This window comes from Bos mutus, chromosome 19 (genome assembly GCF_027580195.1).
Source record: "Bos mutus isolate GX-2022 chromosome 19, NWIPB_WYAK_1.1, whole genome shotgun sequence".
In the NCBI taxonomy this organism is placed as follows: Eukaryota; Metazoa; Chordata; class Mammalia; order Artiodactyla; family Bovidae; genus Bos; species Bos mutus.
The window spans coordinates 16,306,243-16,376,540 of record NC_091635.1 but is presented as its reverse complement, the minus strand read 5'-3'; the positions used below and the strand labels follow the sequence as shown (position 1 = coordinate 16,376,540).

Below are 70,298 nucleotides of genomic sequence, written 5' to 3'. Positions count from 1 at the left end.
GGAGTTCACTCAGACTCACGTCCATCGAGTCAGTGATGCCATCCAGCCATCTCATCCTCTGTCATCCCCTTCTCCTCCTGCCCCCAATCCCTCCCAGCATCACAGTCTTTTCCAATGAGTCAACTCTTCACATGAGGTGGCCAAAGTACTGGAGTTTCAGCTTTAGCATCATTCCTTCCAAAGAAATCCCAGGGCTGATCTCCTTCAGAATGGACTGGTTGGATCTCCTTGCAGTCCAAGGGACTCTCAAGAGTCTTCTCCAACACCACAGTTCAAAAGCATCAATTCTTCGGCGCTCAGCCTTCTTCACAGTCCAACTCTCACATCCATACATGACCACTGGAAAAACCATAGCCTTGACTAGACGAACATTGTTTTGTTGGCAAAGTAATGTCTCTGCTTTTGAATATGCTATCTAGGTTGGTCATAACATTCCTTCCAAGGAGTAAGCGTCTTTTAACTTCATGGCTGCAGTCACCATCTGCAGTGATTTTGGAGCCCAGAAAAATAAAGTCTGACACTGTTTCCACTGTTTCCCCATCTATTTCCTATGAAGTGATGGGACCGGATGCCATGATCTTCGTTTTCTGAATGTTGAGCTTTAAGCCAACTTTTTCACTCTCCACTTTCACTTTCATCAAGAGGCTTTTGAGTTCCTCTTCACTTTCTGCCATAAGGGTCATCTGCATATCTGAGGTTATTGATATTTCTCCCAGCAACCTTGATTCCAGCTTGTGTTTCTTCCAGTCCAGCGTTTCTCATGATGTACTCTGCAGAGAAGTTAAATAAGCAGGGTGACAATATACAGCCTTGACATACTCCTTTTCCTATTTGGAACCAGTCTGTTGTTCCATGCCCAGTTCTAACTGTTGCTTCCTGACCTGCATATAGGTTTCTCAAGAGGCATATAAGGTGGTCTGGTATTCCCATCTCTTTCAGAATTTTCCACAGTTTGTTGTGATCCACACAGTCAAAGGCTTTGGCATAAGTCAATAAAGCAGAAATAGATGTTTTTCTGGAACTCTCTTGCTTTTTCGATGATCCATCGGATGTTGGCAATTTGATCTCTGGTTCCTCTGCCTTTTCTAAAACCAGCTTGAACATCAGGAAGTTCACGGTTCACAAACTTCAGTGCCTCTCAAAAGCAGACTGCTTTCCTCTCCACCTCCAGAGTTTCTGATTCAGTTATTTCAGGGTAGGGTTCAACAATTTGCATTCTAACAAATTTAGATTTAGGCAATGCCAATGCTGCTGGTCTGGGGACCACACTTTGACAGCCACTGGCCTAGGGCGCAGGACCCAAGCATTTGCAGTGACTCTGATGGGCGTCCAGGGTTAAGAACCACTGGAGTACCGTCTGCCCATCACCATGTTGTTTGCCATTGCTAATGGAATTTCAAAAGAAGCACAAGTCCAGTCTCTGCTTCCAAGAAACTCACAGTGAGATAGGAGAGATAAAACACAGCTGAATTTTATGAACAAATGAAGTGCCTTTCTGGGTGTTATTGTTACATTTACACAAAAGATCCAGAAATGTGTGTCCTCTGTGAAGGTTGCTGCTGCTGCTGCTGCTGCTAAGTCGCTTCAGTCGTGTCCAACTCTGTGCGACCCCATAGACAGCAGCCCATCAGGCTCCCCCATCCCTGGGATTCTCCAGGCAAGAACACTGGAGTGGGTTGCCATTTCCTTCTCCAATGCATGAAAATGAAAAGTGAAAGTGAAGTCGCTCAGTCGTGTCCGACTATTCGCGACCCCACGGACTGCAGCCTACCAGGCTCCCCATCCATGGGATTTTCCAGGCCAGAGTACTGGAGTGGGGTGCCATTAGGGAGGGTTAAACAGGCTGCTGGGTCTTGAAAACTAAGTGATATATGGATAGGCAGGCAGGAATTGGCAAATTTTTAATGAAAAACTAGAGACTTCTCTGTAGCTCAAATGGTAAAGAATCTTCTTGCGAGGCAGGAGACCAGTGTTCAATCCCTGGGTTGGGAATTCCTCTGGAGAAGGGAATGGCAATCCACTCCAGTATTTTTGCCTGGAGAATTCCATGGGCAGAGAAGCCTGGTGGGTTACAGTCCGTGGGGTCACAATGGGTCAGATACGACTGAGTGACTAACACAGCCCACAGTGAAATTAACTGAGTCCATTTGGTGACAAACACCAGGACTGGGAGCAGCACCTGTGACTTTGTCACCAAAAGAAACGACAGGTATTTTCACATCATATTTCAGTTAACTATAGCTATTTCAAATATTGTTTATAGACATTACCTCTGTGAAATTACAACAGCCACAGGTCTGCCTCTAGATCTTACAGGAAATGCAAGTATGGCTTTTTTATCAATATACCTTTTAAAATATTTTGATAACTGTATTTCAGTATAACTTTAGTGTAAGTGTCTCTTGAAATCTTACATGTTTCATTGCATGCATTTTAAAATTACTCTGGGGAGGGGTCTATGGCACAAAACCTGGTGAAGACAGCATTAGCAAGGCTGGGTGGCCATGAGAGCAGAGGAAGCACAGAAGACAGAGGGCAGGGTGTGGAGTTGGGGATAAAAGTAAACTAAGTCTGGACTGGTGGGGGGTTGGGTGGGGGCTTAAAAACCAAGGACAGAGCCCATAAGTTTGGTGGACTCTTTGTCCTTAAGACGTAATTGTTGGTCTCAGTTCTGACTGAATAGTTGCATTGAGGCTTCTCAAATTTTGGTATAGATAAGAATTCTATGGAGAACTTATGAAAACACATATACAGCACATACAGCAGTCCATCCACACAGACCCCTCTGATTACCTCTGATATAATAAATGACATATACACAGAAAAATCAAGTTCAGGAACAGCTATAGGTTGTGCTAGTGGTAAAGAATCCTCCTGCCAATGCAGCAGACACATGAGATGTGGGTTCGATCCCTGGGTCAGGAAGATCCCCTAGAGGAGGAAATGGCAACCCACTCCTGTGTTCCTGCCTGAGAAATCCCAAGGACAGAGGAGCCTGGTGGGCCACAGTCCATGGGGTCTCAAAGACTCAGGTATGACTTAGTGACTGAACACCACACACATTGTGTTGTAATACTTTCTGCATTTAGCAATATGGCGCAAGTACAAAGTGGGAAAGAAAAAAACGTCCCATGCTAAGGAGATATATGAAAACTTTAGAACAATGAAATCAGATTTATGCTCAGACTGTTTATCATGCCAGTGTGCACAGTCACTCTTTAGAAGGAGGTGGAGGGCAGTGTGTCCCAAGTTTATATCATGCTGGACTAAGAGTCCTAAGGACACATTTTGAGTAAAGCTGATATCTCTGGAAAAGCTTCCCAGGATACAAGAGACCATTTAAGGCAATCTACAGATAAAAAATTTTTGTTCATAAGTCTTTGCGCATGGGACCTGAGGAGCTAAATAAACATCATAAGGTTCAGCTGAAGACAGTTTCTCGGACTTTGATTTCCTTATGTCACGTAAAGTATTGATTTCCCCGAATGCTAACTTAGAATCCTCTGCTCTATAGGACCTCAGGGGAGAGGCCTATCTAAACACCCAGCTGCCCTGTGATGAGTCTGAGGTTGGGGCACTAAACATGCACGGCACCCACGTGTGCACACACACAGGACTCCATCTTCCATCCATCGTCTCTTCACAGACCTTTTACTTTGAGGACTGTTCAAGATTGGCCAGCTGGCATATCATGACAGTATGACGTGACTTGGGGGTTTCAATGGTTATTTTTATTGCTCAAGGGGGAAAGAATACAGAACATGAGGCTTGAGTCTCCATGGGACAATCAAAACACCCCCAATGCCTGTGTTCACTGACAGTGTATAAAAGGGACAAAGAATGAGAAAATTCACTCAAAAGTCCGTCAGGTTCCTCAGGCAGGCCATTAGAGCAACTGGGTCTCTACCACGTTCGGTCTCTGGATGCCTGGCCCCTGGCTGCACCTCTCCTGAAGTGTTCTCCCTGAGTCCTGCCAAGAGCCAGCTTCTACACAGAACTAGTGCTTTGGATGACATTATCATCCTTTCCTTCAAATAAAGAAACCTGCCTCCTCAAGACCTAAAAATACTCCTCAGACTTGGAGCTCAGCCCTGTTTTCATCAACACCTGTCCACTGGACCCGTTGCTCAACTGGGGCAAGCCAAAAGCAAACAAAAAGCAGCAGTTTTGAGGAAGCCAGTTCTCCGTGAAATATCAAGTTCACAGAACGAGCAAAAATCTTTCTTCTTTTGACCATGAGAATTCCATTCTCATCCCAAACTCACACTCTTTTCTAAATTCACTTTTTGGGGGGATTTTTTTTTTTCTGAGGAGAATGATCTTGGTAGGACAGAACCAAAATTATTTTGATTGAGCTTTTTTCATTGCAACTGGTACAAAAGCAAAGAAAGACTTAATTGAATACTTTTTCCATTCCTAAAAATTGACTTAAAACATCCCATCACAATCAAATAAAATTTTCTCAGAGAAACATTGGGTAGACTTTATTTTAAACCATGTGTGAGAAGATTTTAGTGCTCAATGGTATCGCATTCTGAATTCATGGACTGTTGTTTTGCTCAATATCCCATAAAGGCTAAATATCTATTTTATTCATGTCAAACTCTTCTGTATAGCCTTTGAGGCTCCTTGTGGTCACAGGCTGTGAGTGGGTTTGGGAGGGCAACATAGGCACAGAGCAGAAGTCACAATTGTTTCACGCTTCAAGAGACATCAGTGTGAGGAAGGGCCATAGTCAAGGGAGAGGGTGAAGGTTAGATGTCCTGACAGTGTGAGCAAGGGCAGTCCAGGGAGGAAGAGCTCAAGGCAGATCAAAGGCAGAATAGGGCCCCAGTAGTGAAAGGCTATCACGGTGAGTGAGGATATGGGGGCTGGGAAATAAACACAGTGCAGAACTGGATGAAAAACAAGGAAGCTGGGCTGGGGGTTGGTCAGTGGTCTGGGGATAAAGGCAGAAAGCTCCTGCAGCAGGTGCTATGGTCAGCCTCAGTTGCAGTTTGGAGAAAAGACATTTTGTTCTTAATGGGTTAGTCACAGAAACAGCCTCTGACACACCTGGTCTCAGTTTGCCTCCCTAGACGTCTCCCTTACACAGCTGTTTGACTCACATCAGACAAGACAGCTCCCTCACCCTCAGACAGACTCCAAGCTCCCTCTCTTTCCTGCTTTGATCTTTCTGTTTCCATTCTTGCCTCCATTCTTTCTTTCTTCCTGGATCTCTACCTGTCAAGTCCTACCCACTCCTTCCTGGACCGGCTCAGATGTCACTTCTATGAAGGCTCTCCTTCCCCTAGATCCCATCTCTGCACGTGAGACGTATATGTTCTGTTACAGGCAGCCACTAACTTGGGGGTGACTGAGAGCACAGGGTAGCAAAGGCGGGGGTGAGAATTATTCCACTGCATCTCCTCTCAGGGTGCACACTTCAGACTGTCTGCATTCCAGAATAACTAGTGGTAAATTCATATGGGCACAATCATCTTACCTCCCCAGAAGGTTTGTATGACGACTGGTGAAGGCTAGAATTTGACTAACGTACATCTTAACAATCTATGTAAAGGAGTTAGAGCAATTCTGAAATGAACAGCAATTGGAGTTACATATATTAGGCATTATAAGCAGAGGAGAGTGGAGCAGTTGAGCTCTGCTCTGCACAGGCGGCCATTTGACACACCCTCTGAATCATGGTTAATTCAAATATGAAATGGGTAATGTGTATTTTCTCCACCCACACTCCAGAGCTTCAGAATACAAAAGTAAGATAATGCCCACAAGGTATTTACAGGCTATAAAATGCTAGTACATAGTTGGCATTATCAAAATTATGTTATTTTTAATCATTCAACTAACATGAATTAATGTCTACTATTTGATAAGCAGGAGAATAATATAGACCAAAACATACTTATTATACCTCTTAACTGCATAATCAAATTAACCTGATACAAGTAGGTAAGTGAATGTTGAGATGTACAGAAGTGAATGCATTTTTTTCCACATCTAACATTGAGAAATAAGTTATCTTGGCTTTCATTCTTTTGTTATTCTTTTTCCCAATTCCAGAATATCCATATACCTATGTTACTTTTGTAATTAGGAAAACAAACATTGGTTTGGTCTTAAGGGAGTTAGTTATTCTTCTCCCAAATTTCTCCAAGGATGCTCACCAAGCTCCCTTATCCACACACAGATTCCATGCTCTGTGCTGGTGGGACTGCTGGGTGTTGGACACCAGACATGGCCTATCTTCCTCTCTCCTAAGCTCTTAACAGGTTGCTTCATGCACAACAAGTCTTTGGATTCCTGCATTTTAGCGCAGCGTCGTTCCAGCAACTTCCTGAACAATTCTACCCACCAGTGCTCACAGATACAAACTTTCCCTCTCCCACATCTATTTTCAAGTAGGACTAACAAAGGCTTTATTTCAAAGCCCAATCTGCAGCTACTAAAAAGAACCACATAATACATCTTGCCTGGAGGATCCCATGGACGGAGGAGCCTGGTGGGCTGCAGTCCATGGGGTCGCTGAGGGTCAGACACGACTGAGGGACTTCACTTTCACTTTTCACTTTCATGCATTGGAGAAGGAAATGGCAACCCACTCCAGTGTTCTTGCCTGGAGAATTCCAGGGACGGAGGAGCCTGGTGGGCTGCCGTCTATGGGGTCGCACAGAGTCGGACAGGACTAAAGCAACTTAGCAGCAGCAGCAGCAATACATGACAAAACCAATTTATAAATGGCTTTTGAATGACTCTCACCATCTCTCTGAATAACTTTCAATTATGAGCACTCCCACTGGGAGTGCTAGCCATTTTCTTTTTTCTTTATAAAGCAAATTCTCAGGGAATTCTGTGACCACATATTGAAAGTACAGATTTTTACGATGGGACTTTATACATGTGGGTTGCTAGTGCAAAGGGATCGATCTGAACCAGAAAAGTCTGCACATTCCTAGAAAACGACATCGACACCCATAGTTTTCAACATGTGGTTCAATGAGTCTCGTCTACAGAAAAGAGAAGTGGCTGCTGAGAACTTTCTAGGATCGTGACTCTTCTGTCTCTCATCTCTTTAATTCTGTGGCCATACTTTTTTCAATTACACTCATTCTCTTGCTGTGTTTTTTAGAGGGGTCCTCTTTTAACCAATCATCAATTTTTTCTTTTAAACACATACCCAGCACAAAATCAAAAAGTATGAAAGGCATAGCATGAAACCTCAGTCTCCCTTCGACCCTGCTATCAAATGTTAATTTCCATTCTCCTGGGAAAGTACCAGTGAACCAGTTTCTTCAACATCCTCTCTTTTCATTTCTACCACCAATTCTCTAGACTGGATTTCCATTTCTACACAACTGTCTTCATGTAACAGTTTGTCTCTTACACCAGTTTATCTCTTTCCAGGCCAAACTACCCTTCCTCTATCAGGTAGGATAACGGAAGGAAATGTCTGGGTAAGTCCTGGGCTGGATTTCGATATACATGAGGCATATGAATGATGACAAAAGAGAGTCAGACATTCCACAGTGGCAGGGGGAGCTTACCTAAGAGCCTGACTTAGAGGAACGTTCTGAAAATGTTTAGTGAAATAATCAATGAAACGAGCATGTCTTGTCTCAGACGTGAATCAGAAAAGAAAACTACTTCACTGCAACAGAGAATTTACAATAAGAAGTAACAACAGATGGGGGACAGAGAACTCACAATTGTTAACATCCTTTGAATTAATAATGTTGCCAGACACTGTTCTAAAGTTTTAGATATTGTATTATTTATTCTTTAAACATCTTTATGAGGTATCACTTCATTATCCATTCTATAGATCAGGAAATGGAGTCTACTGGGGAGGCTTAGTAACTGTCCAGAGATACCCAGCTTCTGTGTAGTCATGGCAAATCCAGATTCCAGTTTGCTATTGGGAACGACAATTATTAAAGAAATCTGGAATGTCAAGAGTTTGTAAGCTGGAATTGGGGGGCACTATCTATACATTTGCACCATTCTAGCTGTTGATGAAAATCAAACAGATGGCTAAAATATGGCTTCTTTCCTGCAAATATGTATGCTGTATTTTTAAACCTGCCATCGCATTGTTCAGAAGGTGACCCAAACTGCTTCATAAAGCTTTTTTTTTTTTTTTTTTTCCCAGCTAGCTTGTGACTTCTGAAGACAATCAGTGCCTGACATTCCCTTTGGCTCACCTTTAAGTGCACAGGCCAATATTCACTCTTGAATCCCCCTATTCCTGAGTTGTCACTAGATCCAAATGTGACACATATCTCAAGGGGTAAGCAATGGAAAGTCAAAAGCACCTGACTTGTTAGAGCAGTGGCCAAAATATTGTTGAAATCAAGGAAAATTCCAGAAGAGAATGTATGTTTTGACTTGTTTGTAGACTGGAAAAGCAGATTATCCTGGTAGACATATTCCTTAAGCCCTAGTTCTCAGAGAACATCTACCAGGGACAAATCATGAGCCACACAGCTCCACAGGGGACAATTAGAAGTATTTCTCATCCACTGGAAATGAGGCTTTGCACTTTCTTTTTTACACTAAAATATATATTTTAGACAATTCTGTCAATAAATACAATATTCGCCAAAGGAGTTTACAAACTGAGGAAGCAGAATATAGAACCATGACAGGACTTAAAAGTTAAGGATGCTTTGTAAAGAACATAAGACAGGAAGTATTTAATAAAGTATAGAGAAAATGCCCATGGGCAGCAAGAACAGAACCAGACATGTCAAAATATTGGTTTGGGCAGTAAAAATTGGTTGCTTAGTGTGGGGAAATAGAACCACAGTTCCCCTGAAAGCAGAGCTGGCAACCAGTGAGTCTCAGCCTCAAAAAGGCTACTGATGTGCCATGAAATATTGATTCCAGCAGTCACAGGGTGGCTGATGGGCAGAGGCCAGAGTCTTGGGAGGTGGTCTCTGGCTGTGAGACATTAGCCAGGGGCTCCTCAGAGGGCAGTCTGGGCTGACTTAAAGTTGCATGGACCCCACAATCCCACTGCTGGGCATACACACCGAGGAAACCAGAATTGAAAGAGACATGGGTACCCCAGTGTTCATCACAGCACTGTTTATAATAGCCAGGACATGGAAGCAACCTAGATGTCCATCAGCAGACGAATGGATAAGAAAGCTGTGGTACATATACACAATGGAGTATTATGTAGCCATTAAAAAGAATACATTTGAATCAGTTCTAATGAGGTGGATGAAACTGGAGCCTATTATATAGAGTGAAGTAAGCCAGAAAGAAAAACACCAACACAGTATACTAACGCATATATATGGAATTTAGAAAGATGGTAACGATAACCCTGTATGCGAGGCAGCAAAAGAGACACAGATGTATAGAATAGTCTTTTGGACTCTGTGGGAGAGGGAGAGAGTGGGATGATTTGGGAGAATGGCATTGAAACTTGTATAATATCATATATGAAACAAATCACCAGTCCAGGTTCGATGCATGATACAGGATGCTCGGGGCTGGTGCACTGGGACGACCCAGAGGGATGGTATGGGGAGGGAGGAAGGAGGGGGGTTCAGGATGGGGAACACATGTACACCCATGGGGGATTCATGTTGATGTATGACAAAACCAATACAATATTGTAAAGTAATTAGCCTCCAATGAAATAAATTTATATATTTTTTAAAAAGTTGCATGGATATTGTACCCTACAACCCTCAAAGCAGGCAAGCACAGTGATAGCATTCATCATGTGCTGAGTGGAACCAAGAAGGGCATGTACTTAAGAGCCAGCTGAGAGTGTGGTGCTGCCAGCCGTAGGCAGGAGACCCCTGGAGTTTCTGGGAGGGCTGCTGTTCCAGGATGCCTGGCACAGGGCATACCGCCAGAGAGCTGCCAGCCAGCGCAGAGGTGCTGGAAGGCCAAGGGATTTTTCTGGTGGAGACAGTTCCAACTGGTAGCTCCAAATTCTGGACTTTGACTCTCTCAGGTACTTCTCTGTATTTGTGGCCGAGGTGCCCTTTCAGTGATGATCATCCTGCTACAGGATGAGTCCTCTAACACGTGAAGATTATGGCTTCATCACCTTTCGAAATACTTGACATGAAAAAGAGTTCAAGTGGATTCAAAATTTATTCTCATTATCCTTCAAATTTCAGCATTATACTTGTCAATCAAGGAAAAAGAGCTACAAATGTTTACAATTTCAACAGTTGTTTAAAAATATACACATATGTGTGTGTACACACACACACACATATAGTTTTATGTTAGCATAGCCTTTATGGGCAAAGTTACAATGGTAATTATCAGGAATGCACTTACTCCACATTCTCATTTACTATTTTTGATAAGGGAACATGTCATGGCTTCAAGTACAAAGTCCGATATAAACAAGTTTGATTCATGGCATCAAGCTGAAATTTCTCCTTAAAAGATTTTTCAAAATTATTTGGAAGTTTTAGACACATTCAGTATTTAATATATTCCTTAATGCCGTGTATATTTATTCTATTTATATCACATAAAGAAGTATAAAGACATGTTCTCACCATGGCTTGTACATATTAATACATAACCAAAGCACACCCCCATTTTTCTAGCACAATACCTAAACGTTATTTTTTCCCCAGTGTGTTGACATGAAAAACACTGGGGTGTGCGCCCGAAAAGCCCTTTGAAATATTCAGCTTTTCTCTTTTTCTGCAGGCAAGTCAAGTGAGTAGGAGGACAGGAAACGAGTAAGGGTACACCCCAAACTACAAGAAGACTGGAAAAGAGGACTTTCTTTTTAAATCGTTGAGGGCATGGAGCTTAATTTTACAGGGCTGGAAGGAAAGGATCAACAGGTGAAAATTAACCCTCGCAAAATTAAAATAAATATTTGTATTTTATTTCTACCATTTAATCTGTCAACTATGAAAAGTGATGCAACAAGCCCGAAAGGCATGCCCAGCAAGGCCAGGAGGAATTTAAGAGAGAAGCCAGGTATTCTGGATGCCTGGCCACTGCCTGTATCCACCAGCATGAACCTTCCTTTCAGATCATCTTCTCAAATTATCCATAAGAGATTTATCCACATACTCAATAAGAAAAATATTTCTAATTATATCCAACCATTCTTAACATGAATGACAATTATGCGGGGACACAAGATTGCCAAGACTTTTTTGCCAAACAATTCCTTTTGACTTAAGAAAGAAGAGGCAGCTGCATTGTTTCCATAGCTATCCATATAAAAGAGCCCTTGGAATGAGGCTGACTCGTCCTGCTTTAAAAAGCTCCAAGGTAAGTGGGAACAAGGACCAGACTCTCAAGAGGGACGCTAGCCGCACCACCCCGTGTCGGCTGCAGCTGCTGCCTAGGGTACTGCTCCTTCTGCATGTTTTACATCCATGGCTTTGGTTGCCCTCTGTTAACAACAGCCAGTGTTGTAGCAAATGGAGTTTTTGGTTTGCTTTGTTTTCTTTTTGGTTAATTAATCAAGTGCTTTTCCTTTTTCTTTTATAGAACCGTCTCACTTCCAGGCTGCGTCTTCTCACTTGGTAACAAGGTAAGATTTGGACTAACCAGTCCCTGGAGAAGGCAAGAGCCTCTGGGATGGATGTGTGTCACTTAGCAACCTTTGAGAAAGTGCTTGTCTCAGTAAATACCTAACAACTGTATTTCAGGAAAGACGCAGGAGAGGGAGAAGGGGACGGAGGGCTTGCCTTTTAGAACAAGGCACATAGTCTTAGGACTCTGGCACTGATGGGATGACATTTTAGCAAGGAAAAGTTTGTGAAAAGAATATCATTTCCGTAGGGGAAAAAAACATCTGCACTAAGATTCCCTGGTTAAAAATCTCAACTTTGTAAAAATGTGTCCTGCTTTTAGAATTCATTTAGCAAACACGATATCTAACAAGTAAGAAAAGAAGAACCTAGGAAAGCGGGCTGCTTTTACTTCTGTGAAGAGTTTTAAAAAGTCACCTTACCCAGTGCTAGGTGTTATATGAAACCAGAACACTGAAATTTTTGTTACATAAATAATGAAGGTATTAGTCTGCCCACTACTACACACTGCATTTCTAAAGAGAGAGGCTGGTGGGTAGATGATTAAAGTGAGTTTCAAGTAACTCGATCACTTAATGACTGAAGTAGCATCCTCTGCCAAGCCTTTCATTCTACTGATGTCGCCGGTGATCTGCAGACAACACTGAATGGAACAGCCTGAGCCTGTGCCTTCGGAAGGAGATGTGGAACAGGAAAGTGAGCCTTCAGTGCAGAAGAATGAGGATAATGTTTGCTTTTATCCTCAATTAGTTTAACTGGGTTAAGCTGATTAACTGGATTTAATATGCAAAGAAATTATGCTAGAGAAATTCTACTAAGCACCTAACTCAAAAAAAAAAAAAAAGATAAACAAAATTATAACGTGACCTCCTGCCAAATCCACTGAACATGAGCACTTCTGGCTGAACACCTAAAGGAGGAAATAAAGTTCTCATATTATATGGCAAAAAATGGAATTCTCTTACATTATAATAAACGACATTTTCTATCTTAGTCATAGCCTGAACTTGTTCAAATTGCTTTCTTACTCAAATTTTAACTTTTTCTCAAACTGTCTTCACGCTGTCTCATGGGCTGTGGATACAAAAGGCAATATTGTGATCCCTAAAGACGGAGATGCTGAGGCACAGAGGATCAAGGGCAACCCAAGGTCACAAGCTCCTTAGCAGCTTGTGAGGCTACCCCTCAGCTCTCTTATTAGAACATCAGTCTTGAAGGATGAAAGAAGGTAGCCCCGAGTCCACTGCTGGGTGCACAGTGACCCCAGATGCCTTTGAGTCCTGGTGATTTCTTATGATTATGTTTGCTTCAATAACTACAGCATGGAGTACAGTGCATCTGCCTGGTGAAATTTCCAACTGGGCCCATGAAATATCATCAAGGTAGAGATTTATGCGTATAGATGACAATTCAGAATCTCTAGTAAGAAATGCTTCATCGCCTTTAGGACCTCTGAGTTCAGCAGCCATGAGTTCGGACCAGGAAATGGCCATCTTTGGGGAGGCTGCTCCTTACCTCCGAAAGTCTGAAAAGGAGCGCATTGAAGCCCAGAATAAGCCTTTTGATGCCAAGACATCTGTCTTTGTGGCCGAGCCCAAGGAATCTTTTGTCAAAGGGACTATCCAGAGCAGAGAAGGTGGGAAAGTGACAGTGAAGACCGAAGGAGGAGCGGTGAGTAGTCCAGGAGCTGGCCACATGCTATTGATTATTTTGTTTGGCCACTTGGTTGACATAAGCAGTTATCCTTCCTGTTTACCAGACTCTGACAGTGAAAGAGGATCAAGTCTTCCCCATGAATCCTCCCAAATTCGACAAGATCGAGGACATGGCCATGATGACCCACTTGCACGAGCCTGCTGTGCTGTACAACCTCAAAGAGCGTTATGCAGCCTGGATGATCTACGTGAGTGCTCCCAAAACCCCAAAGTGGTTTTGACCACTAGACCCTGTCAGCTCACTGTACTACAAATGGGTCACAGACAGTGATTCACTGTACTTTCACTAGTAATGTAACTAACTAAGAGGTTTACGATTGCTACTGTAAGGCCCAACCCAACAGCTGGCACGTAATCTTTTGTCTTCCCAGGCAAAGCCACTGTCCACATGGACTGGGTTTGCCACAGATCCCCTGAACAAACACGGTAGCAGCTACTGTTTACATCTCAACCACATGCCTGCGTCTCCCCTCATCCCCATTCCTGCTGCAGAATCATCCAGAGGAAAAACATAAACTTATGTTTCAACACTTAAAAGTAATGTTTTTAAAGACCAATTTTCAATCCCCCCAAATAACAGCAATGTGTATCTCTGTGTTCTGGTCCCTTCTGAGTGGAGCACTTCCTTGATGGAATCTTGCCAACTTCCCCAGGCAGAGTTCAACCTTGTGTCCTGGTGTTTCTGCCCTGCAATAATGCTGACAATGTTTTTTCAGCATGAATCATTTACATGTCCATCTCCTACACAGACTGGGAGTTCCTCAAGGAACAGTATCATATGTTCAAAGAAAAATAACGTTTATATTTCATTCTTAGGGCCTTGCAGAGACTTTTCACATAACACAAACTCAGTAATACTAATTGAATTTACTACGTTAGGTGGACATTTCTGTACAGTTTTGTGGTTGCTGCTTTGGCCCCACCACACAGCTTACAAGACCTTAGTTCCCTGACCAGGGATTGAACTCATGCCCCCTGCATCGGGAATTCAAAGACCTAACCATGGGACCATCAGGGAATTCTCATCATTTCTGAATGCTGTAGTCACTGCTGCTATTCAGCTGGACAACACCTACACAGGTGTGCCTGTGATTAGTGTCAGAATCCATTCTGTTTGGTTGGCAGTTACCCTAGACCAGATGTCAAAAATATTGGAAATCCAGCTGTTGTAATCGTAATGTATTCCCATCATTCTGTGTTCTGTTTCTTCACAATTCAGGAGTGGTTTACAAATATTTCCCCAGTATTGCTGCATACCTTCATGTTTGCCTTTTTAAATGTCTGAATCATACTATCTTAAGAAGATTTTTCCATAGTTCACCTACCTATTTCATACTGTTGAGTACTTAGGTACCATAAATTCATTTTCCTAGATCATAAATTCATTTTCATGAATTTGAACTATCTTAAATATACTCCTATTTTCTAAACTATGGTAAAAATGTATTAAACATTTTTTAAAAAACCCACAATTTTGGATCTCCTACTATGTGAAAATCACTGTGACAAATCCCAAGAGGAATAAGAATCTAAACTGTATGCCTCACCCTCAAGATTTTGCTATCTTGTTGAACCTTTCAACCAGTTTCCATGCTGATACCTTGAAGATGTGTAGACCACTTACTTAGAGTGTTCTTTTTCTGTTAAAATTCATTAAATAACTGAGCTGTGCAAATAACAGGAAAGGTGTCTGGTTAGTTATTCTTTGTTATTCGCTTGCATAGACCTACTCGGGCCTCTTCTGCGTCACCGTCAACCCCTACAAGTGGCTGCCGGTGTACAACCCTGAGGTGGTGACGGCCTACCGAGGCAAAAAGCGCCAGGAGGCCCCGCCCCACATCTTCTCCATCTCTGACAACGCCTATCAGTTCATGCTGACTGGTGAGTTGGATGTTTCCACGTGCATCTTTTTAGGAGATGAGACTCTAGGAGAGAGAGACTAACCACAGGAGAAAGAGACTCTACTCATCTCAACACACTCTTTGAGGTGGTCCTCTAAATGCCATTGCCCTTTTCCCAGAACCAACCAAAACATACTCCAGAGTATAAGGTGTATCTGGAATTAGAGCAGTCACACTATGAATCTTCTTCCTGGAATGCTGTCTCAGCTAGACCATTCTAAGGCACAATGGCACCTTGGGGAAAGGACTGAGAGATTTCCTCTTCAGAGAGAGCAGAACATCAACATGAGCCTTTAGTTTTCCCTGAAAATACGACTAAGGCTATGTTTACTTCCAAAGCTACCACCTTTACTATACTGACTCCTTCTCCCACACTAAAAATATCTCTAATGCCTTTTTTCCCCATTACTTTTTGTACTTACAATAAACATGCTACTAACTTGTCATCTAAATCCACCTGAAAACCCAAGTCCACTTGGTGTGCATTTAGTGTGGAGTATAAAAAGAGAAAGCCTGCTGCTTCCTGGCAGTGTTCTGTTTCAGCGGTGGTCTGTAAGCTGATGCAATGGGGGAAGCCTCAGGGAGCAGGAGAGAGGGGAGCTGGAAAAGATGCTGGGCCTGGGGACCACCAACCCTCAGGATGCTGAAAAATACTAGCTTCATACCATTTTATTAATTTACCATTTACAAATATATTTAAAGATGGTATTGACTGCCTATAATTTCTCTTTTATAGACCGAGAGAATCAGTCAATCCTGATCACGTAAGTAGACTTGATGCTTTGTTTTCACGACTGCTATAGCTGCTGGCTTCGGGACCTCTACTGACTTGGTTTTTATTCAACAGCGGAGAATCCGGGGCAGGAAAGACTGTGAACACAAAACGTGTCATCCAGTACTTTGCAACAATTGCAGTCACTGGGGAGAAGAAGAAGGAGGAAATAACTTCAGGCAAAATACAGGTGGGTCTGATGGACATGTCAGAATCATGACGGAAAGGGTGCTCAAGAAGCCCCACGTGTGAGCACTGCTGTTGTGTTTCTCTGCAGGGGACTCTGGAGGATCAGATCATCAGTGCCAATCCACTGCTTGAGGCCTTTGGCAACGCCAAGACCGTGAGGAATGACAACTCCTCTCGCTTTGTAAGTCTCTTGGACATTACCATGGACACTACTCACTGGTCAAGATTTATGGGATGTTTGTGAATACATTCTCTGAGTCTTTTTCATTCCCATTATACCAGGGTTCTTTCCTTTTCCTCTAAGCACGTAATAATATGGATCCAAGCCTTGTCCAAAAAGAAATGTGACCCTATATCTGAGTTCTTATCTTTCATTACCTACAATTATTCACAGATTTTTAAATTCAAATTGTTTTATCTACAAAATAGGAGATACAGTTTTTTTTTTTAAACCTGATACCAATAGTGTCTGAATTGATTTACTATTAAAACTTTAGCACTTAGTGCTAATGTTAGTGTTTTGAGTTTCTCAAAGATTTGATATGATTCAGAAACGAAGTAGTAATATTAACTTTTCCTTCAAGGGTAAATTCATTAGAATCCACTTTGGCACTACAGGAAAACTGGCCTCTGCTGATATTGAAACATGTAAGTGCCTGGATAGTCTTTACCACCATTTCTATTTCTTATGACCTACAACACTGAACAGAAATAAAATTTGCATTTCATATGAATTTTTCTTGTTTGTTATTAATTTCTTTTCAGATCTGTTAGAGAAGTCTAGAGTTACTTTCCAGCTTAAGGCTGAAAGGAGCTATCATATTTTTTACCAGATCACATCAAACAGGAAACCAGAACTAATTGGTAAGAAATGTCATCCTTTCTTTACAAAATTTATCTCACCTACACCTATCGATGCCTGGTCAACTTGGTATTCCATGGTGGAATTTTGTTAACTGTATACATTATCTTTATTTTGAAAATCGCTTTGTAAGTTTGATAGAAACTTATGTGTGCTCTTCATAAAAATTCAAAAGGAAAAACTGAAAACACCTCCAAATCTTATCACTATGAAACAACCACTATGAACACTTGGATGAAATCTTTAAATACATACAGTAACTAGGATCAGAGTTACATGCTCTTCCATCATCTACCTTTTTTACTGATCAATAATATATCCTGGCTTTTTCCATTCTAGTGCCTTAGAATTTGTCTCATAATCTCTCATTTTAATGAAGAGGATATTTCTGCTTACTTTTGCTTTCTTCCATTTACTTAGAGATGCTTCTGATTACCACCAACCCATATGACTACCCATTCATCAGTCAAGGGGAGATCAGTGTGGCCAGTATTGATGATCAGGAAGAACTGATAGCCACAGATGTAAGTAAAACACAAGAAAATTAGAATGATTATTTTGGACGGAGTGATGGTCCCTCTAGATAAACATTCAGTTTCCAGTAGAAATCACAAAACTTCAAAGATGGGCATGACCTGGAGTCAACTGAAAAGACTGGCATGTGCTCCTACATCTCACTTTCTCTTAATAGTCTTAATGATCTATCCTTTCTGAATTTCCCTAAACCATTTTTTTAAATCTGTGTGTGTGTGCTCAGTTGCTCAGTTGTTCCAACACTTTTGCGACCCCACAGACTGTAGCCTGCCAGGTTCCTCTCTCCATGGGATTATCCTGGCAAGAATACTGGAGCAGGTTGCCATTTCCTCCTCCAGGGGATCTTCCCAATCCAGCGATAAAACCTATGGGTCCTGCATTGGCAAGTGGGTTCTCTATTGCTGAGCCACCTGGGAAGCCTCGTAACAGTAATAAGTGCTCTTTTATTGGAGCACCCAATAAAAGAGCACCCCCCACCCCTCCAGTTCCCTGCTATGGTTGCTTATTTTTCCTTTTCTTGTCTATCAGTCATTTTGAAACTGGCAATTTGATTCAAGTTAAACAATTTTCCTTTGAATCCAGAAAATAAGTTAAATGCAGAGTCATTATTCTCCCATTCTATATTTCCACTTACTCTAAGAATTTAGAAACAATCATTTGGATGACTTTATGTTATCTTACAAGAATCTGTTCCACCTCTCAAAACAACAAGTTAAATAACTATCCACGTTCTCTATTTTAAATCTACTTTTGGCATCTTTAGAAGGTATGCACCTGTGATTCCCATGCTCTGTGCTGGCCTCTGACTGACCAGCTCCCTAGGTCTCGAATCTAAGGAGTTCCTTGCTCTGCAGCAGTACTGGCAGTTTCCTCGGTTTGACCGAAAAATCAGGAATCCAAATGTGAAGTATTGATAGTACGCATGTGGATCCTAACTTGACAGTTATTCTACTGGTTGTATTGGCAGAGTGCTATTGATATTTTGGGCTTTACTAATGAAGAGAAGGTCTCCATCTACAAGCTCACGGGGGCTGTGATGCATTATGGGAACCTGAAATTCAAGCAAAAGCAGCGTGAGGAGCAAGCAGAGCCAGATGGCACTGAAGGTACCAACCTAGTCACCTGCCTGACTTCACGTCTGCTTGAAAATGATGTTCTTAACTTGCTACCCTTGAGCTCTCCCGAGAAGACAAATTCATTTCCAAGAATTGCATTTGAAAGTATACCTAGATAGGATATATGTGGCATGGGTATTAGACACATGTTGCTACAATCTCTAAGTTCTTTGGGGAACACTACCCATAATAAAGGTCTTGAACTTATTGGGGGGTGAGTGGAGAAGGTAAGAATACTCAAAAGATATTCTTAAAACACTGCACAAAATGCCTGTAGCTTATTATTTTTGTTTTGTTTTTTTTAAGGAAGTGGACTGCTGTGGGCAATAACATCATTCTATCCTTTCTTCCTTTCAGTGGCTGACAAGGCTGCCTACCTCCAGAGTCTGAACTCTGCTGACCTACTCAAAGCCCTTTGCTACCCCAGGGTCAAGGTTGGCAATGAGTATGTCACCAAAGGCCAGACTGTAGAGCAGGTAGGTACATAATTCAAATTCACCACCAGGGATGCAGGCATTTTACAGTCCTCTATTAACCTCAAGAAATACTCCTTTCTTTTTCAAGGTAACCAATGCAGTGGGTGCTCTGGCCAAAGCCGTCTATGAGAAGATGTTCCTGTGGATGGTCGCCCGCATCAACCAGCAGCTGGACACCAAGCAGCCCAGGCAGTACTTCATCGGGGTCTTGGACATCGCTGGCTTTGAGATCTTTGATGTGAGTTGGTAATCAGTTCATAAGGGGTTTTTACAATAAAGCAACGGATACTTAGTAAGAAGAAATTTGTGAATATTACAACCTTTTATTACCACTGTCACAAAGTTATGCTAAAATTTAAAAGAGAGTGAATGGGTAGCTACTAAATATTTATTGTAGTGGCAATTCCACTACTATGAGAAATAATCCACTTAATGAGGATGCTTTAACTCTAAAGGGATCTAAAGGGAGTCAGGAATTAGGTTGGTGTAATGAGAAGTCTAAAAATCCCACAATGCAAAGTGAAGTTAATATAAAACATCAAAATAAATCTGTGCAATGTATAATATGCTCTCAATATATGGTAGAGAAACCACTCAGAAACATATAGGCAGATGATAAGAGCTGAGAAAGTATCAGTAGTTTAGAAACAGCATTAATAAACTCAATGCAAGGAACTCTTAATTCTCAATGTGATATGGGGTAAAAATTCGAGTTTGATTATAAAATACATTTTTTTCTTCCTTATAATTTTAAAGAAGCTTATTTTCTTCTAATTATAGACACAACACTTAGGCATGGCAGAAATCATTGAAAATCAAAGAAAAGAATTCCAGACTGATTCCACTATATGTGAAAGTCACTCTGAAAAGTCACTTTTCACGAGTGAAAGTCACTCGTGTCTGACTCTTTGCAACCTCATGGACTACAGTCCATGGAATTCTCCAGTCCAGAATAGTGGAGTGGGTAGCCTTTCCCTTCTCCAGGGATTTTTCCCAACCCAGAGATCGAACCCAGGACTCCCACATTGTAGGCAGATTCTTTACCAGCTGAGCTACCGGGGATTCCACTATATATATCCACTTAATGTCAATATTTTGGCTTTTCTTTTCCAAAAAAATATGAGTGTGTGTTAACATATTGTACATGATATTAGATACTTGATTTTTTTAAATCTCACATTAAAAAATAAAGGTGGTGATTATTGCTCCCTCGCAATGTTGACTATGACTGCTTCCACACAACAGAGAGAACATTCCAGTCAGCTTCTAATAGGTTGCAAATTAGCTGCTAAGTGAGTCAATAGACGGAGAAGGCAATGGCACCCCACTCCAGTACTCTTGCCTGGAAAATCCCAAGGACGGAGGAGCCTGTTAGGCTGCAATTCATGGGGTCGCTAAGAGTCGGACATGACTGAGCGACTTCACTTTATTTTTTCACTTTCATGCATTGGAGAAGGAAATGGCAACCCACTCCAGTGTTCTTGCCTGGAGAATCCTAGGGATGGTGGAGCCTGGTGGGCTGCCGTCTATGGGGTCGCACAGAGTCGCACATGACTGAAGGGACTTAGCAGCAGCAGCAGCAGAGTCAATAGAAAATGCAAAAGATAAAGGAAATAAGTACAGAATGATTAAGCAGGAACTCAGAAAAACACCTGAGTCAATTTAAGCAAGTACAAGAAAAAAGAATTACTAATGATTTAAGATTTTGGATAAAATGACCGCAGAGAAACAGTAGATTTCATAGGTCCCCAAGGATTTTGGTATCTATAATCTAAAGGCTATTCAATATACACTTTTGAATTAAAAGTCCTATATTTTAAAATGCCCAATATGCAGAGAGAAAAGTAAACCCATCTGTTTATTTAGTTCAACAGCCTGGAGCAGCTGTGCATCAACTTCACCAATGAGAAACTGCAACAGTTTTTCAACCACCACATGTTCGTGCTGGAGCAGGAGGAGTACAAAAGAGAAGGCATCGAGTGGACGTTCATTGACTTTGGGATGGACCTGGCTGCCTGCATCGAGCTCATTGAGAAGGTCTGTTTCAAGTTTCAGAAACTATGTTTTATGATGACTAAATTATTCATACATCTTGTTTAAGCCTATAGACAGAGAAAAATGCTTACATAGAGTTGTAACATTGTGTTGTGGGCTGCTTCCAGCCTATGGGCATCTTCTCCATCCTCGAAGAGGAGTGCATGTTCCCCAAGGCCACAGACATGTCCTTCAAGAACAAGCTGTATGACCAGCACCTGGGCAAGTCTGCCAATTTCCAGAAGCCCAAGGTGGTCAAGGGCAAACCTGAGGCCCATTTTGCCCTGATCCACTATGCGGGTGTCGTGGACTACAACATTACTGGCTGGCTGGAGAAGAACAAGGACCCCCTGAACGATACTGTGGTTGGGCTGTACCAGAAGTCTGCGTTGAAAACTCTAGCTTTCCTTTTCTCTGGGACTCCAACTGGTGACTCAGGTAATGCTCAAAAAAATCCCAATGTTTTCTCCTGATATTACAAAACATGGTGTTAGACTGAAGCTAGTGATATCCCAGCCCAGGATGAAGTGTTGTGGCCAAATCCACTGTGCCTCCAAGTTCTGAGGAAGCAGGCTGCATAATGACATTCACTCCAGCACTGATGAAGGCCCTGCTGCCAAGAGCCAGAAAGGAACTTTCAACATCTTAAGCAATGAAAAGGCTTGGCTTCTATCATTCTCTCCTGCTTCTTCCTCCATATCTGCTGCTTACTGAGTGTCACTGAGAAATGGATATGAACTTAATTGACATATAAGATTCATTAAGGCTCAAACAGACAGGCCAACTGCATTGAAAAAAATGCTCCATCTGAACACAGAAATCAACAAATGGGCAGCATATAGCCCTGTCAATTTAAAATTATATCTGAATGACATCTTTTCCGATTTTTTTCTCCAGAGGCAAGTGGTGGAACTAAGAAAGGTGGTAAGAAGAAGGGCTCTTCTTTCCAGACGGTGTCTGCACTTTTCAGGGTAAGGAGGAAATTGTTTTTGACACTCTCTTGTTACTTTGTGAATTTGTTTTTAAAAGCACAAGTCATTTAGGACAGGATTAACCTTAGCTAATGATTTCTGTTAATCGAGTTTTGGAGAGAAGAGCTTTAAATTACTTGGAAATTATTAGGTCATCTTTTGTGCTAAGCCAAATAGTAAAAAATATTTTATATGTTATAAAACGTAGTGCTCTGCTATTCATAATCTAATTGAGTTGTGGAAATAAGCAATGGTACATACCCAAAAAGACTAAGTCCTCAGTAGCTCTAATGAACATCTGACAGCTAGTCTTTAAGGAACCTAATATGGTATCCTTGCTCTTAATCTAGTCAATTCTCAATTGTAACTGGTAGGTTCCCCTTACAGATAATCTTTATGCCCCCAAAGCTGACAGAGTTGAAAAGGGGAAGCTATATTTATGAGAAGTAGACCAAATGCAGTGCAGGCATGTTTCCTTACTGGAGAACCATAGAGTTTAGCAGAAGAAAGGGTGACCATCTAGGATGGGAAGCCAATGGCTTTGTGAAGGCTTGTGGGTGGCCAGGGGCCAGGGCTGAGAGGACGATAGTGCTTGGATACTGAAAAGATTCAGCTGTCAAGACTGCTTTATGTGTGTAACTCCTGCAAACTCGAGTGGAACAAGAGGTACTAAGAAGGAAACTGCCTCTCAGGAGAAGCTTACCAAGGTGCTATCTTAAGTGAAAATGGTCCACAAGGGTCATTCAACTCAGATGGACACTGATTTTATAGACATTGCCAAGCTTTCATAAGCATGTCTAAAACTCAGATAACAGGGTTTCCTGATTTTACAGGAAAATCTGAACAAACTGATGACCAACCTCAGGAGTACCCATCCTCACTTTGTGCGGTGCATCATCCCCAATGAAACGAAGACCCCTGGTAAGACATTCCAGAGACGAAGAACAAAGCATGACTGCCATCCCTCCCTTTAATAAAACTCTGCAATGACATGAACATGTATTTGTAGGGGCCATGGAGCACGAGCTGGTCCTGCACCAGCTGAGGTGTAATGGCGTGCTGGAGGGCATCCGCATCTGCAGGAAGGGCTTCCCCAGCAGAATCCTGTATGCGGACTTCAAACAGAGGTCAGCCTCTCCTAATTATGGGGTGTCCTGGAGTTTTAGTGCAAGCAAAGCAATTTAGTAAAAAACATGCCTCTATTTGTTATTTTTAATTTGCCACAAAAAGTGTAAAAAGTTATAAGCCTCAAAGCACCTTTAAAATAAAGATACACCACCTGGTGGGTACTCTGTGGACTTTTCACTGGATATACCATGCTCCTAGCTTAGCTCACGGATGTCCACTGTAACTTCAATAATTAGGGAACATCATTTCTGAGTGCTTAATATATTGGGGTTATTTCATTTAATCCTTCCAAAACCACAGTAGAGATTAAGCACTACCAATAGCAAATGCATTTATTGGTCATCTACACATTAATGTGAACCAGATTATAGAATCCTTTCCTGAGAACAGGGTCTGATGAGGCAGAATGGAAAGTTGCAACTGCGCAGAAAGGTAAAACGGAATAAAAAGACAGCAGATAACTAGATTGGCCATCTACGTATACAATGTCCTTCTTGTGAAGAAAATAATTGTTTTAAAGCTCTGACTTTTAAAAATCAATCATTTATGTTAGCTACTTCTAGTCTCATCAATAAACCAAGTTTTAGAAAACTATATTTACTTTATCAGATACAAGGTATTAAATGCAAGTGCGATCCCTGAAGGGCAATACATCGACAGCAAGAAGGCTTCTGAGAAGCTCCTTGCATCCATTGACATCGACCACACCCAGTATAAATTTGGTCACACCAAGGTAATGGTCTCTAAGGCCCACCTGGCACTGTGTCTGTCCCTTTGGAGTCTGTGTAAAGTTTCTGATCTGCAACTCTGGCCATACACAGGTCTTTTTCAAAGCTGGTCTTCTGGGGCTCCTAGAGGAGATGCGAGATGAAAAGCTAGCCCAGCTGATGACCCGAACCCAGGCCAGGTGCAGAGGGTTCTTGGCAAGAGTGGAGTACCAGAAGATGGTGGAGAGGAGGTATACAAATATATTGCTTATTTAGTCATACTTTCCTTCTTCAGAAACACATTTGAGGTGGCTTACAATTAAGACTCAGATATCACAAGTCTACCAGAGTAAGAGGGATGAATAAGAGTCTGATGCTAAACTGGAGATACACATATACCAAAGTACTTAAGGTAGCAATCACCATGGAATAAACTGAATGCTCGGGTAAAAAAGAAAAAGTAAGAAAATTAAAAAGAGAGAGAAGCATAATAAAAAAGAGAGAGAGAGATGTGTCAGTCTCATCTAACGAGAAAACATACCACTGAGCAAGCAGAGGCAAAATGTTGCCCCAGCATCTGGTTCTAACATGAATTTACTGGGTCGATAATTAAATAAGATATTGAACTGCAGAGCACACGTTTATTTTCGACAGCAGTTTTACATGAAATACAGAAACAACTTCTTTGTCTGATCACTTATATTATTGAATTATTATGATTTAAAGTATTAAGGGCAAAATTGGTGAAAGAGCTTTTTCAATAAGTTAATACAATTTCACCAAGGTATCTTACTTTTTAGTGATCTACTCTGATGCAGTGACAGTGCTCTAAGGCTACAGGTCAGGTGTCTCAAACTGTAGGACACATATGAATAGGATCCACAGAGAGAAATGTATTTTACACTGATCCCTGTATATGCATGCATACCTGTGTGTGTAAATACATAATTTACGTGAAACAGATTTTCTATCACCTGTAGTTCTGCTAATATTTTCTACTATATTCTATTTCATTAAAAATAAGTTTGGTATAACCCCCCTATACACACACACACACATACACACACACACATATATATATACACTTGGGCAATTGACTATATATGAAGGCAATTTTTAAGAATAATTATATTAAAACAAATGTGATGATATTAAAGAATAGAATGCAAAAATCATACAACATTAAAATATAAAACCAGAGATTTTTCAAAGAAACTGAGTTTTTAATGAGTCTCTTTATCCTGCGCCTCACACCTGGCAGGGGTCTGGTTCCCCCTTCGCTGCTCTCAGCGGTGTTCACATAGGAAAGTTTGCAAAGCACTGAAGCAGAGCAGTACTTCTGAAAGGGTGGTCCTTGGACCTGTATCATCAGCATCTCTTACAAACTTGTTAAAAATGCACATTTTTGGCCCCATCTCATATCTGCTGAATCTGAATCTCTAGGGAAATAGCCCAGGAATCAGTATTTTAACAAGGTCTTAGCTGATTCTTATGCACACCAAAGTTTGAGAAGCACCAATGAAGAGAAATAAATGACTGATGAGTCCTTGACCACCATCCCCAAATACAATTTATTTCATTTGTGTTTTTGAAAGTGGTGAGGAACATGGTGGAAGGCAGAACCTCCAACTCTCATCACCAAGATTTCATCTCATTCCATCATCCACACAGCATCTAATTTGCATTGGTTAAATTTCAGGGAGTCCATCTTCTGCATCCAATACAACATCCGAGCCTTCATGAATGTCAAGCACTGGCCCTGGATGAAACTGTTCTTCAGGATCAAGCCCCTGCTGAAGAGTGCAGAGACGGAGAAGGAGATGGCCACCATGAAGGAAGAGTTCCAGAAAACCAAGGATGAACTGGCCAAGTCAGAGGCCAAAAGGAAGGAACTGGAGGAAAAAATGGTGACTCTCTTGAAAGAGAAAAATGACCTACAGCTCCAGGTTCAATCTGTGAGTACCCTCTGTGCTGAATGCACCATGTCAGTGACTTCAATTGCACCATTTTCTTGACTTCACAAACACCTTGGATTTACAAATGGCCTTTTCTTGAAAAAGAATATTTCCAATTGCTTTTTTCAGTATTTCACTTAACTTTCAACATTCCTATGAAGAAGGCAAGAACTACTTCCAAATTGCAAATGGGAAATTGAAGAATTTATTTAACAATGTCACAAATTTAACAGCCATGAAGGAAGCAATTTAAAGGCAAGCCCTCAAATCTCAGTCATTTTTCTGAGAAAATGACTGCTTTAATGCTTCAACCCAGCCTGAAAAGTGGAGCCCTATTTTCTGAATACACATGTATAAGATTGCATTTAAACTCAAAAAAGACAGTCATTCTTATTTCTCTCTGGATCTCTTTTTCCCAACCCCCAGGATTTAGCCCAACAAATTGACTTGCAGTTATTTGAACTGAACTACCAGGGTAAAAGGCTAGTGAACCCTGTGATTCTTCCTTTGATACAGATCCCGAGTTCTTAAGGTCTCTCCTCTGTTTATTGATTCAAGAAGAAGCTGAAATCAAAGTGGGACAGGCTTGGCATCAACACTCTGGCCAATTACAATCTCCCATTTCCTTAGTCCAAGTCAAGCAAGCCCAACAATGTCATGAAGAAATCCATAAAAAGGATAGCTTTCTTAAAATTTTTAAGCTATTTTCAACTTTTCCTATTGATAAATTAACTTATATGAGTTACATTTTCCTTAAAGCACAATATCACAGCCTCTTCATTTTAACCTCTCTTCATAGGTATTATCGTTAGTCAGTGAGTAAATATGTACTAAGCGTATCACTTGAAAGCAAAGGAACCCTGAAAAGTCCCCATTATCATTCATTCAAGCATTTTAAAAACTTAAGATATAAACAAACACTGAGAAGTTAAAGAAATTCCCCAGATCAGAGTAATCTAATAAGTCAGTGGCTGAACTGATTTTTATGAGTCCTTTAGTCATTTATAAAAACCTTATTGAGTTATATAGTTTCTCAAAATTACAAGTTCTTACATACTCTAAAATTCCTTTTGAGACTAATTCTTAAAATGGAAAAGGAAACCTTGGACAATTATAGAACTGTTATGGCCTATCAGCCTGGTAGGCTGCAGTCCATGGGGTCGCTAAGAATCGGACACGACTGAGCGACTTCACTTTCACTTTTCACTTTCATGCGTTGGAGAAGGAAATGGCAACCCACTCCAGTGTTCTTGCCTGGAGAATCCCAGGGACGGTGGAGCCTGGTGGGCTGCCGTCTATGGGGTCGTACAGAGTCGGACACGACTGAAGCGACTTAGCAGCAGCAGCAGCAGCCCAAATACAAAGGGGGAGAACAGCATGGAGAAAGTGATTTGTTTTCTCTGCAACTTCCTTGAACTTCTAGATGTTTATGGATCTTAAATCACAGTGTGTACAGCTGATAAAGGATAGTACTCTACATCAGTTTTTACTGAATTATTGTTTGTTATTGATCTCTAAAATGAGACTTGCTCTTTCCAATCCATCTCCATAATCAGTGCGCATCATATAACGTTCGGGTTGCTGCATCAGCACTTAACTTGCTCTACCTGCCCCCAATTCTCTCCCTCCATCCAGCCTGCTCATTGCTATGCCTGAACCAATCATTTTACAACTGCTTTCATCAACTCTGAAATGTAATTTATGAGACTGTCTTTGATTTGAAGTGAACTGAATTGGTTTGGTATAATTTACTCATCACAAAATCATATATTTTTTCCTGCTGATTAAGATTGGTCTCTTCTGTCAAGTTGGGGTGGTATAATAACTCCTTCCTTTAGATTACAGAAGGGAAAAGAGCTGTTTTGCTGTCCCCATTCCCTTCAAAGCTATCCTGAAGTCTCTTCTCTTGTCCCTAGAGAATCACTTAGCTACTGTCCTATATTACCATGCTCACTACCTGCCTGTGTGCAGCACACTTTCTTCTTTTATGTATCCAAAGACTGATATGGAGGCTCACTGATGAATGTATCTATCAATTTCTCTCTCTTTTCCATCCACCCCCAACTCTCTTAAGTAGAAACATATGTTGCTAGGAATTTGATTACTTAATGCCTCAATTAGAATTTAAAGTATCATAACCAGGATCATCCTCCAAGACTACAAAGGGAAATAATTTGCTAGTAGTGGCTACATCTGGAAACTTCTGAATGCTTTCCCTTCTCCTGATCCTTCCCCCAATAAGTTCATTTCTACAAAACCAAGTCCTATCCATCTCTCAAAGCCCAACTCAAATGCCACTTCATTCATTAAATCATATCTGAAACAACTTCTCTGATCTTTTATGTCACTAATTGCTTTCTGAATTAATCGTAGCTTGTTGGGGTTAAGCTTTCTAACCTACTGTAGAATATACTCTTCTAAATGAACAGGACAATACCTGATACATTTTGTTTTTCCCAAAATGTGGAGCATCTGGCAATCACACATGACAAGTGGTTCATAAAAGTTTAATCCAAAGAATTAATGGGGGAGATTTATACCATTATCATTGTATAATACTTCATTCTTACTTCCCAATTTTGATTTTGCTTTCAACTCAAGGAAGCTGAAGGCTTGGCTGATGCAGAGGAAAGATGTGACCAGCTGATCAAAACCAAAATCCAGCTGGAGGCTAAGATCAAGGAGGTGACTGAGAGAGCAGAGGATGAGGAAGAGATCAATGCTGAGCTGACGGCCAAGAAGAGGAAACTGGAGGACGAATGTTCGGAACTAAAGAAAGACATAGACGACCTTGAGCTGACACTGGCCAAGGTTGAGAAGGAGAAACATGCCACAGAAAATAAGGTATGAAACATACAAGGAAAGTTTATGTTTTTATCATTACTAGGCAATACAAGCAAAAAACGGAAGCCACCAAAATGTAACATGTAATGAATGCAAAGTGTTTTTACTTCCTAAGGTGAAAAACCTCACAGAAGAGATGGCAGGTCTGGATGAAACCATCGCCAAGCTGACCAAGGAGAAAAAGGCCCTCCAGGAGGCCCACCAGCAGACCCTGGATGACCTGCAGGCAGAAGAGGACAAAGTCAACACTCTGACCAAAGCTAAAACCAAGCTAGAGCAGCAAGTGGATGACGTAAGTCTAGGATTGTCAAGGAAATTTTCTTTGAAAGGAAGCTAAGCAATTCTTTTTGACTCAGCATTATTTGTATTTAGCTTGAGGGGTCCTTGGAGCAAGAAAAGAAACTTCGCATGGACCTAGAGAGAGCCAAGAGGAAACTTGAAGGTGATCTCAAGTTGGCCCAAGAGTCCATAATGGACATTGAAAATGAAAAACAACAACTTGATGAAAAGCTCAAAAAGTAAGTATGAAAGAATTGTTTATGGACTTGCTTCCAATGTTGACTATGGACTCAACTGTTATCCTTTACTACTTTTCAAAAAGGAAAGAGTTTGAAATCAGCAATTTGCAAAGCAAGATTGAAGATGAACAAGCACTTGGCATTCAACTGCAGAAGAAGATCAAAGAGTTGCAGGTAAGTTCATATTTCTATCAGTCTGGCTCAAAGAGCCATAGTTATGAGCATAAAGGAGCTCACAGTGAGCTTCTCCCCACCTCCAGGCCCGCATCGAGGAGCTGGAGGAGGAGATCGAGGCCGAGCGGGCCTCCCGTGCCAAGGCAGAGAAGCAGCGCTCAGACCTCTCCCGGGAACTGGAGGAGATCAGCGAGCGGCTGGAAGAAGCCGGCGGGGCCACTTCCGCCCAGATTGAGATGAACAAGAAGCGGGAGGCCGAGTTCCAGAAGATGCGCAGGGACCTGGAGGAGGCCACCCTGCAGCACGAGGCCACGGCGGCCGCTCTTCGCAAGAAGCACGCGGACAGTGTGGCTGAGCTGGGGGAGCAGATTGACAACCTGCAGAGGGTCAAGCAGAAGCTGGAGAAGGAGAAGAGCGAGATGAAGATGGAGATCGACGACCTTGCTAGCAATGTGGAAACGATCTCTAAAGCCAAGGTACTGCCGAGTCTGAGAAACTGTTATTAACAGCAATGACCCATTATGTGCACAGTCTGCATAGGGCCTTTACACACAGGTGATTTGTTCTTTGCAGTAATCCAGGAGGTAAACAAGAAAGATACCAGTATTATATTATTTCCACTCAATCATAGGAAGAAACTAAAATTCAAAGAAGCTGAGCATATTAACCCCACCACACTATTAACATAGGACAACATCTGCAGCGAACCAGGCTGTCCGTGTTCTCTAGCACTCCAACTGGGGAACACAGGTCTCCAAAATTCTCCACTATCCAACATGCAGTTTCACTGTACATAAGTAGGCAGTGAAGTATTTATAAATGCTTTTTGAAAATATGTCACTACATTTTTCACAAAATCTTTAGTACATGATCTTTCATTTTTTTATCACAGGCAGACCTCAGAGATATTGCAGGTTTGGTTCCAGACCACCACAATGAAGCAAATATCAAAATAAAGCAAGCCACTCAAATTCCCTGGTTTCCCAAGGCGTATAAAAATGATGTTTACACTATAATGTAGTCTATTAAGTGTGCAACAGCATTATGCCTAAAAAAAAATGCATCCCTTCATTTAAAAATGCTTTCTTGCTAAAAAAAAAAAAATGCTAACCATCATCTGAACCATCAATGAGTCACAGTGCCAACATCAAAGATCACAGATCACTGAAACAAATATAATAATGAAGAAAAGCTTGAATACTGTGAGAATTACCAAAATGTGATACAGAGACATGAAGTGGGCCCATGCTATTGGAAAAGTAGTGCTGATAGACTTACTGGATACAGGGTTGCCCAAACCCTAAATTTGGTTTTAAAAAAAAGTGATATCTGGGAAGAGCGATAATACAAGGAATGCCTGGAATAATGAATGAAGCGTCACAATTAGCTTTTTAAAACTCCCAATGTGTGTCTTCACCTTAGGACAGCAATCATATTATACAAGGTAAAGAAAAAATCCCTATATATTACATACAAGATAATTTACTTTATATGTCAAAATAAATCTTTTTCTATTTTAGAAGAACTGGTGGCTGTCAATGTCTGCACTTGCTTCTTCCACTTCTCCTCTCACAGGGAAACCTAGAGAAGATGTGCCGAACTCTGGAGGACCAAGTGAACGAGCTGAAATCCAAGGAGGAGGAGCAGCAGCGGCTGATCAATGACCTGACAACCCAGAGGGGACGCCTGCAGACTGAATCTGGTAACTCTCTCCTCCTCCATGAGGCCTAAAAGTGGAGATGATGTGGTCTAAAACAACGGATATGTGAGAGCCTAATAAAAGCAACTGAGAACATGTGATTCACCGGACAGTTCAGACTCTCCCCCACGTACAAGGTTACTTAGGGACGATGCTGAGGTGAAGACTTCCATAGGACTGGGCCAAGCTCTGCTCCACAAAGGCCTTGAGGATTTGGCCACATAGAAGGGATGCCTGGGGCCAAGGGTTTTTCCATCATGGGTCCAGGGCTTCTGTTTTAGATCGTGCTTCCTTTTAGCTAAACCAGAATGAACCAAATTCCTGCATAGGGCAATGGATAACCCAGTCTCTCAAAAGTCTTATGAAACAGGGCCAATGTGGAATTAAAAAGTTTAACTCCCTTCTTTGACAGTTATTAACAGGTTTTGTACAATAATGTAACCCGAAAGAATCAGTTATGGAGAGGACAAAGAGAAGTTAAGCTGCATTTATTCATTTAGGTTATTTTCACCATAAAAATCAGAAAATTGACATCAAGCATGATGATGTCAATAGAGAATTCAACCACCCGAGCACTCAACTGAAAAGGGGTGTTGAGATTTTCAACTTATTTCTCATACAGTCTTGCAAAACCTTTTCTTCACTTTAACAAGTGGTGCCATATCATTTGCCTATCAGGTGAATTTTCACGTCAGCTAGATGAGAAAGAAGCTCTGGTGTCTCAGTTGTCAAGGGGCAAACAAGCATTTACTCAACAGATTGAGGAATTAAAGAGGCAACTTGAAGAGGAGATAAAGGTAACTAGATAAGACTCATTTCCCCCTACCCTGACCCTAATTGGAGTCCATTATACCAACTTTTACAGGGTTTTGAAGCTTAAGAATTAAACACTAAGTATTCAGTAAAATGAACATATAACTCTCTTCGCAGGCCAAGAATGCCCTGGCCCATGGCCTGCAGTCAGCCCGTCATGACTGTGACCTGCTGCGTGAACAGTATGAGGAGGAGCAGGAATCCAAGGCCGAGCTGCAGAGGGCGCTGTCCAAGGCCAACACCGAGGTGGCCCAGTGGAGGACCAAGTATGAGACAGACGCCATCCAGCGCACGGAGGAGCTGGAGGAGGCCAAGTATGTGCTCAGATATAAGAGAATGTGCAGAGAATGTTGAACATTGAATCACAGAAACAGAACCTTTGAGGATTCAGTGAATTAACTCACAAACATTCATTAATTAGCTCCTATCTGCCAGGCATTATCAGCCCCTGAGAACAGGATATGAATAAAGCAAACACCATCACTGACCTCTGAGCCTAAAATCTAGTTAAAAAGAATAACTCACACAGATAATCAGCCTTATTGCTGGCTGTCAGGCACACCAAGCTCATTGATGCTTCAGGAATTTGTTAGCCCCTCTTGTGTCTGGAACAACCTCCCCCCGCCAGATCTCCCTCTGGCTCTCTCTGACTTCTTTTAGATCTTGACTCAAACATTACCTCCTCAGAAAGGACTTCCCTGAATATCTAAGAATAGCTGCCCACTCCTTACTCCATTTTATCTTCCTTCACTGCACTTTACATCTGCAATAAGTCGCTATGCATTTTCTGACTTGCTTATTGTTTATCTCTCTCTTCTTTGGAAGCTTCATGAGGCAGGGATCTTTTCTGTCCTATTCGCTGCAGTGTACTCAGCATCTGGTTCATAAAAGGAGCTCATCAATATTTTTTTGAATGAAGGAGATTTTTAATATGAAGTTCCCCACACTTTTCAGCACGGTAACAGTTCATAATTCTCGGTTTGGTTTCCCTCTCTCTACAACCATGTGTAATCTTCAAGGAAGAAACTGGCCCAGCGTCTGCAGGCTGCTGAGGAACACGTGGAAGCTGTGAACGCCAAATGCGCCTCCCTTGAGAAGACCAAGCAGAGGCTCCAGAATGAGGTTGAGGACCTCATGCTCGATGTGGAGAGGACAAACGCTGCCTGCGCAGCCCTGGACAAAAAGCAAAGGAACTTTGACAAGGTAACTTCTGCACAGCCTCCGGCCTCCACCACTGTTCTCTGTCCTTTCCAGCCAGGTAACCTCTTTTGGTGTGTGTTTCAGATCCTGGCAGAATGGAAACAGAAGTATGAGGAAACCCACGCCGAGCTCGAGGCAGCTCAGAAGGAGGCCCGCTCTCTGGGTACCGAGCTGTTCAAGATGAAGAATGCCTACGAGGAGTCCTTGGATCAGCTAGAAACTTTGAAACGAGAGAACAAAAACTTGCAGCGTGAGTCCCTTTCACTTTGAATAGTTTTCATGCCTTGGAGGTACCTTTCTCTTCTGTTTTCTGTCTGATCAAGTCTCTTCCCGTCTTTCACCCAAACAGAGGAGATCTCTGACCTCACGGAGCAGATCGCAGAAGGAGGGAAACGTATGCATGAACTGGAGAAAATAAAGAAGCAAGTGGAACAAGAAAAGTCTGAAATTCAGGCTGCTTTAGAGGAGGCAGAGGTATGAGTCAAAAATGTACATTGTAAACAAATTCAGAAAAGAATTAGGACTAGCCACATACACTGAACAGAGGAATAAATGGCACAAAATTAGCGGAAGGAAAGGTGTGCAGAAAAGCTGCTAAATGTGTCCATTCCTGCTAACGTCATCCCTTGCTGTTGTTAAGGCATCTCTTGAACACGAAGAGGGCAAGATCCTGCGTATCCAGCTGGAGCTGAACCAAGTCAAGTCTGAAATTGACAGGAAAATTGCTGAAAAGGATGAGGAAATTGACCAGCTGAAGAGGAACCACATTAGAGTCGTGGAGTCCATGCAGACCATGCTGGATGCTGAAATCAGGAGCAGGAATGACGCCATCAGGCTCAAGAAGAAGATGGAAGGAGACCTCAATGAAATGGAGATCCAGTTGAACCATGCCAACCGCATGGCTGCTGAGGCCCTGAAGAACTACAGGAACACTCAAGCCATCCTCAAGGTAAATGGGTTCAGGAGATGGTCCCAGTACAGGTGGGTGACTGCAGCCCTGAGAACAAGGTGTCTCAATGATCGTTCATTCCACAGGATACCCAGATCCACCTGGATGATGCTCTGCGGGGCCAGGAGGACTTGAAGGAGCAGCTGGCCATGGTGGAGCGCAGAGCCAACCTGCTGCAGGCTGAGATCGAGGAGCTGAGGGCCACCCTGGAGCAGACAGAGAGGAGCAGGAAGATCGCAGAGCAGGAGCTCCTGGATGCCAGTGAGCGCGTCCAGCTCCTGCACACCCAGGTAAGATTCAGCACAAAGAATTCACCTTCAGTAAATGCCTATGACCCAGAAAAGATAAACTTGAATTTTTTATATAACAGTCAGGTTTTATACTTCTACCAAATTTTCACTGCATTATTGAGAAATCTTTCGCTATTTCATCTTGCATGTATTATTAGTGATTAACTTCTTAAAATATTCTAAAACTTGCCATATTCTTTTGTGTTAGTATCTTTATTGACCCTGGCTATCAATATTGACATTTTTATTGTGGTAAAAGAAATACTTGAACATGTTATAATTTTATCCTTGTGAGTAGTTTCACTGGTAAACGGCAGTTTAAAATTATAGAGATATTTGGTCTAATTATAAGAAATGTACAAAGATGCTAAATATTCTATAACATTTCTATTTTAATTAATTGTACTACATAACAGAATAATATTCAAGAGCATTTGACTTCCAAATTTTTATCTGAAATTTTTATCAAACAGTGGCCACCACTACATACTTTGGTAACATGATTAAAAGAGCATATAACTTACTTTCAAACAGAACACCAGCCTGATCAACACCAAGAAGAAGCTAGAGACAGACATCACGCAAATCCAGGGAGAGATGGAGGACATTCTCCAGGAAGCTCGCAACGCAGAAGAGAAAGCCAAGAAGGCCATCACTGATGTGAGCAGAGGGCCACACCGGGTCGTCAAGCTAGAATCTTGATGGGCTGTCTCACCTTCCTCAACTAGCTTTATTTTACTGCTAATTAGGCAGCCATGATGGCTGAGGAGCTGAAGAAGGAGCAGGACACCAGCGCCCACCTGGAGCGGATGAAGAAGAACATGGAGCAGACGGTGAAGGACCTGCAGAACCGTCTGGATGAGGCTGAGCAGCTGGCCCTGAAGGGCGGGAAGAAGCAAATCCAGAAACTGGAGGCCAGGGTGGGTCTCCCAGTATCTATCTATTTCCATTTATTCCCAGTGCCTTAGTGGATCAAAGTTCTTAAGCGCCTACTCCTTTGCAGGTGCGTGAGCTGGAAGGAGAGGTAGAGAGTGAGCAGAAGCGCAATGTGGAAGCTGTCAAGGGTCTGCGCAAACACGAGAGGAGAGTGAAGGAACTCACTTACCAGGTGCAGCAACAGTTTCTATCAGCTAAGCACTCCTTGTATATATAGGAAATGCTCCCATGTCATGACACAACAGTAGTGTGCTTTTGAACTAAGACTCTGTGGTTTGTATCATCTTTCAGACGGAAGAAGATCGGAAAAATATTCTCAGACTTCAGGACTTGGTAGATAAACTTCAGGCGAAAGTGAAATCTTACAAGAGACAAGCTGAGGAGGCTGTAAGTATTCTTAAGACAAAGGGAAGAAAGTCCTCTGTTAAGAAAAACTCATAAGTACTTAGATTTACTATTTAACTGTAGTAAATAAGCTGTCTGCATTATAGAAGACTGAGTACTTCTTAAAAATATTTGTACTTTTTTTTAATTTTTAAAGTTGACCTTCTATCCACAAAGAAGCCTCAAAAAAATCTCAAAGCAGAAATAATACATTCTCTAGCCCTAGTGTGATAAAGTTGTAAAGTGATGAGAAAATATCAAGAAAAATTTCCAAGTATTTAAATGTTAAAAAACTGACTTTCCTAAAAAATTTTTGGATTAACTTGAAATAAAAACACAATTACTGAATAGTTTTTAACTGTAAATAAAATTTCATGGAAGATGAGACTTTTATAAACCTTGAATGTAGTCTGAGCTGTCCTTGAAGGACAATTCATTTCTTTATATGCTTTCATTATGAATCAAAAATAAAAATAAATGAAGAAACTGACAGTCCAATCAAGAAGTTAAAAATAATAGTAAAATAATGAAGAGGTACTGTTAAAGGTAATATAGAAATGAATGAATGAGTATATCCTATTTCCAACAGCTAATCTCAGTAATATCTTGGGAATTAATAAAAATAAATATATAATCAAATAAAAAGTGAGTGAAAGTAAAAACTCACAACATTACAAATGAGAAAGGGGACAAACCATATCAGGAAGAAGATTATTTTTTTAAATGCAAAATATGTAACTATCAAGGTGGTTGAAATCTTAAATAAGAGAATATAAATTATTAAATTGGCTGAATAAGTTACTTCAGAATTCCTTCTGAAAATGAACTCATTCCAGATAAGTCTTTCAAATTTTGAAGGAACAGATAATCCCTGAGCTATGTAAGCCACTTCAGAGCATGGGAAAAGATGAAAAGCTTTCCAAATCATTTTAAGAAGCTCGCATAACCCTCATACCAAAACCTGTCCAAAAGAGAACAGGGGTGGGGAAAGACACTAAAGGCAGTTTTATTCATGAGTATAGTTGTAGTGAAGATAAATTACTAGGTCACTGAAACCCGTACTTTATTAAGTAAATTGTCCATCAGTGATTAAATATATTTAATTCCTACAAACTAAGGATTACTTAATATTAAGGAGTCTGTCAACAGAATCATTACATACAAAGTAGGAGGGAAAAAGTGATTGCTTTGAAATGTGCCAAAATAACATATGATAAAATCCAACATTTATTTCCACTTAAAGAAGCTATTAAGAAATGCATCCTTAGTGATGAAGAATATCTAACTCAAGCGAACAGTCGTCATCTTCCAGCAAGCATTAACAAGCATGATTTTATCCTTGCCTTCTTTCCTGCTTTTATATTATTTCTTGCTTTACTTGTGGTACATATTTGTTACCCTGTTTTGGTTGCAAAAGTAGAGCTGCAATTCTTTATGAAGCATAAAGCCCCAGATAAATCTTAATTTCAATGATAAGCAAAGTCCAGGAGGTGGTAGGATAATAATGTCTCCTGTTGAGTATTCTAACTTTGTAGATGCCAAGTCCTTTCTTTCCTTAGGCCTACAGAGTCTATGAAGATGCTCAGTATGCATTCCTTACAATTCCATTTTTATTCTCAGGAGGAACAATCCAATACAAATCTATCTAAATTCCGCAAGCTCCAGCATGAGCTGGAGGAAGCCGAGGAAAGGGCTGACATTGCTGAATCCCAGGTCAACAAGCTGCGGGTGAAGAGCCGGGAGGTTCACACAAAAATCATCAGTGAAGAGTGATCGTGTCCTGATGCTATGGGATGACTGAAGAGAGGCACAAAATGTGAAGTCTTTGGTCATTTCTCTCTGTAATTATCATCTATCCTACTCTACTGCAAAGGAAATAAAGAGCATAGGGCACTGTATAAGCAATACCCTTAGACTGGTCTTTTCTTTCTCTCCTGAAGCAAAGTCAAAACTGAAATAATCATAGAATATAAACAATCCCATTTGATCTGCCACTAAGAAGTAATTATGCACTTGCTTTTATTTTAGGTCTATAGTCATACTTTGGGGCTTCCCTGGTGGCTCAGCGGTAAAGAATCTGCCTGCAATGCAGGAGATGCGGGTTTGATCCCTGAGTTGGGAAGATCCCCTGGAGAAGGAAATGGCAAACCACTCCAGTATTCATGCCTGGAGAATCCCATGGACAGAGGAGCCTGGCAAGCTACAGTCCATGGGGTCGCAAAGAGTCAGACACGACTGAAGCAACTTAGGGGGAATAGTCATACTTTAAGACCATAATGTTGTCACTGATCAAGGAAGCCTGTTCTGATGAACAGAAATATGGAAATTACTTTTATTTCTTCCTAATCTTTCCTTGAAACTGGGGTCTAGTAGGAACTCAGAAAGCTCCTACTTCCTCTAACATGAATCTATTTTCCAGGTCTATGCAAGGAATGGCCCTAGTTATATTCTCACACAGGGGTGCCTCCTGAAGCATATCATGAATTCTCCTTGCTAATTCTCCTTGAATTCGTACCTAATATGAATTCCAAGTATGGGTATTATTAGCACAGAAAGATTTTCATCATTAATACCAGTACACAATATATTCATAGTATATGTGCTGGATAATAGGTAACCACATGAAACAGTCAGATGAGACTTTTCTCTCTAGGAAAGCCATAAAGTCTGGAGGCAAAATATTATTCTATATATTATGTAATATCAATAGGCTGTTTATTAGCCTATGTTTCCAGACTTTATGGCCTCCTATGATTATGTAAAGAGTCAAAATAAATGATTACAAGTATCAATAAAATATGATCCCAAATAAATTATTCAAATGTATATTAAACCCACAGAATGATAAGAATTTGGTGCAAAAGCTAGATATAGTAGCAACCTGATTTATTTAGAGGAGTTTCCCAAGAGAATCAAGATTTTTTTTAAGCTGGATTTAATTGCAATGCATAGCCAAAAATATAACCTTCTTGGACAGCATAAAGTAAAGACTAAATGATGATTTCCCATCTGAATACAAAGCACATCAGTCTAAATGGCCCTGCGAGAGAATTGACTTAATCATATGTGCGGAAGTAGTTGCACAGGTAATTTGGATCCACACTGTCACACTGGCTCAGGAAGGATGTGGAATCACTTCTCACTGCCCTGGCCCCTTTCACTGTGTTCTCACACCACCTGTAAATACTTGCGTGCCTCAGAACTTGGCAGTAATGACCAAAACCAACGTCTGTTTTCTACTTATTGGAAACTCTATCCAGAGTAGTCCAAAGGCTGTCTTAAAATTCCCACAGAACTCTATTGAGAGCATTATTAAAATGTTCTCTCTTCCTGAAACTACTCAACATTTTCCTGATAAAGTGTGTAAAAAAGCAAAATGATGCACCTGTGGTTACAAAGCAGATGAAGGCTAGGCTAGGGAAGCCCCTCTCAGACTCAAGTCTCCAAAGACCCTTCCTAAAGGTTTTAACCTACTCAGTTACCAGCAAGCACACCAGACTGCGAATCAGGTGCCCAGTGTCTACACTGCTGTGTCATTTGTGAACTCTCTTCTGTTCTTGGAATCTCCGTTACATTATTAGTGAAGTAAGGAATAGCGGTTAGATAGTCCATTACAGCAATAAAATCATGTGACTGTTACAAACAGTATCTCCAGATATCTGCTTTCATAAGGCAGCCTCTTTGCACTGAATCAACTGAAATATCAGTACAATAATACAGGAATGGTTGCCAAGCAGGGTATATTAAGCAAATTTTGTCTCAGTCCCAGATAAACAATGCTGACATAAGAGATGCAAGACCATCGAGACGATAAGCCAAATTTTTAAAATTAAAAATCAAAATAGAAAATAATGTACCAGTATTGTTTGTAAGCAAAATGTGAAATATATACCATGGATAACTGATAGAGAAGTCACAGATGTTATATATTTAGACAGATAAATGCCCTGTTTTCTAGTGTTTTCTATGGTGAGTTTCATAGAGGAAAACAAATGTCACAAGCAACTTGCATATAAAAAATAAAAGTGAAGGAAAATGATTTTGCTGGCTTGGCAAAAATGATTTGACAATGAATCAGGAGTGACTAACCAAAGGAAAAAAAAGAAGCTGTGTATCTTTGGCTGCTCTTCATGAGGAAAATTGTAAAATTAAATTTCCAAGCATCCTTGAAAAAGTACAATAAATTGGGAGAAAAAAAACATGGCTTCTTGGGAGAAACTATCTTTTTCTGGTGCTCTGGTAAAGAGCAGAAATTTTGCTCCCTAGTATAATATCTGCAATTGTGCAGGCAGTCGAAAAGACTCACACAGGCGATTCAGTGAAATACAAGAGCAGCAAGCAACAAAGTCCAGGGAATCCAGCTCATGGCTATCTCTGAAACAACACCTTACATTATTTCAAAGGCAGTCACTTTCAGGTTGCCAACAACTCAACTTATTTATAGGAGATTGATTTATACACTTAACCCAATGTGAGAGGAAATATTTCTAATTATATCCAAACATCTTTAATATGAAGGGAATTATGCTTGGAGACCTTCATTGCCAAAAACAGGTTTTGCCAAATATGATTTAAGAAAGAGGAGGAGGCGACGTGTTTTCCATATTTGACCCTATAAAAGTACCCTGGGGATGAGTATGACTTGTCTTTCCTCATAAAGCTTCAAGGTAAGTGTGTGTGAGGACAGAGCTCTGTCTGAAGGGCCAGCAGGGATGCCTGGCTGCCCGCATGCATGCCACACATCCTGGCTCCTGCTGCCCCTGGGAGCCCTTCCAGTGAAGCACCAACTTACTCCGCAGCAATTTTAATTAGATGTTTTGGTGTTCCCAGTCATTTCCTGCTTCTCAATTCAGAATCATTCTTGCTACTATTGGGAACTGTTCACATTTAATCAGAGGACATTTGCTCTTTTTCTTACAGTTCTGACCCACTTCAAGGTTGCATCTCCAAGGTAAGGCACTGGCTTGTTTTTCTCATTCCTTGCAAGGAGTAGGAAACCTTCTGCAGTGGTTTGGAGAGTGGTTGAGGGTAAGGGCTACAAAATAAAAGCATTTCAATTTCATGGCTGTTCATGCTTCCCTGAAAAACTCAGAGGGAGACTTTAGAAACTGGTTCTCATTAATCAGTATCTTTTGCAATAAATACAATGCTTCAGGAGTTTTTAGATACATTGTTTTTTCTATTTCCAGCATTGCAGATTATCTTTTAAATAATTCAATTACAATATGCAACGCAGCATTTCACACCGTTATTGCTCATTTACAGAGAAAATGTAAATGTCCTATCCTGCAGCTCTTACCACTGTATATAATATAAAAACCCTTGAGATGCAGCATTACTGGATTAATAAAATGAAGTGAATCTTTGACTTGGAAAAGTGGTTGAAATCTGCATGCTGTTTCACACTCTGTAAAATGAACATTTAAAAAATTATATGATACGAAAAATGATTGTGAGCATTTTTAGTAGGACAAAGGATTTTTAAAAAAATATGTTTTGCTGTGGACCATTTTTAAAGTCTTACTGAATTTGTTACAATATTGCTTCGGTTTCATGCTTTGGGTTTTTGGGCCCGAGGCATTTGGTATGTTAGTTCCCCGACCAAGGATCAAACCTGCATCCCCTGCCCTGGAAGGTGAACTCCCAACCACTGCACTGCCAGGAAAGTCTAGACAATGGACTTTAATTGTGCTATCCAAACCACTGTGGTTTGAATAGAAAAATATTGAGAAGATGACTCAAGTGCTTTGAGTTTTTCTCAATAAAATATCTTTTTAAAATTATAAAATAGTATACCTGTGGCGGATTCATTTCGATATTTGGCAAAACTAATACAATATTGTAAAGTTTAAAAATAAAATAAAATTTAAAAAAATTATAAAATAGGTTATATATGATTCTTATTGACAGGATTAATGAATGTTAAAGTGACAAGAGACAGATTTGAAAAGAAAAAGTTTCCTGAAATTTTTATGAGAATACTAGTAATAAAGCAAGAAAACTTAAGTAATAACTAACGTCTTTGAGAAATACTAAAGACAGGTGAAGAAGCTGAGTTTCTCAAAATTATGACACAGGAACAAGAGTAGTGGATGTAAAAACAGGATTTTTTAACTGAACAATGCAAAACAAAGCTCCTCACATTTATGCTTTCCTTTATTATTATGTGGTCCTTGTAAATTCCAAATCTATAATGAAAAGGTTTTCACCAGGCACTGAATAGTTCATATAACTTTAGCAACATAGTTGTATTGCTCTTTTAATATATAAAGCCAACTCTGGTCCTTACTCACACCCAGCATGTGTTCTAAGAGGTGTGAAGGATGCTATAAAAGGAACATACTCCCAGTCTGCAGGGTCCCTGTAATCTGATTGGAAGACAAGAAGTACAGGTGAAAGAGCTCGAGAAATCCTGCTGTCGTCTTAGCATTGTGTCTGTATAAGCTGATGATAAGCGGCTTTCTTTTATGCAAAAGAAACAGAGAAAGGAGTTATAATATCGTGTAGAAGATGAGCCAGAACCAACAGTCTCTTGCCAAATAAGTATCTGTCAGCCATGGTACAGAACACAGAGACTGCCATTTCACCTCCAGCCAAGCCAGGGAGGTAGTCATACCCAGCAAGATGCTAGTGCTCAACCTGTCAAGGAATAAGGTTGGGTTTGTTTCTGTTTGTTTGTTTTAAAAAAAAAAAACAAACAAAAAAACATGAATCTAATGATCCAGTTTCTGAATTTCTGTAATATGTTTTCTTCCTCTGCCAGGCAGGGTCTTTGATTGGGCTGCCATCAATAAACTGCAGCCATGAGTTCAGACCAGGAAATGGCTGTTTTTGGGGAGGCCGCTCCTTACCTCCGAAAGTCTGAAAAGGAGCGCATCGAGGCCCAGAATAAGCCTTTCGATGCCAAGACCTCAGTCTTCGTGGCGGACCCTAAGGAGTCCTTCGTGAAAGCGACTGTGCAGAGCAGGGAAGGGGGGAAGGTGACGGCCAAGACCGAAGCTGGGGCGGTGAGTAGAGCATCTGGAGGGGATGCGATGGGGCCCCACTGCCCATTAGGAGAGCTGACACTTCTTTACTAACCTGGCTCCTCTTGTTTGACCTGACAGACAGTAACTGTGAAAGAAGACCAAGTCTTCCCCATGAACCCTCCCAAGTTTGACAAGATCGAGGACATGGCCATGATGACCCACCTGCACGAGCCCGCTGTGCTGTACAACCTCAAAGAGCGTTATGCAGCCTGGATGATCTACGTGAGTTTGTTCTCATGGACTCTGTTCATGCAGGCGGTTAACATTTTGAAAACCAGTATTAATGTCCTCATGAAACAATTATATTCCTTTTTTCCTTTATGGTGCAGACTTACTCAGGCCTCTTCTGTGTCACCGTCAACCCCTACAAGTGGCTGCCAGTGTACAATGCAGAGGTGGTGACGGCCTACCGAGGCAAAAAGCGCCAGGAGGCCCCGCCCCACATCTTCTCCATCTCTGACAACGCCTATCAGTTCATGCTGACTGGTACGAGCCTTGACCGTTTATCATACAAAAATTTTCACCATCTATAATCACCAAACGGGGAAGCTAAAACATAAAAAGATCCTTCGAAATAACCAAATCCAAACCCAAGCCCCCTAGTTGCACACGAAAAGTGAGGAAAGAATAGGCATACACACACTGTCAAGTGGGGAAAAAACCTCCGTTCTCCTGATTCCACCTCCACAACTTTATCAGACCACAGTCTCCTTGCTGAGAAATATATGATTCATTTTATATATTCAAGTCACAAAAAAGGTTAAGTTAGAGCTGAATAGTATTGCCTGAACAGAAATGAAAAATATATGTTCAATCATTTTAGTACCCAAGTTTCTTGTTGATTTTGAATTAGATGGTTAAGAAGTGTTGTATGTCTTTAAAGTTATCAGAACCCATTTCAGAGATGGCAGCCTCTCTCTGAATGAAATGTATTGGGGGACTACAGCATTCAAATGGAAGCTGTTTCTGGCCCCTCTCCAAAAGACTTTATTCTGATTAAGGCATCCTCTCTGATCTGTCTTTGACCCAATGGCCTACTCTGGGAAGCCTGATCAGAGTTAGGGTTGCAGTCTGGGATCTTGAGACAGATAGATGTGTGTATGTGTGTGTGTGTGTGTGTGTGTGTCTGTGTGAGATTGATCCATAGAAACCAAATCTCAATCTTGGCCTAATTAACACTATTTGGAACTATGAAATACAGTCCACATCCTGAGTGTACTGCATTTCTCAGTTATATGCATTTGTCCATGAAGAGCAGGCCATTGGAGCCTAGAGATAACAATGAACAGCTGTGCCTCTGGAAAGAACTGCTCTTTCCTTCAAACCAGAAGGACACACTTTCTGTGGAGTTCAAGGAGTTTAAAATGTGACAACATTTTAATGTTTCTCTTCCCCAACTTGAGAGATATAACAACATTGCATGTACCTTTATAATAATATACTGAAAAATTCTCCTGAATATGACACTTACACTCAATGCCCTCAATGTTTCCCGGTGGGAAGTTCTGTGTAAGTAGCTGGTAGATAATCTGATTGTCCACTGTTTTTCTTCTAGATCGGGAGAATCAGTCTATCTTGATCACGTATGTATTATTATTCTGACACTCCAGTTTTATTTTCACTGGGAAAATGACTAATCAAAGGAATAAATTAGTTCATGCCCCCGTATTAAAGCAATGGCAAATCAGCCAGGAACTAAATACCGTTATTGTTTATTATAGGGTTTGGATTGCATCTGAATGTAAAATAGCAATGTCCCAAATTACATCATTTGCTAGACCAACCTTAAAAGTCCCAGAGCTTTCCAGGGATTAGATGTAAAACACTATGTCCACACGTGGCCAGAACCCAGTACTGGACAGCAAGCGTATATACCTTCTAAAGGCTGGACACTTTGTGAATATTACCAGTGGTTCATTTTCAAGGCTTACTGGAGGAATGTCTAGTCCTTCAAAGACCTAACTTGGGAGTATCTTTAGTTTAAGGAAGCAAAAGAACGCATGCATTGCTTCAGAGAGTTTTTACTAATCGTTTCATTTACTACATAATGATTGAGTTAGTTGCTTCTCGGACTCCTCAAGCCCTGGCCTCAGCACATAGAAGAGAGCTTGACACATTTTAAGCACTCAAGAAACAAGTGCTGCATGATTAATGATTGAATGTCTCAGCTTTTCATCAATGCAAAGCAACAGAAATAATACGAGCTAAACACGGGCTGAAGAGAAAAACCTAGGGGGCTCTGACAAAGACATATAAAGACAGGCACATTGGCTAGTCAAGGGTAATAAAGGAAGCAGTTTCACTTGTCATAGAGCTTAAATTCTCACATTTATTTGACAACTGTTTGACAGCGGAGAATCTGGGGCAGGAAAGACTGTGAACACGAAACGTGTCATCCAGTACTTTGCAACAATTGCAGTCACTGGGGAGAAGAAGAAGGAGGAACCAACTTCAGGCAAAATGCAGGTGGGTCTGGTTGCCAGGGCAGCATGTGGGCTATCAGGTGAGAAACTCCCAAGCCCCACATGTGAGCACCGCTCTTGCCTTGGCAGGGGACTCTGGAGGATCAGATCATCAGTGCCAACCCCCTGCTGGAGGCTTTTGGCAACGCCAAGACCGTGAGGAATGACAACTCCTCTCGCTTTGTAAGTCTCTGGTCACAGAAGGGTGTTCTTTTAGATGCCAGAGAGGGCTGTCTGTGTTATTATTTCAATCTCTTTTACTGTGTGCTTCCAGTTTTATATATACCATCATCTTTTTCACTTTCAAGGGTAAATTCATCAGGATCCACTTTGGTACCACAGGGAAACTGGCTTCTGCTGATATTGAAACATGTGAGTAACAGGACCTCCTAAACAGAATCCGGAGTGACAGTGATGGATTGGAGGAACATCTTACAGCTCATACTGGGCCTGGAGCCTGTGCAATACCACTCACTGCCAAACACACCCCTGGGAAATGCCAGTCTAACTAGATCCAATGGTGTGCTTCACCCACTTCAGTCAGGGGCTGCAGAAACTGCCAGGAGTTGCTGGGCTTGTCAGAAGAATTCCAGCCTCACAAGACACTTCAAATTTTTATAAGAAAAGACTAAGATTAGGGGTGCATTATTTGGGTTTAGTGTATGAGATTTCTTCCTAAGTGTGAGCTTGATAAATTTGCTCTTAGTAATAACCCCTGTTATAAAGTGAGCAGAGATGCTGAGGAGGAACAGGTTATCAAGAATCAATTATACCCAAAATGTCAAGGATCCTCTGCATGAGAGGTGAATATGTCTTGAGCCAGAGAACATGAGTTTCCTTCAAGAGGTGGTAAGAGTAACCACAGTGATAGAGACAAAATTACGTGGTACCTCATGGGACCATTCAGCTGAAATCACAAGGGGCCAATGAAATTTTTAGTTCATGACCCCAAGAACCAAAGTCACTCCCAGAACTTTATCAGTTTTCCCTCTAATCCCGTTGCCATTGCAGATCTTCTGGAGAAGTCTAGAGTCACTTTCCAGCTGAAGGCAGAAAGAAGCTACCATATTTTTTATCAGATCATGTCTAACAAGAAGCCGGAGCTAATTGGTATGCAAGAGCTTAAACGTATTAAGTTAAAAGCTAACGTCTTTATTAGTCCCTTCTAATGCAAAACATACACCCTAAATTCTATGTACCCAGAAATGCTCCTAATCACCACCAACCCATATGACTACGCCTACGTGAGTCAAGGGGAGATCACAGTCCCTAGCATTGATGACCAAGAAGAGTTGATGGCCACAGATGTAAGTTTCACATGCAGTTTTTAAAACGAATTGGTGTATATGGGAATGACAGTGACAACCCTGCTGTAGGTGTGGTTCAGGACACAGTATAAAGTCTCCTAAATAAGTTAGTGTCTTACGTCCTAATTCTGTCCTCTCATCTCTCCTGGCAGAGTGCCATTGAAATCCTGGGCTTCACTTCTGATGAAAGAGTGTCCATCTACAAGCTCACAGGGGCAGTAATGCATTATGGGAACCTAAAATTCAAGCAAAAGCAGCGTGAGGAGCAAGCAGAACCAGATGGCACTGAAGGTACCAATGAACCCCCAAGTGGGTTGAATGAGAGAAAATAGGCAACTCCACGCTCATGTCTCCTTTACACCTGAGCATCTGATGGACACACAAATCAAACCCCACATAGCAGTGATTCCCTCCTTACTCTGCCCCTAGGTGTTGTGGGGCCACAGTAGGCCATGCTGGATGTCTGAATTGTGTCTCTGCAGTTGCTGACAAGGCTGCCTACCTCCAGGGTCTGAACTCTGCTGACCTGCTCAAAGCCCTCTGCTACCCCAGGGTCAAGGTTGGCAATGAGTTTGTCACCAAAGGCCAGACTGTAGAGCAGGTAAGTGCACAACCTCTGTGAATCACATCCTTCCCAGGCCTTCACATCATGCCTTTATTAATGGCAATGATCATTACTTTGTCCATGAAGGTATATAACGCAGTGGGTGCTCTTGCCAAAGCCGTCTATGATAAGATGTTCCTGTGGATGGTCGCCCGCATCAACCAGCAGCTGGACACCAAGCAGCCCAGGCAGTACTTCATCGGGGTCTTGGACATTGCTGGCTTTGAGATCTTTGATGTGAGTAAGCAGAAACTTAGCAGGAGGAAAACTTACAAATCTTGCTGCCACAGTAAATGTTTAAAAAGATCCATGAAAATAACTACACTACAAACTGAACTGACACATGAAGGGAGATCAAAAGTCCATGAACGGACATCAGCTTTGGGATGAGACAGATCTGGGCTCAAACTGCACCTCTGTGAACTTAGATAATGAAAATGGTATTGACCCCAAACAGGGTAAATTCACCTAGGACCTGTATAGAAAGCTCCACATAACATGCTTATTTCTGTAAATCTTTTGCCATTGTAAGATTTCTGGATTTAAAGACCTAAGCACTGTCCCCCAGCACATAGTTTAGCATTTAGTAAATGATAAAGAACGTGATGAGGGTGACAGTGGCAGAAAAGATGGCCATGGGGAAGTTAATGACAAATTCAAAGCAGAATCCAGAGATTCTCACCTGCCCTCCATGGCCAGTAGAGGGGATGGAAATGGCATGGTAAAGAAGCTCAAATTCATTTGCCTGAGACAGAATACCTCCCATACAGTTTACCCAAGTCTTCTCCCCAACAGCAGTGTCTCAGGTGTGTCTGATCGAGAGGTCTGATTTCCACACCTTTCTCTATGAGTGCATTCATGGACACTGAATGAGATTTTCTGGGTTTAGGAACAAAAGCATTTCCAGAAATCCTCAACCCAACATGGGAAGAAAGGAATAATCTAGTACCAAGCAATAATATGAAGAGTAATCCACAAGCTTTCAAATAAAAGTGCTAAGGACAGTGCAAACCTGCAACCTCTTTCCCATTTCCCTCTTACTTCACCCCCTAGAAATCTGTTTCCTGTCTGTAAGGATATGCTTAATCTGGACATTTCATGTAAATGACATCATACACTACTTAGAGCTTTGAACCTGGCTTCCTTCACTCAGCCTAGTATTTGCAAGGTTCACCCGTGTCTTAGAACCTCTTTGGCTTCTGTGTATGGGGACATCACTCTGAGTCAGGTTGTATTTTCATGCAGGGAGCAGTTAGGCTAACTATGTCAGAAGAGTCCTTTCAAAGAGAAGCTGTTATCACAAGAAGAATGTTCACTTGTATTTTCTACTTATTTAGTTCAACAGCCTGGAGCAGCTGTGCATCAACTTCACCAATGAGAAACTGCAACAGTTTTTCAACCACCACATGTTCGTGCTGGAGCAGGAGGAGTACAAGAAGGAAGGCATCGAGTGGGAGTTCATCGACTTCGGGATGGACCTGGCCGCCTGCATCGAGCTCATCGAGAAGGTTCGCCTTCCTTTCTCAGACCACAGGTCACACTGCTGACCCGTATTTAGAGGAAAATCACAAATCTCACTGCACACTCTGGTAAAAGGTTTCTATTGGTAACTAAGATCAGGGAAGGTCCTTTGGCCAACTCTGAGGTAGATGATCTGATGAAAGGAGACTGAGTCTTTCCTAGAGTCCAGAACTCTACCCTTCCTCATAGTCTGATGACAAGTCTGATTCTTAAACCATCTTTCCTTATTAAAGAGCTCTGAGGAGAGCATGATTCACTTATTTCTTTGTCAGTTTTGGAGCCATTCCTGCTGGCATTTGAAGGTGGAGTTCCTAGTACTTGAAAGCAGGGGCTCTCAGTTGTGCCAAAGACCCCACAGGTACTGAGTAAACCTGTACATTCCCCTAAGCTCGCTCCTAGAAACATTTTGGGGGAAGGGTGGGGTAGAGCCTTGGGATCTGCATTTTTACCAGGTGTTTCTGACACAACCCATCACACTTGGAGAAACACTGCTCCAAGGCTTTGGGGCAAAGACACAAACTCCACCAGAGGTCCTTCCTTGTTCATCTTACCCTCCATCATATCCCAGAGCCCAGCACACACCTGGGTATTGATAGACACCCAATTAATCCTTGCCATTTAACGACTTCTAACCAAAGAAATCAGTTTTCACTAACTGTAAAGAATGATATGATGTATTTACTCAAGTAGGATCAGAATGCTACCCATTACTTCTGCAGGCAGACAATTCAAGTGGCATGTTGCTTTTCATTCTCTCAGCCTATGGGCATCTTCTCCATCCTGGAAGAGGAGTGCATGTTCCCCAAGGCCACAGACATGTCCTTCAAGAACAAGCTTTATGAACAGCATCTTGGAAAGTCCAACAACTTCCAGAAACCCAAACCTGCCAAGGGCAAGGCTGAGGCCCACTTCTCCCTCATTCACTATGCGGGCACTGTGGACTACAACATTACTGGCTGGCTGGACAAGAACAAGGACCCCCTGAACGAGACGGTGGTCGGGCTGTACCAGAAGTCTTCAGTGAAGACTCTGGCTTTACTGTTCTCTGGCCCAGCATCTGGTGAAGCAGGTAATTACCAACAGAATTCATGTCTACCTAAGGTATAAAATGAGATAAAGCAAGCCTGTACTACGAGTGCCTGTGGTTTCTCTTCCCCTCAGAGGGCGGTCCAAAGAAAGGTGGCAAGAAGAAGGGTTCTTCTTTCCAGACCGTGTCTGCTCTTTTCAGGGTATGGACCTCATTTTCTCTCTCTCATTAGATTCAGGAAATTAAATCTGAATTTACTGTGTGGGGAAGGGGAAGCAGTCTTGCAAGCATTCTAGAACTGAATGTAACTCAAGGAACCAGGGCAGCAGAGGTAGTGCTGCTGAGTCTCTCAGGAAGGTTTGGGGCAACTTGGAGGAGACAGTCAGCAGGTAGAAAATACAGGTGCCCGAAGGTCGGACTCCGTATAAGATGGTAACACTCAATATTGGGGCTGGGAAATATAGTCATTCGACACATAAAAGCTTCTTCTTGGAAAAGCAAATCAGGAGATTTTCTTGAGTTTCTGGGGGCGTCTAACTGAGGTAGAGGCTTAGGTGCATCTTGGCACAGAACTAAAATGAGTGGATTTTGAAAAGTGAGGGTAGAAAAAATAGTGGCAGGACTTGGAGGCTGTTCTAAAAGAAGAAAATAAGAAATCAGAGAAGGTGTGCTAAGAAATACCGCTTAAGGAAAATTTACTTACCTTTTAAGAATTCTATCTATAATAACTGAAGTTCCAGTTATTCTGAAAACTCAGAATTTCCATAGGGTGAATGATCTCTCACACTTGGTAATATGGCTGTCCATTTTCTGCCAATTCCCAGAAGCAGGCATTATAAGAGCCCTTTCTATGAAACCAGCAGGAGGGCACAGCTATGTAATTATAAAGAATAAACTTGTGCTAGAGAAGCAGATACAATTGAAAAGTTGGGAAAAGAAAGAAAGGGGTGAGTTGGAGGAAGACTCTGAATTTGTAAATCAGACTCCGTATCTCGTAAAACATAATGGGTTGAGTATTTCCATATGTTAATATGCCATAAATTTACACAATAAACTAGGAAATTCAACAGGAATGAACAACCACTTCAACAGCAAGTTTATAATGCACAAAGATAGGGAAAATAGAGCTATTTTCAGAGACAACCCTTGGCAAATTCAATCTAGATACTATTCACTGGAATTAAACAAATTTCATGGATGGTGACAATTATGTCTATAAATATGAATGTATAAAAATGCTGCATTTTTAACCAGATATGTATATGGGTCCACAGGAGAACCTGAATAAGCTGATGACCAACCTGAGGAGCACTCACCCCCACTTTGTACGCTGCATCATCCCCAATGAAACTAAAACTCCTGGTAAGGCACATCTGATACCCAGACAAGCTCCTGCATGACTTCTCAGGAGATTATTCTATGGAAAACATCTTTTTTTTTTAGGGGCCATGGAGCACGAGCTGGTCCTGCACCAGCTGAGGTGTAATGGGGTGCTGGAGGGTATCCGCATCTGCAGGAAGGGCTTCCCCAGCAGAATCCTGTACGCAGACTTCAAACAGAGGTCAGACTTTCTCACTGTGAATTATTTTACAAGGTTCTTGTTATTGAATTTTTCAATGAAATAAGCCTATCCTTTATACCATCTATTAAAACTGGAAAAAGCAACAAATTTAACAAATTCCATATTGATATACCAAAAGTTTGACACCCTTTGAATATACAAAGAATAGATAAAGAGGTAGATATGATTACTTGGTTATGTGTTAGACTACCCAACCTTTCAACTGTTTCTGTAGTAAGGCAGAAAGAGTTCTTGTTGGTGACAATAGCTATATCACTTATTTGTTTGGCTCAAACAGATACAAGGTATTAAATGCAAGTGCGATCCCTGAAGGACAATTCATTGACAGCAAGAAGGCTTCTGAGAAGCTCCTTGCATCCATTGACGTTGATCACACCCAGTATAAATTTGGTCACACCAAGGTAATGGTCTCTAAGGCCCACCTGGCACTGTGTCTGTCCCTTTGGAGTCTGTGTAAAGTTTCTGATCTGCAACTCTGGCCATACACAGGTCTTTTTCAAAGCTGGTCTTCTGGGGCTCCTAGAGGAGATGCGAGATGAAAAGCTGGCCCAGCTGATTACCCGAACCCAGGCCAGGTGCAGAGGGTTCTTGGCAAGAGTGGAGTACCAGAAGATGGTGGAGAGGAGGTACTCTATGGGAAACTTTCTAACCCCATCAGCCTATGCCCTGTAATTCCGTTTCCTGTTATACCTGACTTTGAACATTTCTGCTCCTATCACAGAGAGTCCATCTTCTGCATCCAGTACAATGTCCGTGCTTTCATGAACGTCAAGCACTGGCCTTGGATGAAGCTGTATTTCAAGATCAAGCCCCTCCTCAAGAGTGCAGAGACAGAGAAGGAAATGGCCAACATGAAGGAAGAGTTTGAGAAGACCAAAGAAGAGCTGGCTAAGTCAGAAGCAAAAAGGAAAGAACTTGAAGAGAAAATGGTGACTCTGACACAAGAGAAGAATGACCTGCAGCTCCAGGTTCAGTCTGTGAGTATCAGAAGCCATTGTCTACTATCTGATGCTAAAATTCCAATTCAGCAGCTACTAGGGGAGAGTCTAGATGGCACCTTATTGAGGGACTGAACACCAGTCTTTCCTAATTCCCATCCTCAAAGTGTTCCATAAAATTTCATATGCACTATTATGAACAGCTCTGTCGGAGGATCCTGTGCTGTTGAGAAGAAAGTAATAAAAGTGATTTTCTTTTGCCCCTGGTGTTTTTCCTAGCAGAATACGGGCAGGAAATAAAGTGATCTTTGCTCCCTAAGATTCTCCCCACTGAAAAATGCAAATAAAAACAGTGAAGAAAGAACAATATAGACAGTAAAGAGGGTGGAGACTCTATGATGAAAATGTACCAACTGGAAACCAATATTGTGAATTTTTAAATCTATGGCCTCCTGGCAACTTCCCTCTCAACTAGCTCTTTAGGAATCCTCCAGTACCTGAAAATATAAGATCATTGCCAAGATAATGGCAGCACTTTCTATAAATAGTGTCAATGAGGCAAAGCATGAGTTGATGCTCTTGTTGTGATGTCCTAAGAAGTCTCCAGAGGCTTGGGAAGAGATATTTGATGAACATCACTGTCTATCCCATTTCTGTGACTCAAATGACAAGAAAATTTCAGCTGCCACCAATGAAATCAATAACAGAAATATTAAAAGTTACTCTCTAGTTCTCTGAATTCAGAAGGGAATCTACATCGCTTCTAGGGAGTGCACACATTTTAGACACATAACTAGAAAAAATAAAAGTGAATTATAAATACTTGGGTTGGCACTTCCCAAGTCACAAGTTGTGACTTCCCTTATGGTTTATGGAGTTCAAGATTTTTCAAACTGAGGATGGATTTATCATACCTTCAAAAATCAAGGGATAACTACATGGGAATTAACTCCTCTCAGTATAATATGCTCCAACCATTTCTTTTTTTTTCATTTACTAAACCTTTCTGGAAAACAATACTAAATAAAGTCAGCTAACTGAAATTATGGGAATCAGGTTGGGGCTTCCCTGGTGGCTTAGATGGTAAAGAATCTGACTGCAAACACAGGGAGTTATCATGTAGGGGAGTAAAAAAATTTCATTGACCCTCTTAGGGTTCCTTGGCTAGGTCTGAAAATTAAATTCACAAAGATTGATAGGAGAAAAACATACAAACTTTATTTAATTTTTATGTATATATGTAAGCCTTCATAAGAGAATGAAGACCCAAAGAAGTGACCAGAGCATGAAGCTTTAATACCTTTGAGACAAAGAAATGATAAATACGTGAAGAACTGACAAGACAGGGGGTCCTGGACTGGGGTAGTAAGTGATGAAGAAACAGAAAGATAAGAGTTAGTTTAACAAGATTTGTTTATACAGCCTTCTCAGCCCTAAATTCCCCATCTCTTGTAATAAGAATGCCTTCTTTCCTCCAAATACAGAGAGGGAACCTTTCACGTAGAAGGTTAGTGGCTTGTTTCAGGGAAAAGGGGCAAGAGGAATAGTTCAGAGTGGTCTTCCTGTTTCTGCTCTTTTCTCAAACTCCTTTAGCTTAAGATATTCATTGTGCCAAGGTACCATATTTTGGGACAGAATATCCTGAAACTCATCATTAATACGTTTATTTTATTATAGTTTCACCAGGAATTGTAACTTAAATTCCTTTTTAAAAATCTCCAGTGCCTTAAATACCCAATAAATATTTCCTAAATTATGGAAAACTAATAAAAATTAACCTAAAGCTTTAAAGTACAATTTACTTATTTGGTTTCAATTCTTAATAAAATCTGAAAAGGTCCACAGAACAAGACCTAAAAGTGTCTACCATCCCTTCTCAGGAAGCTGATGCCTTGGCTGATGCAGAGGAAAGATGTGACCAGCTGATTAAAACCAAAATCCAGCTGGAGGCTAAGATCAAGGAGGTGACTGAGAGAGCCGAGGATGAGGAAGAGATCAATGCTGAGCTGACGGCCAAGAAGAGGAAACTGGAGGACGAATGTTCAGAACTAAAGAAAGATATAGATGACCTTGAGCTGACACTGGCCAAGGTTGAGAAGGAGAAACACGCCACAGAGAATAAGGTATGAAATATACTTCTATACAGCATATAGAGACTCTGCCATCTAATTAGGCTGCTTTACAACAGAGATCATCTCTTTCTTAACCTTTCTAGGTGAAAAACCTCACAGAAGAGATGGCAGGTCTGGATGAAACCATTGCCAAGCTGACCAAGGAAAAGAAGGCCCTCCAGGAGGCCCACCAGCAGACCCTGGATGACCTACAGGCAGAAGAGGACAAAGTCAACACTCTGACCAAAGCTAAGACTAAGCTAGAGCAGCAAGTGGATGATGTAAGTCTAGGACTGTCAAGGAAATTTTCTTTGAAAGTAAGCTAAGCAATTCTTTGACTCAACATTATTTACATTCAGCTTGAGGGGTCCTTGGAGCAAGAAAAGAAACTTCGCATGGACCTAGAGAGAGCCAAGAGGAAACTGGAGGGTGATCTAAAACTGGCCCAAGAATCCACAATGGATATAGAAAATGATAAGCAGCAACTGGATGAGAAACTCAAAAAGTGAGTATGAGAGAATACAATTGTAACCCACTCATTGTCTGGATCTCAAAAATATTACTTCACAGCACACAGAAAAAAAAAATAACATCTTTGACTTTTGATTTAAAGAAAATGGTACATTTCTGACTTGTAAAACACCCACTTAGCACTTCCTCATCACCAGCCATACAAAAATGTTCAGTTACACACAGAAAAGAAGACACGGTGTGAGCTAACATGCTGCTCTCCTAACAGGAAGGAGTTTGAAATGAGCAATCTGCAAAGCAAGATTGAAGATGAACAGGCCCTTGCGATGCAGCTGCAGAAGAAGATCAAGGAGTTACAGGTAAGTCCATGGTTTCCACCAGTGTCATGCAAAATGACAAAATTACCAACTCAAAGGAGCTCACAATGAGCTTCTCCCCACCTCCAGGCCCGCATCGAGGAGCTGGAGGAGGAGATCGAGGCTGAGCGGGCCTCCCGCGCCAAAGCAGAGAAGCAGCGCTCAGACCTCTCCCGGGAACTGGAGGAGATCAGCGAGCGGCTGGAAGAAGCCGGCGGGGCCACTTCCGCCCAGATTGAGATGAACAAGAAGCGGGAGGCCGAGTTCCAGAAGATGCGCAGGGACCTGGAGGAGGCCACCCTGCAGCACGAGGCCACGGCGGCCGCTCTTCGCAAGAAGCACGCGGACAGTGTGGCTGAGCTGGGGGAGCAGATTGACAACCTGCAGAGGGTCAAGCAGAAGCTGGAGAAGGAGAAGAGCGAGATGAAGATGGAGATCGACGACCTGGCCAGCAACATGGAGACTGTCTCCAAAGCCAAGGTACAATCATGATTTAAGTCTTAAAAGAGATTTCTGTGGGACAGGTGAGAGCAAGCCTTTCAGGAATCATTAGCAACTGTCAGGATGAGATTATGACAGGAGGCTAGTGGCAGGAAGGGCTAACCCCAGTGTGATGGGGCGAGTGTTCCCTCTTACACGAGACTAGCTGTACCCCAAGACTGTGCATCCTGAAAACTCAAGTTCTTTCCAATAAAAAATACAATTCAATGGTATATTTTGAAATTTTAAAAACACCTCACCTTGAATAGGCTCTTTGTTTTCCCCTTAAGCACAAATACATAATTTGTTTCTCAAAAAAATTTCTTGAGCTGAATCGTTGACTATCACTATTCTCATATCACAGATGAGCCAACTGAGTAAAGGTTTTGAGTCACAAGGCAATTTCATGGCAGTACGTTTAGACTGTTATATTTTGACTCTTTCCATCACAGCCTAAGGCCTCTGTTGGTTTTGTTTGTAAAGATAGCTTATTCTCGAAGGAAATGAGTACAGCAGCTCCTATGGAATCCTGGGATTACTGCAGATTTCCATGATCCAAATACTTGAGATGATGCCATCTACCACTTTTTGAATGCAGGGAAACCTCGAAAAGATGTGCCGCACTCTAGAGGATCAGCTGAGTGAACTTAAGACAAAAGAGGATGAGCAGCAGCGGCTGATCAATGACCTAACGACTCAGAGAGCGCGTCTGCAGACAGAATCAGGTGGGCATCTACCAGTCCTGACTTTGAATGACCAGTTTACCTTGGATTCTCAACTGGCTGATAAACCCTGCACTGAGTTACTTGAGCTCATGGGAGGTGCTGCTAATATGAACACCTTAGCTACCACCGGCTTGGACATGTATTCATCAATGCAATGGACATGAACTTGGACAAACTTTGGGAGATTGTGAGGGACAGGGAGGCCTGGCATGCTGCAATCCACAGGGTCACAAAGAGTCAGACATAACTGAACAACAACAGTATTTACTTTCACTTTTCAAAATGCTTCCACACATTAATTACTTTTTTACCCTCATTAGTCTGTATAATGTTATCCCCATTTTAATGATGTTAGATTACGGTTGCAGAGAAATGACCTGTCCAAGAATGCTTACTCCAGTCTTTTCCCTGAAGTCTTGACAATTTCTGGTAACACCACATTTAAGTAGGGAACTATTCAGGACCACGATCTAACCAGGAGCATGCAAGTGAGATTCAAAGAGTTCTGATTATCCAAACTGGAGAGTCTCTGCATTTACTCCTCCCCGTATGTACCAACTTGTCCAACTTTCTACCAAAGTTCTGCCTCCCCAAGTGAGAGGTGGAAATTGCTTTACGGGTCATTTGAACCAGTAAAGCAATGGGTGGATCAAATTGTTGGAGAACCACTTTTACTCTTTCATATTCATTCAAATATTGTTCTTTCTAGAACAAAACTCAAGTAAGGCTTGTTATTACTGTTATACAGGTGGTAAGTACATTTCATGAAAAGAAAAAATTGTCTTCTCAAAGAATCAAAATGCCCCTTGTAGTTTCTTTTCCTCATTACATGTTTGTTCCTAGTAATCCAGTGGTATGAAAAAAAATTGGAAGTTGTGATTCTTATTAAATGTTAAACAGGTAAGGCTTCCAGGTTATCTGTTCAAAAATGGTGCTGAAAGGGTTTTCCCTCTTTTTAACATAATACATTTGACCCTTGAACAACATGGGTTTGAAGAGTGTGGGTCCACTTATACGTGAATTATTTCCAATAAAAATGCACTATAATACTAGTTTATCCACAGTTGGTTGAGTCCATGGGTGTGGACAGAGAGGGCTGACTGTAAAGTTATATCTGGATTTCTAACTGCTGAAAGGGTTGAAATCCCTTGGTTGTTCAAGGGTCAACTGTATAGTATATGTTCAAATTATGGTGCTTAAAGAATGGAAGACAAACTTAAATGACACTTAGTTTAGGAACTGATTTGTTATCCACAGACCAACTCATTCTTGGGGTGGAAGGACGCTTGACTGTCTCGATATAAAAATTCTTCCAGGATTTCTCTTTGAACATCAGTTCAAAGGGTGCTGCTCCAAGTCTCCTATTTTCCACAGAATAAATTCTGTTTCAGTCAAGTTTCAGTGGAAGGTAAACTAGTACAACACCATTGCCATAGACAAAAAACACTGGAATGCTTTTTGTTAGTCTGATTTATATTTCTTTTCACATATTTCTTCATCTATTTCTACTGTGATCAAACAATTTTAAATATCTCCTGAAATCTTTTCTGTTGTTCAGAAGAGTGTAATCTGCCTTAAAGTCTTCCCTACTTCTCATTTTCACATGGATGTGCTCACCAGGGTTGACGTAGAAATTCGTGGTTTGCTGTAATCCACACTCTGCATCATGTTTCAACCCCAGCTCCCTTTCCCCTGCTCCAGTTTGTATCTTGGGAGTTTTAATTTCCAAAGTGAGGTTGAGTTTTCTGGTTCTTGGTCTTTATAGGTGAATTCTCACGCCAGCTAGATGAAAAGGATGCACTCGTTTCTCAGCTCTCAAGGGGCAAACAAGCATTCACACAACAGATTGAAGAACTGAAAAGGCAGCTGGAAGAGGAGATAAAGGTTAGCCCTACTTATTACTGTTGTTGTTTCTGTCATTATACTTGCTTTTAAGGTTGTTTTCTGCTTACTTCTACAGATTTTCTTCTGGTGGCCTACAGGAGCTTAGGGACTAAACATCACTTTAAAGATAATAAAATTAAGTCACCAATTGCTATGTTCTCAGGCCAAGAGTGCCCTGGCCCATGCCCTGCAGTCAGCCCGTCATGACTGTGACCTGCTGCGGGAACAGTATGAGGAGGAGCAGGAGGGCAAGGCCGAGCTGCAGAGGGCGATGTCCAAGGCCAACAGCGAGGTGGCCCAGTGGAGGACCAAGTACGAGACGGATGCCATCCAGCGCACGGAGGAGCTGGAGGAGGCCAAGTATGTTCTAGACTTACTTAAAATGGAAATAGAGATAACAACCAAAGTGCACCTGATATTAAGTACCATGTGAACAAATGTCCGTTGCTCCCCAAACAAAAACTTAGGAATAGATCATACATGATATAAACTTAAGCAAGTAAAACAAATACTCTAGGTTATCTGGGGAAAGAAATTAAGTTAGAGGGTAGAAGGAAGAAGGACATGAGCAACAGGAAGCTGAAAGATTATTTTTTAAAAAGGAAACTTTTGATGTCATCTTATATAGAGTAAGAGTCAATTATACTGTCCTGAGCTTCTCCTCCTTCTTAGCCACTAATGAAAAAATTGATCCAAAGTGATAGGTATGTAAGAGAAAAAACATCTGGCTTTAAACCACAGGTCCTCCTTTTGAGATGTAAAAGTACAGCTACTTGTAGAAGGAAAAAGAAATCTATTATTAAAGACTAAAAAGTAGACATTAAATTCTGCAATAAGAAAGAAAACATTCTTATATAAAGATTTAAATGCAATCAAAAGTTCAAGACTGAACTTAACCGGGAGAATCTTATTCTACAGAAAGTTTAAGGAAGGGACCTGCTTATTCAAGAGAAAACTTAAGCAGAGATCTAGTCATTTCTCCTGTGAATAATGTACAGCCAGACAGGAATGATAATGTTTTAGTGGATGCCTTAGAAGAGTATCTGTGTGAGCCTTTATTTCACATTTTAGGAAGAAGCTGGCCCAGCGTCTGCAGGATGCTGAGGAACACGTAGAAGCTGTGAACGCCAAATGCGCCTCCCTTGAGAAGACCAAGCAGCGGCTCCAGAATGAGGTTGAGGACCTCATGATTGATGTGGAGAGGACCAACGCTGCCTGTGCAGCCCTGGACAAAAAGCAAAGGAACTTCGACAAGGTAACTTCTGCACCAATTTCTGCCTCAGCATTCACATGTGGCTGAGGACAGCTGGTCACCTTCCGTGTGCCTATTCAAACCATCCACGGGCTGTGCTCAGCAGCTCCTGCCATAAGTAGGTGGGGAGGAGGGGGCACTCCTGTGGTTTCTACTCTTCTCATTCATAAGTATTTTTTAGTCCCCAGTCATCTCAACTCTGTTTGAAAGCTGCCAGAAAAAATGGTTTCATCCCATCCAACTTTCTCCACCAATTTCCTGACCATTCCTTGCCCCTCAGATCCTATCAGAATGGAAACAGAAGTATGAAGAGACTCATGCTGAACTTGAAGCCTCCCAGAAGGAGTCTCGCTCCCTTAGCACAGAGCTGTTTAAGATCAAGAATGCCTATGAGGAGTCCTTAGACCAACTGGAAACCTTGAAGCGGGAAAATAAGAACTTGCAACGTGAGTACACTTTACCTTTTCTCCAACAAAGAATTTGAAAGAATGTTTTCCTCACTGAATGAATTTTTAAATGTTTTTCACCAACAGAGGAGATCTCTGACCTCACGGAGCAGATCGCAGAAGGAGGGAAACGTATCCATGAACTGGAGAAAGTAAAGAAGCAAGTGGAACAAGAGAAGTCTGAAATTCAGGCTGCTTTAGAGGAGGCAGAGGTACACATTTTACTGTAGACTCTAAAACCATTTTGAAAGCAACTGAGATCGAATACATGCAAGAACAGGTGAATCAAGATAAAAGAAAAATAATTTTCACTCTGTAATAATAAATATGAGGATGGAAAACTGACCATGCATACAACAAACATAACTGGACATCAGAAACTATGTGCTAGACACTGAGAAAATAAAGATGAGGTCAGGGCCCTAAACTCAAGGGCATGAGCTAGCTGGGAAGATAGAATTATACAAAACCAACAACTCCACATTGCAGAAATTTCTATAACAGTGGAATAAAGATGCATTATGGTAGCACAAAGGTAGTAGCTAATTCCTATCTCCAGAATACTAAACACTTCCACTCCTTGCTAACGTCACCCCCTTGCTGTTGTTAAGGCATCTCTTGAACACGAAGAGGGAAAGATCCTGCGTATCCAGCTGGAGCTGAACCAGGTCAAGTCTGAAATTGACAGGAAAATTGCTGAAAAGGATGAGGAAATTGACCAGCTGAAGAGGAACCACATTAGAGTCGTGGAGTCCATGCAGAGCACGTTGGATGCTGAAATCAGGAGCAGGAATGATGCCATCAGGCTCAAGAAGAAGATGGAAGGAGACCTCAATGAAATGGAGATCCAGTTGAACCATGCCAACCGCATGGCTGCTGAGGCCCTGAAGAACTACAGGAGCACTCAAGCCATCCTCAAGGTAAATGGGTTCAGGAGATGGTCCCAGTACAGGTGGGTGACTGCAGCCCTGAGAACAAGGTGTCTCAATGATCGTTCATTCCACAGGATACCCAGATCCACCTGGATGATGCTCTGCGGGGCCAGGAGGACTTGAAGGAGCAGCTGGCCATGGTGGAGCGCAGAGCCAACCTGCTGCAGGCTGAGATCGAGGAGCTGAGGGCCACCCTGGAGCAGACAGAGAGGAGCAGGAAGATCGCAGAGCAGGAGCTCCTGGATGCCAGTGAGCGCGTCCAGCTCCTGCACACCCAGGTGGGCATAACAGAACAGCAAAAGATACTGGAAATGAAAATCTTGCTCAAATCTTCATATTATTTAAAAATTTATTCACAGTGTTATATGGGGGATTAAAGTTTAAAATACGTACTATTTTTGAATTAACAAATATTTTTATTAATATGAACTATGACATTCAGAGTTGACTGTCTTGTAAAAATGTATTGTCAACTCAGTTAATTTATGGAACAAGAAGGGATACTAATTAGTTATCTTAATTAATTAGCTTGTGGGTTCATTAGAACATTGGACACCCTGATTTTGCTCTCATGTATTAATATTTCTAAATTTGGTATTTTAACCAGAACACCAGCCTGATCAACACCAAGAAGAAGCTAGAGACAGACATCACTCAAATCCAGGGAGAGATGGAGGACATTATCCAGGAAGCTCGCAACGCAGAAGAGAAAGCCAAGAAGGCCATCACTGATGTGAGCAGAGGGCCACCCTGGGTGCTCAAGCTAGAATCTTGATGGGCTGTCTCACCTTTCTCAACTGGTTTTGTTTTACTGTTAATCAGGCAGCCATGATGGCTGAGGAGCTAAAGAAGGAGCAGGACACCAGTGCCCACCTGGAGCGGATGAAGAAGAACCTGGAGCAGACGGTGAAGGACCTGCAGCACCGCCTGGACGAGGCTGAGCAGCTGGCCCTGAAGGGCGGGAAGAAGCAGATCCAGAAGCTGGAGGCCAGGGTGGGTCTTCTGATCAGCCTATTCCCATCTCATTCTAATCTAATGTGCGATTTTTTTTTTAGAATCTCCCACTGTTAGATGATGTGGGGCATACAAAGATTCAGAAGAGATATTCTTTGTAAGAGCTTATAAAGGGGGTGACTAGACTAGGGCATCGTATACTACATATAAAGCAGAGTAAAAGCAGCATTATGGTTCATCTGAAGAAGGAGAAATCCACTGAGTGAATGGACCAGAGTAAACATCTCTAAAATACTCATCTTGCAGGTACGTGAACTGGAAGGAGAAGTTGAGAGTGAACAGAAACGCAATGTTGAAGCTGTCAAGGGTCTACGCAAACACGAGAGAAGAGTGAAGGAGCTCACTTACCAGGTAAGGAAAATATCCCGTCTCTGTTTTCCCCTCGGCTACAAGGGATCAAAAAACCAAATAAACAACAAAATGGGATGGTATCTGTGCTTTCAAGAAACTCACTCTTGGAAATATTTCAGACTGAGGAGGACCGCAAGAACATTCTCAGGCTCCAGGATTTGGTGGATAAACTGCAAGCAAAGGTGAAATCTTACAAGAGACAAGCTGAGGAAGCGGTGAGTTCAGTCCCCCTCGGGTGATGGGGCTGCCTCCTGTTCTCAGATATATCCAAGCCAATTTAGTTCAAGGGGTGAAAGAAATAGGGTAAAATAAGGAAGGATCAATGAAAGATGATTCAATGAATATGTGAAGAATGAACAGAAACCAACCACTTGACAAGATAGTGGAGAGTGTTCTAGGAAGGAGGAACAGCAACGCAAATCTGTTGAGTGGGAAAGAGCCTGGTCTGAGAGGTGGAAAGAATAGGGGAACAGCAATAGAGACCCCCCTGCCCTGGGCAGGGGGTGGGTCATGGGGTCTTCTAGGCAATGATAAGAAGTCTGGTTTTTATTCGAGGTACAGTGGAACACTGGGGAAGCCACAGCAGGGTTTAAGCTGGTTTGGTCATGCCTTGATTTATATTTTTTAAAAAAGAATTCTGACTACTATTGAAGAATGGATAGTGAGACAACACTACTAGGTACAAGAAGACGTTTTAGGAGGGTTTTCATGTGGTCCAGTCGTTTGTGGAGAAAACAGAAGTAGAGAGATTCAAGATATATTTTGGAGGTCAAAACTAGAAGATATACTAATAGGTTTTGCTTGGAAAGACAGAGAAAGGAAAACAAGGATAATTAATCAGATTTATGATTTGAGTAACTAGGTACATGACATAAATTTACTAAAATGAGAAACTAAGGAAGGAACATATGTAGGCCAAGAAGGAAACAGGAATTCTGTTTTGGAAACATTGTTTGAGATATCATTATATATACACAGTGAAGGTGTCAAGTAAGCCTTTAAATATCAAGTCTCAGAAGGTCTTGGTTATATTCCAACCACTAGATCCTCAGCACTCCACCTCATCTCATTTCTTCAGCCTGTGAATTATCTGAAATAATAATAAAAATATGAATTTCCAAGGTATAGAAGTATAAATAGATACAAACCTAAATATCACAAATTGGTTCCTCTGACCATCTCTGGTTTTGTTTCTCCCCTGATCTAAGGTCTGAGAGAGAACATTTCTCTGGCTCCTACTCTTTCATTTATAAGAGGACCATCTGGGGTTTTTCTCAAGTTCTATTTTTTAATGACTCAAAGTTTTCTAAACGTTCTAAATTGGAAAGCCTTACTTTGGACAGTTCTTAATGAGCCTTTAAAAAAAGAATGACTACTAGAGACTAAACTAGAACTGGCCTTCCCAAATTTACTGCTATGTGCTCAAATATTCATATAATCAGGGAACACATCAACTGTTTTGGCAAACAACTTCCTGTTTAATTTTTAAACTGCATTAAGTGGCAATAATTTATACTCAAGTGACAATAATAATTTATGGGGCTTCCCTGGTGGCTCAGTGGTAAAGAATCCACCTGCAATGCAGGAGTCACAGGAGATGAAGGTTTGATCCCTGGGTCAGGAAGATCTCTTGGAGAAGGGCATGGCAACCCACTCCAGTATTCTTGTCTGGAGAATCCCATGGACAGAGGAGCCTGGCAGGCTACAGTCCATAGGGTCGCAGAGTTGGACATGACTGAAGTGACTTAGCATGACAATAATTTATAGTCAAGGGTACTAGCTTGGTATAGTACAAATTGTATACATGTATTTTTAAGAGATCTGGTTCCATTCTCAGAATTCTGGGAGGTAAGGGGAAAGAATAAGAGTCTGGAAAGCTGGCATATTTAGCAGTAGTTCTAAGATGTTTAGATGTTATAAAAAGAGAACTTTTAGTTAGAACAACTTGGAGACAAATGTCACCTGTCCTTCCTTGCTACCCATGACTTCAGAAACATGAGAGAATTTTTTTTTTTTTTTTTAACGCAAGAGCATTTCTCTAAGCTAAAAAAAGGTGTACTAGAGTGAACTGTTTTTAATTAATAAGAAATTCAAGACCCACTGATCTAAGAAACTAGAAATTTTGAAATTTCCCCCTCTTAAATGCATTTCCATTTATTCTCAGGAGGAACAATCCAATGTCAACCTCTCCAAATTCCGCAAGCTCCAGCACGAGCTGGAAGAGGCTGAGGAACGGGCTGACATTGCCGAGTCCCAGGTCAACAAGCTGCGGGTGAAGAGCCGGGAGGTTCACACAAAAATCATCAGTGAAGAATAACTCATCCAAATGCTAAAAAGTGACCAAAGAAATGCACAAAATGTGAAAATCTTTGTCACTCTGTTTTGTACTTATGATTTTTGCAGATAAAAAATTTATCTGCAAAGAACTTGTGAGTCTCTTTTTTACAGTGTCAATTTATCTTTTGGTGCCACAAGAAACAAACATATTACTTATAACTTATGGTATTTAGTCACCAAAAATAAAACATGGAACGAGCAGCCAAGCCAGCCCCTGTTAGGAAGAGCCCTAAACACCACATGGCCCTGTGGGAAGAGCAGGTGAAGCCTAGAGGCAGATCTCAGACATACAAAACAAGAGTATGCAGAGCCGAGTGTAAATCGCAGCCGGCAGAGCATCAGCTAGTTATCAGGAGAAAAGGATTTCTCTTAGTGAATTTACTGACCTTCTTCATAAAATGGTAGGAAATCCTTGATCCTAAGACTGAGAACAAATAAAACAGCAATTACCTACATAAAAGAAAAAAGTTGAAAAAAATTGGAATAGACACGTCAAAGTATTTAAAATGCAAACTTTATATCCACTAAGTTGGGACTAGGACCCCTTGAGAGGGAAATATGTTTTATAGATTTTCTGGAATTGTTAGTTTTTTTGCTACTACAGATGTTCTGTTGTTTGTTTTACTGAGTCTTCTCACTTGTTAAGAATGAATATATTTTCAGTAGTTCTGTCTCTTTGGAAATTTCTGTGCTTTTTATAAGCCTTTCTCCTAGTACTTCTACTAGCAACAGAAGGTCAATTGATATTTCCAAAAAGTCGGTTCCCTGCTGTCATTATTTGATCTTTCGTTCCCACACTGTGCCTCTCTACAGTATACGGCAATTACTATCATTACTCTAACTGGTATTACTGCTACAGATTTACATGTGCTGAGGCCAGCATGGGCCTTCCCCTTATTTTTCACAGGCAGGGAGCAGGTTAAACAGCATTATCTTGTCTATTAGGAATGTATACAACAAAGGTCTTACAAGAACATTACACACCTCTTTAAAAGGAACAATACAAAATTAAATGTTTTTAATTACATTATCTAGTAGGTTAAGTTAATCCAACTGCACCCTCTGGATCTCAGCTCCTGGGGACGATTCCCTCTGGGGTATTACACACCTCCGTCTGCTTTCTACCAATCATTAGAGACAACTGTTTAATGCTACACCTCGAGTTGCACTTTAAAATACTTTATAAAGCAGTTTTTAACAGTCCTTAATATATGATTCAATTCTCTGCTAGTGGTTACAACCTAATATTCCAATCTCATATTGCCATTTCATTTGGCTACTGACTTAATGAGAAAACTCAATAGGAAAATGGACAAATGTTAAGCAGAAACACAGGAAAGAGAGGCAGGCTCTGACAATGGCAGCCAGTCTTAGTGGGACCTCACTGAATATTGACTGTGCTGGAAAACATGAGATTCCTCATGCCTCTTGGAACATGCTCCACCTCTTGGCTTGAACTAAAATCTGCTACCCACCAAGATCAGTGCTTCTCCAGAAGCTCTTGTAAGAGCTGACCATTATTCCCTAATGCCTTAAGAATGCCTTAGTCCTAAGCTAGAAATGATAACCCCCTTGACCCCCACTGCTGTTTATCCTCTTACAGAAAGCTCTTCCTTGAGAATCGTGCTACCCTGCTATTCAACATACCTATTGATGACACCTAATGACTTCTCATTCATTGAAGATTTTGGCACCTCTCCTCTCTCCATGCAATTTGCACTACATTCCTGGTAGACGTCAGTGCCCACATGGATGGTTCATCCAATACACTGACTCCTGCCTCCACTCCATCTCTTCCACAGCCTTACTCTAGAAAATGCCTAACCTTCTAAGTCACCAAATCAAGCATCTCTCTCCTGATTTTCTAGCTTGCTTGTTGGACTATTCTCAACATAACAATTCTTTAACTCCATTGACATCTCCAATATTTTGACCTTTTGTTTCTTCCATATCCATCAGCCCCTATTTCATCTTTATTTTTCCCCCAGCTAAGCAAAAATTCATAATTTGGCTTTTTGTCTATTCTACTGACAGAATCCTAAACGTCCTTGCCATCTCTTATCCCCTGTCACACTTGAAAGCAAAGACACTAATGAATCAAACAACTCATTACTCCACACTTCAGAGAAACTCCCAATCACTAACCCCAGTGAGCCTTCAGTGCAGGAGTTATGTAGTCAGCTTGCTCACTCTTACTTCTCTCTACTTCAAATCTTCCCACTCTCCTCAAATTTCCATTTCCCTCTTTGCCTGACAAAATGATCTCACATCTTGATTAAAAGAAAAAAGAAACTGGATGTCAGCCGATGAAAAAGGCCACCCATTTTTACTGCAAAACCAGCTTCTGATGTGGAGGTCTCTCCACCAATTCAGGGCCCTCTCCTCTGCCTGGCTCTGAGTCTCATCCCTTCCCCCTACTTAGAATATTTCTACGATGAACTATCCTTTTCTTTCAGTTTTATTTCCGATGTCTCCCACTCTACTATATCCTTTCTTAAACTCTCCCTTGACCCTATTTTTTTCTCCAGCTATTGAGTCATTTCTCTGCTTTTCTTTACAAGAATTCTCAAAAGTGTTATATATACAAACCGACTCTACTTCCTCACCTTCCACCTACTCCTTGCTTTAGACTTTTTAAGAACTGCATGGTCAATCTATCTACAACTGGGCAAAGCTGTGATATTAGGTAGAGAATCCCCAATAGCTCTACCTGTATAACTCAGCCTATATGTCTTGATCTCATCCATAGTTTCTTCTTTCATCTTTCAGCTCCAAAACTAGTACACGTGTTTGATAACATTTATGTCTATCATTTAGATATTAAGGTCCAGAAAAAGTAAAACTAAATAAGTTGTGAAAATCTTAAATTTGAGAAAAAAATCAAAAGTTGTCTCTTCTTTCTGGCTTCAAGACTAACATTTTGGGTAAGTCACTAGATTTCTGTGAATCATTTCCATGGAGACTGGGGGAGGGGAGGCGGGGAACAGACTGACCAACTCTTCCACGGTAGTGTATCAAAGAAATAAAACCTGTAAAAGATTCAATCTGCAAATGTATGAGAAAGAAATTCTAAGTTAATAGGACATTTGAAAACAGTAATCACACTGATGGGTCATTTAAGCTAGCAGATGATAGCCAACAATATCACATCAGATCTCAGTCACACCAAGTAGATAGGTTTCCTGTCATGTTCAGCAGCAGCTGTCTATGGCAAAACCACCAAAACCCAATTTACATGTACTATGGGCATATGTGACAGCCCACTCATGTTCTCAACTCAGAGAGAGACAGTCTTATGGATACCATAGCTTTCCTCCCACCTTCAATAAAAATGTGTACTACCCACCTCATTTGAGCAACAAATAGTCATGAGGATTTGCCTGTTAACTAGGAATGTGTATTATGTCTCCTTCAATTATTCAGTGGAAACATACATGGAGTATCACATGGCATCTTGTTGTTTCTTAAGTGAAAACATGTGAACTGAAGACAGCTATGTCCTCCAGAAAAGGACAAACGTGTTTATATCCACTCTAAATTCTATATGACTCCCCCACTGGTCTGTCACTACTGTCTGCTCTGAGAATCTGCCTAAACTTTCTCCTTCATGTTTAGGAGACTTGAAAAGAATCCATCACTAGTGTTTCCAAGATCCGGACCTGGGATGGAAATTTTCTGCTTCAATATCCATCACTCACTGCTTCCAGTCATACCGTCAGATCTAAAATTCATCCCAGCTCCTTAATGGCTCTAAGGGCTAACAAATCCATTAGTTCTAAACTCCTCATGTCAAGCTCATTCTGTTGGACCAGTTTTATAGGAGAATAGTGGGAACCTGGCTTTGAATGCTGTGATGAATGATGCAACAGCAAAGCTGGAGAAATAACCTTAGAAGCACTGAATCCCCATCCCTATCAAATACCTATAAAGAACCCTAGATCATCCTCTGTCAAATTATTTATAGGTGTCAAGAAATATTTCTAATTATATCCATTCACAGCCACAGTCAGTGAATATTGTGCAAAGAGATTGCCAAAAAAGGTTTTGCCAAGTAGGTTCCCAGATGGGACAGCTGAGGTGGCTGCTGTGTTTGCAAAACGGTCTCTATAAAAGTAGAGTTGGAATGCCTCTGTCCTGTCCTTCCTCAAAAGCCTTTAAGGTATGTATACGTGGAAGAACACTTGGCTAGTCTTACACTCCTGATAAAAATGATTATTCACTTAAGGGAGATGGCGACTATTTCCCAAATTTTAATTTCTCTCTCCGACACTCCTAAGATGACATCGTACACAATACAGTTACTAATATTTTGTGATTAAGTGGAAAAAAATCAAAGAATCTGCATTCTCTTGTTTGTCTTTCAACAGTAGTTTCTGCTTTGAGCCTGCTACCTTCTGCATCTGGTAACACAAGAGGTAAGAGTAATTTCTTATTACACTCTAAAGAATAAAGAGATTTCTATATTGCTATGTCTTAAAGAGCTACCAGTTTATTTCCTAGTTTAGTATTGGGAATAGGATACAAGAAGCAGTTCTTCTTTAAAACTGGCTTCTCATAAAATTCTGGCTTTTCAGGCCACTTACCCACACAAAATCTAGTGACTTTTCTCTTTGACATGTGAGAACTTCAGAAAGAATGTAAGGATCACATCTAATATTTAATATGAACTATTACTGCAACTTAACCTCTGAGGATATTATCAGGAGGGATAAAATCAACAACGTGCAACAATAGAAGTCAAAATTCCCAGGTGCCAATCCAGGCTTTGCACCAACTCTATTTGCCTGGGTCAAGCCAGTTGGCTTTGTGTATCTTAAAATACAGCATGTTGCAGTGGAATTAGCACTGAACCTGGACTTAAGACAACAGGGCTCACATCCTAACACCACCACTCACACCTTTGGAACACTGCATGACTCTTCACCTTTCTGGGACTCGGTTTCCTCATCAGTAAAATAAAGGAAGCTGAATCCTCCGTGACTACTCAAGGGCCTCCAGCTCTTATAAACTATGATCTAAATCAGTGGTTCCAAGGACTTCTCCATGGAACTGAAACATTTAACGGATCTCCCTCACTCCATGTATTGGAACGTGTACTTTTACTACTACACTAGAAATATAAAATATACATAATGATAAAAACATACTATATATTTAATAACTATTTTGAATGAGTTTATGTTAAATATAGCAGCTATATTAGATATATTCATTAAAAGAAGAGAAAACATAGTTTGGGAATGTTGCTTGTTTGAACTTGAGACCATTATCACTGTGCGGGTGGATTCAAGGACCTTGGGGATCCTTGGGGGTTTCTGACCCTCATGTTGGGAAATGATTTATCTCAGACTGAAATGAGAAGCATCCTTTCTGAGTTCTGTGGATACACTGCATCGTAGTAATCTCTGCAAAGTAGATTTTTGTTAATTCAAAACTGCCTGGTGTGAAAACAAACACAGAAGCAAAAAAAGCTTTTCTCCTTGCAAGAGAAAGCCCTAGCATTAAATGTTCCAGTATCTAAAAAAATGTCTAAATTTCAGAATTGTCAAGAGACTATTAGGGGTACAAATTAGATAGATTTCAGAGATACAGTACATGGCAAACACCCAAACTTTCTTAGTCAAGGGAAGTTTAATCCTGATGATTAAGGACCAAGACTTCTTCTGGAAAGCCTACAAAATGTTGAGGCTGTTGCTGTCTTTGCTGTTGGCAACCAACACATGGCTTTCCACCTTCTTTAACTCTGGTCACTCATCTGGGCTAAAGG

General features: G+C 41.2%; 2 protein-coding genes across 3 annotated transcripts; both read left to right on the top strand.

The window, feature by feature from the left end:
* Positions 1 to 11,190: 11,190 nt before the first annotated feature.
* MYH2 (myosin heavy chain 2) lies at positions 11,191 to 37,608 on the top strand. 2 transcript variants are annotated; one of them, XM_070389501.1, is made up of 40 exons: positions 11,191 to 11,271; positions 11,494 to 11,536; positions 12,985 to 13,208; positions 13,297 to 13,440; positions 14,977 to 15,133; positions 15,890 to 15,917; positions 16,001 to 16,115; positions 16,203 to 16,295; positions 16,699 to 16,762; positions 16,880 to 16,978; positions 17,397 to 17,500; positions 18,478 to 18,616; positions 18,983 to 19,101; positions 19,190 to 19,339; positions 20,968 to 21,138; positions 21,264 to 21,573; positions 22,033 to 22,106; positions 22,940 to 23,027; positions 23,116 to 23,233; positions 23,844 to 23,967; positions 24,056 to 24,192; positions 25,641 to 25,896; positions 28,498 to 28,740; positions 28,856 to 29,032; positions 29,113 to 29,258; positions 29,342 to 29,432; positions 29,519 to 29,908; positions 31,008 to 31,134; positions 31,810 to 31,928; positions 32,062 to 32,258; positions 32,964 to 33,147; positions 33,229 to 33,394; positions 33,494 to 33,618; positions 33,785 to 34,093; positions 34,180 to 34,383; positions 34,918 to 35,043; positions 35,133 to 35,303; positions 35,387 to 35,491; positions 35,611 to 35,706; positions 37,324 to 37,608. In XM_070389501.1, the coding sequence occupies exons 3-40, from the start codon at positions 13,005 to 13,007 to the stop codon at positions 37,474 to 37,476; spliced, it is 5,823 nt and encodes a 1,940-aa protein (XP_070245602.1). In that variant the 5' UTR covers positions 11,191 to 11,271; positions 11,494 to 11,536; positions 12,985 to 13,004; the 3' UTR covers positions 37,477 to 37,608. The 2 variants fall into 2 exon arrangements, with proteins under 2 accessions (XP_070245602.1, XP_070245601.1); XM_070389500.1 differs by having other exon boundaries at positions 11,261 to 11,349.
* Positions 37,609 to 40,258: 2,650 nt separating this feature from the next.
* Positions 40,259 to 64,620, top strand: MYH1 (myosin heavy chain 1). The gene is made up of 40 exons (XM_005907200.3): positions 40,259 to 40,370; positions 40,624 to 40,654; positions 42,467 to 42,710; positions 42,810 to 42,953; positions 43,061 to 43,217; positions 44,287 to 44,314; positions 45,083 to 45,197; positions 45,284 to 45,376; positions 45,502 to 45,565; positions 46,205 to 46,303; positions 46,397 to 46,500; positions 46,653 to 46,791; positions 46,983 to 47,101; positions 47,192 to 47,341; positions 48,442 to 48,612; positions 49,385 to 49,694; positions 49,787 to 49,854; positions 50,927 to 51,014; positions 51,096 to 51,213; positions 51,512 to 51,635; positions 51,724 to 51,860; positions 51,956 to 52,211; positions 54,053 to 54,295; positions 54,388 to 54,564; positions 54,643 to 54,788; positions 55,023 to 55,113; positions 55,201 to 55,590; positions 56,189 to 56,315; positions 58,081 to 58,199; positions 58,363 to 58,559; positions 59,271 to 59,454; positions 59,732 to 59,897; positions 59,985 to 60,109; positions 60,509 to 60,817; positions 60,904 to 61,107; positions 61,437 to 61,562; positions 61,652 to 61,822; positions 62,090 to 62,194; positions 62,314 to 62,409; positions 64,359 to 64,620. The coding sequence occupies exons 3-40, from the start codon at positions 42,507 to 42,509 to the stop codon at positions 64,509 to 64,511; spliced, it is 5,817 nt and encodes a 1,938-aa protein (XP_005907262.2). The 5' UTR covers positions 40,259 to 40,370; positions 40,624 to 40,654; positions 42,467 to 42,506; the 3' UTR covers positions 64,512 to 64,620.
* The last annotated feature ends 5,678 nt before the right edge of the window (positions 64,621 to 70,298 follow it).

Bases quoted from the DNA above. Each gene is read 5' to 3' on its own strand.
- MYH2 (XM_070389501.1), top strand. From the start codon at position 13,005: ATGAGTTCGGACCAGGAAATGGCCATCTTTGGGGAGGCTGCTCCTTAC. The intron at 23,028-23,115 runs GTAAGACATTCC...ATGTATTTGTAG, and splicing joins CAATGAAACGAAGACCCCTG to GGGCCATGGAGCACGAGCTG. The intron at 28,741-28,855 runs GTATGAAACATA...TTACTTCCTAAG, and splicing joins AACATGCCACAGAAAATAAG to GTGAAAAACCTCACAGAAGA.
- MYH1 (XM_005907200.3), top strand. From the start codon at position 42,507: ATGAGTTCAGACCAGGAAATGGCTGTTTTTGGGGAGGCCGCTCCTTAC. The intron at 51,636-51,723 runs GTAATGGTCTCT...GGCCATACACAG, and splicing joins ATAAATTTGGTCACACCAAG to GTCTTTTTCAAAGCTGGTCT. The intron at 58,200-58,362 runs GTTAGCCCTACT...CTATGTTCTCAG, and splicing joins AGCTGGAAGAGGAGATAAAG to GCCAAGAGTGCCCTGGCCCA.